At 31.5% G+C, this 54924-nt stretch overlaps 1 protein-coding gene across 4 annotated transcripts; it reads left to right on the top strand.

The window, feature by feature from the left end:
• Window positions 1-17563: 17563 nt before the first annotated feature.
• Window positions 17564-45730, top strand: LOC143082866 (tetraspanin-18-like). 4 transcript variants are annotated; one of them, XM_076258826.1, is made up of 10 exons: window positions 17564-17680; window positions 26051-26103; window positions 31486-31562; window positions 32292-32510; window positions 33692-33766; window positions 36914-37003; window positions 37615-37683; window positions 39662-39763; window positions 43482-43565; window positions 44218-45730. In XM_076258826.1, the coding sequence occupies exons 3-10, from the start codon at window positions 31497-31499 to the stop codon at window positions 44281-44283; spliced, it is 771 nt and encodes a 256-aa protein (XP_076114941.1). In that variant the 5' UTR covers window positions 17564-17680; window positions 26051-26103; window positions 31486-31496; the 3' UTR covers window positions 44284-45730. The 4 variants fall into 4 exon arrangements, with proteins under 4 accessions (XP_076114941.1, XP_076114942.1, XP_076114940.1 ...); XM_076258825.1 differs by lacking the exon at window positions 17564-17680 and adding an exon at window positions 19863-20015; XM_076258827.1 differs by lacking the exon at window positions 26051-26103 and having other exon boundaries at window positions 17581-17680.
• The last annotated feature ends 9194 nt before the right edge of the window (window positions 45731-54924 follow it).

The raw sequence follows: 54924 nt of genomic DNA, 5'->3' as shown, positions 1-54924 counted from the left end.
ACACCAAAACAATATATATTCATGTATGAGGCAAATTATAACTAATTAAATGAAATATATGTGGAGTCCCTGGGGTCACCCTACCCCTCCTGTTTAAGAACTTGGAAACCAATGAGATCCCCACCCCTAAACCATATATATTCATGTTTGGGACAATATAACAAATAAAATGAAATATAGGGGAAGTCCCTAGGGTCACCCTACCCCCAGTGGCGGATCCAGAATTTTTCATAAGTGGGGGCCGCTGACTGACCTAAGAGGGGGCCCGCTCCAGTCACGCTTCAGTGATTCCCTATATAAGCAACCAATTTTTTTCCCAAAAAGGGTGGGACTGGATAACTTATAAATTATTTGCCTTAATAAATAAATCATTAGATAAACATGAATGAATAATATATATGAATGTTTAATGTTGAGGCAACATTGCCACAGTTTTCATAATTACGGTTGCCTTGGTTTTTGGTTAACTGCCTTCAGCGCTTACAGCGCTTTGATTTAAATATCTTTCTTTTATAAGGTTACATTAATCTATGGCATTATAGGTAGAAAGTTCAACATTTCAACTTCAATAACTTTTTTTTGTTTAATTACTGCAGAGCTATAAAGGACGGTTACTTGTACTTGTTGTATAAAACCATAGAAGGATTAAAGGAATAGTTTACGCTCAGGTTAAATGTGCTTTGTCTGCTCTAGTAATGTTGTTATAAAGGTCACTAAAAGTTAATAACTGCTTGCCATTGGAAAACCACGGCTCATAATCTTTATAATTTTGTGCCATATGAATGTTTGAAGGAACATCATATTGGTGCATTTACTACATGTATTGCTAAATCAGCTCAATTTTTTTTTTTGGGTGATCTCAATTATCATATTTTCAAATTTCAATGTATTATCATACATATTTCACATTATGTTGCAAAAAAATATTTAAATAATTATTATGAGTGTTATCTATCTGTTTGATATTTAATATGTCAAGAATTAAGTTTTATCTATTTTCATTATAAGATAACACTTTGAATGTCTATGATTGTTTCACTTTTTGCCATAGAAAAAACTGTATTAAAAAAAACATCTGCCATTTATTTAACCAAACCAGTCTGCTTGTTTGTGTTAAAAAGAAGACAATTGTTATGCATCACAATGAGGATTTTTTACTAGTGCTTTTATCTGTTTCATTAATGAAATGTTTTCCCTTAAGGAGTAGCAATAAAACTATGTTATTTGTGAACTGACTTATTTTGTACGCCATCTGATATTAATTTGGAATCTATAATGGAATCCTTCTTGATCTAAGGTCTTCATATTTTATGATTACTGAGGATTCATTATTATTCGTTGGATACTAATTTGTGGGTTTCGTGGGTAGAAGTGAAGCCCAAAATCGAATGTTCAATGAATTACAAATTTTCTACGTCTTTGTGTGCACAGATTACCAAAGCCGCGTAATCAAATATCCAGGAGAATGCTATTTTTCCTCAATCCATGAAAATAAATTAATCCACAGTATTTGATGTACAATCTGATCAATTAATCTATTTTACTCACCAGTCAACTCATCCTTCTTTAGTTTGTCAGCATATTAGGCCATAACAAGTCCCCTCCAAATTTGCCGGTCTTTTGCCTTCTTAATCTCATTTTAGGTCTTTCAAAGGTTGTTCATCTCAGTTTCTACCATTCTACTATAGAATTCTTCTAGTTTTCCTCTTTTAAGTCCCCTAAGGATGAGGTCCAAGGGGACTTTAGGTTTGCACTTCGTCTGTCTGTCTGTTTGTCCATCCATCTGTCAATATGGCAAATCAGTTTTCCCCACTTTTTTTCGTCATACTTGAAGATATTAATTTGAATCATGGTATATTGTGTTATCATGACAAGTTACATGTAAAGTTTGAATTTTGTTCTGGTCTGATAATTTTGTGTAGAGTTATGGTCCTTGGACAGTTTTGGGCAATTTTATACGACTGCTAAAAAAATTTGGTGATCGTATAATGGTATGATGTCGTTGTCTGGGTCGTCCGACAGAATGCTTGTTCATCTACCATTAGATGTCCATCGGTAAGCAATCTTGATGATATCCTCATTTCCTTTTCTCAATACATGACCAATCCAACGCCATCTTTTCCTTTTAATTTTTCTACACTGATTGGCTTTCATGGTTATTTCATTTGACCAAAAGATATTACAGATTTTCCACAAGCAGGTGTTTGATTGATTGATTGTTTGTTTGATGTTTGATTGGATAATTCTCCAGCATTCTTCCCCATATAGAAGAACTGTCTTCAATTTGCTGGTGTGTATTCTGATCTTCGTTTTCAGGCTGATTGACCTTCTCTTTGATATGATCTATAATTGACAGAATGTATATCTGGCTTTACTAAATGTTGCTCTTATATCTTTTGATGTTCCATTTGTGTAACTTAGCATGATTCCAAGGTATGCCAATTCCGTAACCTCTTCGATGTTAATGAGTTTGGTCTTCTCATTTATTGTCAGACCTATACTTTGTACTTTTTCATTAAGTCTAATGTTTTGTTCTGTAAGAATTTGATACTGCCGGACAGAAGGCAGACATCATCAGCAAGTTTATTCCTCAAGAAGGAATTCAAGGTCCATCTGATGTTCGTATCTTCATTTACTAATGTTGCTCTCATACACCAATGTGAGAGGAGATTGGAGATGTTGTACATCAAAGTCGTGCTCCAGATGTTACTTTGAACCATTTCTTACTCTTTATAATACAAAACATTCATAGTTGTCATAGAAAGCTTGTATTGAGGTGATTATTTTTAATGGTACGAAATATGTTTTAAGGATGGCCCTCTAGCAACTTCTTTTAATGCTGTCAAAGGCTTCACGAAACTCGATGAGTTTTGCCACTCTATATTTTGCTCTATAATTATTCTGATGGTAAAACTATGGCCGATAAATCCTCTATCTGATCTAAACTCTGCCTGCTCTCCTCTTATATTTCCTCATCTATTGCGCTTAAAAACATGAAAATACTATCAGTATCTTGCTTGGTACTGAAGGCAATGTTATACTATTCCATTAGTTGCAGTCATTTTGAACCCCTTTCTTGTGTAGTTTTATGATGAGATCCTTCACCCGGTGCTAGGGGATAGAGGCATGTCTTTAATATGTCTTTAACAAAAATTCTGACATCATTCTACTGTTCTAACCGCAGTTTAATTTTAGCTCACCTGGCCTAATTGGCCGAGTGAGGTATTCTCATCATCTGGTGTTTGTTGTCATCCATACTCGTAGTCGTAAACTTTTACATTTTGAATTTCTCCTAGAAAATCACTGAAAGGAATGAAATCAAACAGTTTTCATTGCATGAATATCTCCTATGAGGTGCTAACCAAGTGTTGTTACTTTGTAGCTGATCCTTCATTAATGGTCGCTAGCGGGGGACTTCGTATAACATAAGACCTTAAGGACAATACATACAAATGTCTACTTTTAGAGAACCGATGGATGGAATGAAACCAAACATAGCATAAATTTTCCTGTTGATGTTTTTACCAAGTGTTGTTACTTTGAAGCCGATCCATCATCAAAGATGGCAACCGCATAGGGAACTAGTTTAACATAGGACCCTTTGTTAAATACATAAAGAAGTCTCATATTGAAGAACCACTGAATGTAATTAAATAAAACATTGCAAAAATTGTGAAAATATCTAAAGAATATAGAGTGCTATGATATTTAAACATTAAACTAACCTATGACAAACATAAAACTCGTTCTTAACTTCAAGACATTTGAAGGATATATTCCTCGAAAGAGGGTTATTCTTAACACAGGAAGCTTATATCAATTACTGTTTATTGGTAGGTTCCTTCTATCCAAAGAGCACTCCCGAATGATAAGTTTATAAATTGTTAGAACGTACATAGATGGGTATCTACAAGGACTAGGTTTTAACTCACTGTGAGTAGCACCATCACCCGTATAAAATCCATCACCAATTACCAATATATTCGTTGAATATTTCGAACTCTTAACTAAACAACAGTATATACATTTCAATTTTGTTATCCTAGTCACTTCTGTAAAATTCTCTCTTTATTTTTATAATGTCTCTTGTGACTAGTCTTTCCCAAACATCTATTACTTAAAATTGTCACTTTGATATTAATTATATTTTGATCTTATAAAATTGTCTATTTGAGCCTTAATCTGATTTAAAATGGTATGTTTGATATGAAGGCTGTAACACAATGTTCTTGTTATTGCTTCAATATCCTTATATTCAGATTTCTTTAGTTGAAAAAGCTCTTTAAATTTGGTTGCAGATGGATCAATGATGAATAGTACAAGTGATCATTGTTCCTCTATCTTGTCAAAGATTTATCAAAGGTGTGTTATTATTCATAATTTTTGTTGAACAGACATACGTCTATCTCTCTCTGACACAATATCAGAAAGTGATATGTATCTTCACGGTTTGTTTCACATAGCAAGCACTTGTCATCCATGTTCTCGACCTCTGTAATTTTGTTTCAGCTGATGGAATAGCTTGTTGTCGGTTTATGAAGACATCATAATTTTCTATACGAAGGAGATATGCATTAGCCCTCCGTTGCACTTCTTAAAAGTCTTTTAGGTTTTACCATTTTCTGCTTTTTTCTCACGTTTTGCCTACCTGATTTCCATTCGTAAAATAGTATTCAGGAATGTTTTGAAGACTGACTAATTTCGTCGTTCCAAATTCAATTTCCAACTATCACATTTTATCACACTTGATTCAAATACAGCTGATTTGAGATTGCGTTATGTACATTAAGTGTTCCTAAATCAATCCCCTTTTCATTCCTTTGTTGGTCAAGGCCCGGATATGCTTAAACAAATGCTTTTTGTTATCTTGACTTTTTTCCTATATTTGATTTATTATGTTTATGAAGATTTGTGGCTATTATATGATTTTTTCCTGCTGCTTCATTTGTTCTTTGCCAGACGCAAGTGATTGCCTGGTTTCATAATGAAGTTCACACTTTCGTACTGCCTGTTTTCTCTACATTATTTTTTTTTGGGGGGGGGGGGGACTTTGTTATAGTTCCTGTTGTGTGATTTCTTTAACCACTCAATTGTGTACAACACTTTCACTTTGTTGGAAGTTCGTATGTGGTTGTCGTGCTATGTTGTTAGTACTGTTTCTAGCTGTTTGATTAAGATGTCTATTATTATTATAATAGTTGGCATTTGTTTTCTAACGTGCATCTGATTGGTTTATTGAATGGTTGCTCCTTGCTTGTGATGTATGATTTCTTATCTGCTGACCATTAAAATAAACGTATTGTTAATTGTTAATCTTGCATATGACGGTTCATATTGTGTTGAGGTAACATATTGCCTAATGTCGTATTACTAGCGCTTCTGGTCTCATAGATACTGGATGTACATATGGTTGGGGACTAGGGATTTGGTTGAACATATGTTGTGTCAATATATTTGTATATTCTGGTGTCCAAATTTCTAATAGTAGCTTTGCATGTTTTGCCTTGAAAGTGCTGCATTAGTTTAATTCGGTTTTTATTGAGCTGGTGACAGATGTTATTGTTTGTTGTTCATGTCTTTGAGAAATAGTGCTATTTTTTGTCTTTAGTTCGTTAGTCTCTAGTTGGTGCTTCCTTTTGAGCTCATGTATAATCAACTAATGCTGCACCTCTATAATCACGACTTTAACTTATAAGACATTGTATTCTTGAGTTTTTGCATCTTTTTATCATTTTTTGCAATTGGTGCCAGCAAACACATCTTTCCCTCACATGTTCATATGCACCTTTTCTTATGAAGTAGATTTATTGATGGTATTTGAGAAGTCTTCTTTTTTTCTAAGAGAATAGTTCTCTCTATAAATGCTACAACATGTTCGTCTTGCTCATCAGTGTCCTTTTACTTGTTTTTTCTTACTTTCTGGTAGATTTGTGCATTTAGGGTTTGCTGTGTGTCAGCTTTAACGCTGGGCCCTTTCACTGTTGGCGAGAGCAGTACACGTATAGATTTTGTATTTGTTTCATCGCTGACTACGCTCTTCGTATTTACTTTTGGTGTTTCTACAATAGCTGATTTTACACATGTTTCATCATTCTAATGTGTGCTTATATCTATTTAACTTTTCTCTATCTCTGTTGGCGGATGCCCGAGAACTGCCTTAATGTTTGTTTTATTATTTATGTCCACATATTCTCCATCATGTTCTGGTGAAGCATTTCCATAGTTATTAAACAGGTCCGATTTTTTGGGCTTGTATTACTTAGTTTGTTTTATAGAGCATGCTATTTGAGTTGTAAGGCTTTGTTCCTATGATAGTGTCATCTTCACAATTGGCAATCAAGATATCTAGATGTGTGTTTGTACCTTCCCTGACAATACATATGTCAGGAATAAACATACTATTTTCATTTAGATCAAGATCTACATGTTTGCATAACGCACACTCGTATACCCATTTTTGCATAAACATAAACTATATTTCTCATCAGTGATGTTCGAAACCTTTTATTGGAAATTTGATAGCATAACTTGAAAAGCAATAGTAAATGAAAAAAGGAAACACCAATACAACTGATACCTGATTAGATACAGAGAAACGCCTATGTTTAAAAGAGGTTTATCATTTGGTTATCTTACAAACTGTAAATAAATTATCTTACAGAGGATCTTATCCAAGAAATGCCATAGGTAGATTTCTGGTATCGATTGCTACAGGTATATAAATATAAGACCATATCATTACTCCTAATACTATAGAATAAGCTGAACTGAAAAAAAAATGAGCAAACATTAGTTTCTTTTGTAAGGTGTGTTATATATCTGTATATGTTGAATCCGTATTTCCGGAACTGTGTCACTGTATTGTCTTAACCATGATTTTTGTGATTATTACATTTATCAGCCTCTTTTTGTGTTTGAATCCAAGTAAAAGGATGTAATTTGAAAGCTCTTTGTTTAGTTCATATTTTATACTTGTCTTTATTCCCCCAAACTCTAAATCTGGTATATTACATGAATAACCCTAAAATCGAAACAATTGGTACCTAATATACACAAAATGACCGGCATATGAAACATTAAAATGAAGCTTTAATTCAATTGTCAGCAGTAGAAAACACGTGGTTTGACCCACGTTACGTTAGGACAGAAATGGCCATCGAACTACATAGTACTGTATGAATATATGTATGTGACATTTATTTCGTTACATTATTAATTTCCAATGGCTGTACTTTTGAATTAAACTGTTTATGTATGTGAGATTTATCTCATTTCATTTTAATTTTCTATGACAAGAAGATCAAGCGTTACTCATGAACCAATATCAACGCATTGCTATCAAGAACTGAATACTATCGAGAACTGATTACTACACGATTTGATAGTGACGACAATCTAGCTCTTTTTCATGACACTTATATGCCACGAAAGCATGAATCTGAGCATGCCGAATTCAACGAATTACTTTCTTTAGTTCCTACAATAAACACTCCCAAAATTTGAGTGCCATTGGCAAATCAACCAGCTATTTTTGTTCCAGATTCAGATGCAATAGTTGGAAAATTGGCTGCTTGTCTCAAATTTGGGGAATACCACTCTGAGAATGAAATTGTGTTTATAAAAGAATTTGCTTCATTTTAAACTTTTCACAAAATTGACCATGTCGTTGATCAAGAATGATTGCCGCTTTTCACCTGAACTTAACAGGCCCTGCATTAGCATGGTTTAATTCAATAGATGCGGGAAGCAAACGCACATGGACGTAATTTCTTACAATTTCCTTAAAAGAAAGATCAGACGATGAATGTCAATGTAACACAAACCGATTCGATCGACAAACTATCATTGGACTTAATTCGATTTACAATATGCACAGAACTGATAGGAACCTGTGTCTTCACAGTCCTTTCCATCTACAACATCTTTAAGCAGAACTTCAAAGAAAACAAAAGTCCATATAGGCAAAGCAAATAAGCAAAACTGAAAGACAAGAATACAATACTAGTAATTTACCGTAGCACAATAACACTATGACGGGATATATAAGTACTGAGCAACGTCAAAAGGATACTACTAAAAAATAGACTCAACAACAGTAAAGGTAATTATTTACAAGGACAAATAAAAAACAGTACAACACGTTCTTTAGATGATAAAAACCGTCAGTGACAAAATGTGCAATAATATAAAAAAAAGCCGAAAAATCGGTCTAATTGGTGACAAAACAATAAACGAAAACAGATATAACAGAAAGCAACCACCGCCTGTTTAAAACAGTTATATAAGCCAGCAAAATATTTAACGTCGCCACATTCTGTATCTAGTTTTCCAAAATCAGGAGCCTGTAATTCATAGGTTGTCATTTGTTGCTGTGTATCATATTTGTTCTTCGTCAATGCTTGTTTTGTACACAAATAAGACGTCAATTTTTTGTTTGAATTGTTTTGCCTAAATTTTTGTCATTTTGAGACTTTTTATAGCTAAATATGCGGTATGGGTTTGGTTTTTTGTTGAAGGTCTAATAGTGATCTATAAATGTTAACTTCTATGTCATTTGAGTTATAGTGTAGAGTTGTCTCATCGGCAATCATAGTCTATGGAAGAAGCGAATCGATAAAAAAACGTTTCTTATATCACATAGCGATATTGTCTAATATCAATTGTAAATATGCAGACATTCCATGCAGAAAATGTTGTTTTCGGCAACGAAAAATAAAGAAAATACGAAATTTAAAACTTAATGTTTAAATAAAAACAACAATTAAGTTTAAATATACATCCAGAAGTTATTTAAAAGCAGAAGTTTATGTACGTGTAAAATTTAAAGTGCTGTGTTTTTCTTATGTACACAAATAAACAAATGCTATAAATTCTAATATCAATGCGATACTTTTAAACTATCATAACGGTGTTTTTGCTATGTCAATATTAGTATTAATATTAAACTGCTGTACCTATATTTTGACATTTTTACCTATAATGTCTGTTATGTTCACGCATAGTTGTAAATATAATTGAATTTGAAGTGACTGTCGTACAAGTGAGAGATTTAGCGCTATAAAACCAGGTTCAATCCACCATTTTCAAAATCAAAGGTACCAGGAATATAATTTAATACGCCAGACGCGCGTTTCGTCTACATAAGACTCACCGGTGACGCTCAGATCAAAATAATTATAAAGCCAAACAAGTACAAAGTTGAAGAGCATTGAGGACCCAAAACATCTTTCAAAATGGTAACATCTTTCAAATTTCTTAAATGGTTTTGGAAGCATTTAACAAATCAATGATGGGTTTTATAAACAATGTCGTAACCAAATAGCTAAGTATCAACATTATTGTTCACATATAGAACATCTATTAAATTTCTTAATGAACGCATCAAAACAATATATATACGATATTCTCTAAACACACGCATGTCAGACTTTCTTTATTGGTAACTTGTGCCAAAGATGAATCATACTGTCCTCGTTCAGATTGATTCGACAAAATCTGACCAGTACTTTTGAATCTCGTTTTTATACAAATAAGACCGTTGGTTTTCCTGTTTAAATGGTTTAACACTAGTAATGATTTAGGTCCTATATAGTGTGGTGTTCGGTGTGAGCCAAGGCTCCGTGTTTAAGGCAGTACATTGATCTAAAATGGTTTATATTAACAAATTGTTACTTTGATGGAAAGTTGTCTCATTCGAACTCATACACCATCTTCTTATATGTATAAATCTTTATAATTTCCCCTTAAATAACTGCTTTCCAGTTCTCCAAATCTATCTGACTACTTCATTGTTTCGCATTGTACATCCATTTTCAGTAGAGAACCAGGTAACACAGGATGACCGCAAGTTTTGCCGATGTTCACAAGCACTTGCCTCAGAAAAAAAAACATATCTCTATACCAGAAAATGCGGTTAATGTACCGAGATATATTTTTTTCTGAGACAAGTTCGAGCGTAAAAGGTGAATAAATGACAGGCAATTCAACCTCAACCTAATAACTATTATATTGTAATGATACAAATCAGTATGCTCTGGTTTATATATTAATTTATAGTAATATTTGTATATATCATTTACATGTAAAATTGAGAAAGGAAATGGGGAATGTGTCAAAGCGTCATCAACCCGACCATAGAGCAGACAACAGCCGAAGGCCACCAATGGGTCTTGAATGTAGCGAGAAACTCCCGTACCCGTAGGCGTCCTTTAGCTGGCCCATTAAAAAATATGTATACTAGTACAGTGATAATGGACGTCATACTATACTCCGAATTATACACAAGAAACTAAAATTAATAAAATCAATTTGCGGCGGGTTAAACAGGTTTATGAGATCTCAACCCTCCCCCTATAACTCTAGCCACTGTAGAAAAGTAAACGCTTGAAACTATACGCACATTAAATTTCAGTTCAAGAGAAGTCCGAGTCCGATGTCAGAAGATGTTACAGGCATTTTCTAAAATTAGACATTTTGTAAAATGACTGAATTTTCAGGCAATTTATAAAATGCCTGACCTTGTAAGGCATTATACAAAAAGACTAAAAATACCTAGTCATTTTGTAAAATGACTGAAATTTTGAAACAAAATTCCACAAATTGCCTGTTCAGTTTCAGAATTTGTAGAAGAATGATTTCATTGAGACGCATATTACAAAAGGGGACAAAAACACAATATCTTGCAAATAAAATAAGTAATGGATCGATAGAATTATTTTCCAATCAGGTGCTCCGCAGGGCGCAGCTTTATACGACCGCAGAAGTTGAATGCTGAACAGTTGGGGCAAGTATGGACACAACTTTCAAGCTTGATACAGCTCTGAATTTGGATAGTGATCAAATATGAGTTTCTGACACAACACAAATGTCAAGACCTTACAAATCTATTATGCAATATTGTGTAATTAAAGATTTCTTATTCAAACTTTTCAAAAATTTGGAATTTGAGAAACTTGCAAATTTTTTTTGGAAATCAACTACCACACCCCTTTTTTTGGCATTAAATCCAAAGCCGGACATTTCTATATACATTATTTACAAGTAGTGTAAGGGAAGTAAATCCGAACATACCAAACATTGTTTGTTAACTGTTTTTAAATTACATCCCTTATACTGCTTTACGATTGTTAAGTGTTTTGTCAGAAATGGCAATGAAAGTGCTTAATTAGTGATAATCCAGGTTTCTCTAAATTTGGTCGAAGTGCTTAAAAAGATTTTTGCGTTAATCAATGAATTTGACAATTATTGTGATAAGTTTTATCATCCAAATATTTCGAGAAATGATAAATAATTATCGATTCTGTGCTTGTGTGAATTTGGAATAAATCAGTAAAATGTATTCTTGATTTTTAGTCTTCTTTTTTAATTCAGTAATTATCATAAATAAAACTGCTCCAGTTTTCAATTTGTTTTTTTTAAACAATTCATTCTATAAATTTTTTTCAGGCATTTTGTAAAATGCCGCTTTCAATTTTTCCAGGCGTTTTGTAAAATGCCTAGAAAAATTAGTCATTATGTATAATGACTAAATCTAGCAGGCATTTTAGAAAATGCCTAAAGTTTTCAGGCATTTTACAAAATGCCTAAACTTAGAAAATGCCCGTAACATATATATAATTTTCATCCATTTGTATATCATTCTATTCTACTATTTTCATAATATAGCAGTGCAAGTGCATGGTGGACACTTTTCTGTAATATTTCGATTTATCTAAACAATTGGATTTTAGAAGGCATTCATATGTTCCCACAAAACTGTCTTCCGTGTGTGTGTTAACATATTTTTTCTGTATGTGTGCATAAATATTAATGATCTTTTTGATTATATATAGTATATATTTCTAACGTCAAAACATTTACATATTATTTATTTGTGTTCTAAAAAATGATTTTCATGAGTATTCATTGAAAAATGAATTTATAACATGCGATAAGGAATGTTATTTTGCACTTATAAATGTCCTCGTATTCATACGATCGGTTACCAGTCAAAAACGAAAGTCAAATCTCTGGCAACAATACATCTGAATGCCCTCACGGTCATGCGATGTAAAAGAGTGTCCAAGCGGCGAGCTGATAATGTTCACAGAGAAATCGACTTACCAACGGGAAAAGTCTATAACGATATCTAACTAGAACTGTTTCCTTCTCAATATTTGTGTCTATGTTAATAATAAATACATCATCTGTTTGACAAGATTTTTCATTCGTGGCATCTGAAGTTGTTAAATATAGTCTGAGGCTAATCAATTGGTATCTTCAACCTCGGGACATCATCATTTGTACATTTTTATTTGTTTGGAATATTCATTATCAAGTGTTATTGGGAACCGTATTGGATTGTTTGAATGAATGTTTTTTTCCCTTTTAAGTAATGATACGTTTTGTCTATTTCGATATTACCCATGTGAATACATGCTATAGCAGTGTGACCTATTTAAAGAAGATGCATTTAAATTCCGCCATTTCATCGTCACTTCAATTAAAATTGGTCGAAAAAACCATACGATCGAAAACAATGGACTACGCAGGTTGTTAACACTGTCAACTATCAATAGGGTCAAGCAACATTTTCGAAATGATTAGTTCAAGTAAGCGTAATTTTTTTTACAGGTACTAAATTTTAGTGATATTGGGCCTCAAACATTAAACCGGTCATGAACTATGTTTGTGCATTATGTTTGCGGTTTTATTGACATGCATTATAACGTGTTATCGTATTCATTTAATGTGAGATAACTATCGCAGTTATATTACAAAAATATCGCATTCATAAATGTTTGATAATAAAAACACATCGCTATGATATAAGACAAATATCGCGTTGATATAATAAAATATAGCAGTATCTTTGACTTAGGCAGCAACCATTTGATTTTCTGGGGGGGGGGGGCTATGGTTTTTTTTTCTGTGCAAACTTTTTTTTTCGCCTTCGGCGAAGAACAAACAATTTTTTTAGCGACAAACCGAAAACAATTTTTTTCTTTCAATTTTAGCATTACATATAGTGGGAGCTGAGGGTGAAACAAACAATTTTTTTTTCTCAGGGTCCAAAACAAATTATTTTTTTCACCAAAACCTGGAAACAAACTTTTTTTTCCAAAAAAAACCATAGCCCCCCCAGAAAATCAAATGGTTGCTGCCTTATAGGTGATTTTGGCTTATCAAACAATTAAATTCATCTCATTTGTATTCCACTGGATTTGCTACATGATATTAATTTGGTGAGTACATCTACAATGTACAAACGATAAATCGTGCATTTATGTACCATTTAATCAACAATTCAATTTTCTCGTATTAATACACTTTGCTTGTTATTGTACTACACAATTCATGGAAATTATACAGCAGACGTATGTCGTGTTAAATGTCGCCTGTTTTAAGAAAAGAGTCATAACTACTTAATACAGAGAGATAAATATTCCTTTCTTCATACAAATCTTAACATTCGTCTGATATTTCCCACAACGCAACTCTGTATCTCTCTCTCTCTCTCTCTCTATACATATATATATATATATATATATATATGTTCGAATCCTGGCGAGGGAAGAACAAAAAATTTGCGAAAGCAAATTTACAGATCTAACATTGTTGGGTTGATGTTAAGACGAGTTGTATATATATATAAAAGTCTATAAAAAGGACCAACCAGCAAATTTACTACGAACCGGATCGTCCAAAATAAGCAATACTATGCAGATAAGGAAAAAATTATATCAGTCTAAAAATTTGCACTACGGTACTAATACAAGATGTTATTATACGAAAATGTTGTTATTAAATCGTGTTGACAATAACAACATTTTCGTATAATAACATCTTATATCAGTACCGTTGTGCAAATTTTTAGACTGATTATATATATATATATATATATATATATATAAATAAAATTAAATTTCAAAATGTTCTTAAAGTCCTTTAAGAGCATTTTGACATTTAATTTTATTTATATTTCTACTAGTGTGGACACAGAATTCAATTTTTAGTATATATATATATTGACACCGTATGTTTGTGGCATAACATCGTGGCCACAAGTTAATTTTCTTCTGTTTAGTATTAAATTTATATTAAGATCCATTTTGTTACATCTTGTGATCAATTTTATTTGACAATCGCCAATGGCAGTCAGCAGTGTCAAAGAACATCAGTTGTTCGACCTGTTAGTCTAATGCGTTTTGTTTAAATAAACTTTTCACTTTTTTTGGTCTTTTGGAAAATGTTGTTTGTGCTGTTTTTAGACCCTTCTACAACGAAATTTGTTTTACATGCACACGTATAAAAATAGCGGTTTTTATCCAACGCAATCATAGGTTTGAACGTAGTTTTCAATTTAGACTTGTTTATATTTTTTCGTTTGGGTTTGTATCGTATTTTCGCCCCGGTTTATATGATCCGTTCATCCTATATTGACTCTTAAAATTCAAGAGTCTACCTAAAAATGAGGATACTTTTTTCTAAAAATGAGGGTACTTTTTATATGGCCTTCCAAATACCGCTTCGATCCCTAACATCACTGAAGAGACATTTATTGTCGAAATCCGGATCTGGTGTACTAAAAAAATATTGACACCGTATGTTTGTGGCATAACATCGTTGCCACAAGTTAATTTTCTTCTGTTTAGTATTAAATTTATATTAAGATCCATTTTGTTACATCTTGTGATCAATTTTATTTGGCAATCGCCAATGTCAGTCAGCAGTGTTAAAGAACATCAGTTGTTCGACCTGTTAGTCAAATGCGTTTTGTTTAAATATACTTTTTCACTTTTTTGGTCTTTTGGAAAATGTTGTTTGTGCTGTTTTTAGACCCTTCTACAACGAAATTTGTTTTACATGCACACGTATAAAAATTGCGGTTTTTATCCAACTCAATCATAGGTTTGAACGTAGTTTTCAATTTAGACTCGTTTATATTTTTTCGTTTGGGCTTGTATCATATTTTCCCTCCGGTTTATATGATCCGTTCATCCTATATTGACTCTTAAAATTCAAGAGTCTATCTAAAAATAAGGGTACTTTTTCTAAAAATGAGGGTACTTTTTATATGGCCTTCCAAATACCGTTTCGATCCCTAACATCACTGAAGAGACATTTATTGTCGAAATCCGGATCTGGTGTACTAAAAAAATATTGACACCGTATGTTTGTGGCATAACATCGTTGCCACAAGTTAATTTTCTTCTGTTTAGTATTAAATTTATATTAAGATCCATATAGAATGAAATTCAAAACAGTGTGGCTGTGGCCATTGATTGACACATTAAATTCATCCATTGACTGGGACAATTTAGGTGAACGTTTGTATGTAACGACCACTGCTCACTATGTACTTTTTAAAGACACTTAAACTATGGGGTCACCAAAGGTTCTCAACACCTTAATAAAGTAATTCGAAAAATTAATCAGAAATAACACGATGTTTTGATTTATATCAATTATATAAATCAAAACATAAAGGTTATTCCTGATTAATTTTTCGAATTATTTTATAATTAAAGGCGTTAAGAAACCTTTGGTGACCCCACAGTTTAAATGTCTATCGTAGGTATGTTGTGAACAGTGGTCGTTACAGACAAACGTTCACGTAAATTGTCCCAGTCAATGGATGAATTTAATGTGTCAATCAATGGCCACAGCCACACTGTTTTGAATTTCATTCTATATACGAGTCTAAATTGAAAACTACGTTCAAACCTATGATTGCGTTGGATAAAAACCGTAAGTTTTATACGTGTGAATGTAAAACAAATTTCGTTGTAGAAGGGTCTAAAAACAGCACAAACAACATTTTCCAAAAGACCAAAAAAGTGAAAAAGTATTTTTAAACAAAACGCATTAGACTAACAGGTCGAACAACTGATGTTCTTTAACACTGCTGACTGCCATTGGCGATTGCCAAATAAAATTGATCACAAGATGTAACAAAATGGATCTAATATATAAATTTAATACTAAACAGAAAAAAATTAACTTGTGGCCACGATGTTATGTCACAAACATACGGTGTCAATATTTTTTTAGTACACCAGATCCGGATTTCGACAATAAATGTCTCTTCAGTGATGTTAGGGATCGAAACGGTATTATATATATATATATATATATATATATGAGGGTACTTTTCTAAAAATGAGGGTACTTTTTATATGGCCTTCCAAATACCGTTTCGATCCTTAACATCACTGAAGAGACATTTATTGTTGAAATCCGGATCTGGTGTACTAAAGTGTTAAATATTTGTCTTTCGTTCATTTTTTTTTGTACATAAATAAGGTCATTAGCTTTCTCGTTTGAATTGTTTTACATTGTCATTTCGGGCCTTTTATACATGTAGCTGACTATGTGGTATGGACTTTGCTCATTGTTGAAGGCCGTACCACGACCTATAGTTGTTTATTTCTGTGTCATTGTGGTCTCTTGTGGAGAGTTGTCTTCTTGGCTATCATACCACACCGTCTTTTTTTTTTATAACATTGATAATTGGCGTTTTAGTCCAATATTCAGCACTATTGGATAATTTGTGGTTTACTTACTATTTTGTATCGGTTGAGAAAGCCGGAATGCCTAGGGAGAACCTTCAACCTTCGACAGGGAAACTGTCAATCCTAGTCAATTAAGCACCTGTCATGCACGGACTAATAGATAACATGAATCTTCTTTTTATTTGTGACCTTCATAATCAACATAAACATAGGAATTAATATTTCTGTTTCTAATAAGTCTTAAGAGTTTAGTCTAGACGCAATGTGAGGAGTCTAAATTCAATTTAAGTTTGATATTGTTTTACTTGTGTTTTTGTCGCCTAAAATTTACCTCGCCTGTGAATGTACATTGAGCGCCAGCTAACAACTTAAATTCTATTTTCAAATTTGAAATTTTGAATAAAGAAATATTAGGCTATGTCGGTAATTAGATATATTTGTCTTGCATTTCTAAGAAATATTAAAGAAATTGAATATTGCATTTTATGGAAAAAAAAGAGAGTAAAAACTTTAGAGGATTGTTTACCTCTGCTTACTTAAGCAGTTCTATGGTCAAATTTGAAGTTAATTTGTTTGTCCAATAAATGTATTTGATATTGGCCGTATTTCAGTAAAACATGCACATAATTTTAGGCTTTCGTTTTCGGATTTTCAGGGTTTTCCGCAAACAAAGCATAGATTGTTGTCATATTTACAAAAATTGGAATCGAAAACATAAATCATAGTTTATATTTTGAATTTGTGAGTTTGTTGATTTTGAGAAAAAATGAAAAAAAAAAAACCATTTGTATTTAATTGTTTCAGAAGTTATTAATACAATTTAAACGAGAAAATAAAATAATTATTGTAGAGAACAGCCAAATATGTATTTCTATTAAATTCATATTACTACTTTTTATTTTAATTCATGCTGAATTTCAAAAATTGCGCGATTGCTTTATATTATAGTTGTAATATGCATAACTGGTCGAATGTGTAATTCGTTAAGTTGTTTAATTTATTAAAATTGTCATGAGAGGTGACGGCCCTTAGGTGACATACTTATCTCATTACCTGGACATTTTTATCGTCGTACATCATCAGTGACTTACAACTAATTAAGATCTAGTAAGATATTTACAGGTCTAACAAAGGTTCTTAGAGTACAGAATGTAGGATATCAAGGTGTTAGCTTGTTTAGTATCAAGGTAAGCAAATAAATTAATAGAATAGACAAAAAAATATGGAGATTCAGAAATAAATTAATAGAATAGACAAAAAAATATGGAGATTCAGAAATAAATAAATATTAGAGAACCCGGAGGGAGCGTCATAACGATAAACAAACATTTTTTTATAAGACGATACCGCAAATACATCAAACGGAAGTGTATTTAAGAGTAGAACGAAGCACGACCACTTCGTATGAAAAAATAATGTTAAAGTTAGATGATTTTTGTGTTCCCATTGCTTGTGAAGGAGAATTTAAGTATATTGTGATTGAACACTTGAGTGAGTAGGAAATACTTCATGTATTTCATGCATCTATATATGGGAATATTTGAAAAAAAACATGGATTTATCTTTGAAAATTAATCAGCTTTATTAAAATCAGATGTGGACAGATATCAAAGGTAGAAGTCGAAAAGAGACCGTCAAAATTATGACAAAATATGAAAAACTACGAAAAGACAAACTTGGCAACAGTTTGCAAAACACTACATGTATACAAAACACTACATACAAAACCAAAGATTGCGCAAACCTAATCAGCTGATATTGATGCTGCTGGTATGCTACATCCATGGAAACTGTTTAACCTCCATTTGAATGAAATTCCTAATTCTAAAAAAATAATGTAGATGTAATTGTTGCAAAACTTGTGTTGCATTGTCATTGAAGGCACATTCGAACAAAAACTTGCGATCTTTGCCAGTATTTATTTTGTTTTGATACTTGCATTTAATCACTTTAACGTTTACGTTAATATCTGTATGTTATAAACTGTTTGGATTGAAAATATTCATTTTTCGAGAAAGACTTGAGATATAGAAGATATGTCCAACAACTTTATTTAAGTTGCCATTACCTTAGAAATAATAACGCACCGAACCAGTGTGTACTGATTAAAAATACGTGAAATGTCATATCAGAAAATAAATGCGAAATGGTTGTTTTTGTCTTTCTGTGGTTTTAACGTACGTCTAAGTTATTAAGGATTACCCTTGACATCGTTCTAAATTCTGACCGTGGATAGAGATGGTTCTAGTTTCTAAATCGTATATTACTTAAAGTTAAAAAAAACAACAAAAAAAACTTTAAAATGAAAAACACTGCTTCTTTCTATATTGGTTTCAACTTATACTGTAATATTTATTCCTGCGGAAATTATATTCCAGAATATTTTTTCCTTTTGGAACTTATATTATGAAGAAACTTTTATTCCGTGACAGAGTACGAACTGCATTAGATATATAATCATATAATTATCTATGATTATAAGTCATCCCTAGGATATCATATGTCTGGAATACGAGCATTATCTCCGAACTACAACATGTGCTTTACAGATTAGTAATAATCATATCTACATCGCTCTTTGATACATATTTGCTAAGAACCCCTTTATTCACGCGCGTAGGTATGATATGAAGTCTTCGTTTTTCTTAAATATATACCAAAATGCATGTATCCTTGAACATGCAGATTCAGAAATTGTTACATATTTGAATTATTTAGGTTGATGTTGAAAACTGTGTCTATTCATCTAAATATACTCTATTTTGTATACAACTGTATCATAACTGCCTCTTGTGATTGGATAGATTATCTTTGAAGTGTTATTGATAAGCAATCTCAAGAATCCGATAATAAGCGGGTAATCTATTGCATAACACAATTAACCATCTCTAATTCATTTCCTTTCCTCCAATAATTAACTTTCCAATACATTCCACGTTTTATTTGTAAACATTCTCACTTCTTTCGTCTAAGAGAACGGAGAAGAAAATCCTTAATGATCCTCATGACATTTATCGGAGGATAAAATATCACCAATGAGTAATATTAAGAATATTTTTCTAGAGGCAACTTGAGGGCATTGACATTACTTTATACATTTTGTAATTATAAACATCATTAAAGAAACATTAAATGATTAAATTTGCAGTAGTTTACTCCATTGCACGTGTTCGATATTTCGTCATTACTTCATTTTGGAAAATTTCGATTTTTTCGAATGCAACTGTATTGAAATTAACAATTTTTGAATTAATATTCCGTTATTTTCACAAATAAGCGGTATTATTATAAGAAGATACACATGTTACCAGCTTTCCTCCTAAATTTCTAAATGATCAGCCGATTCAGCTGATAACCCTCCTCAGCACGGCACCTCACCGAACTGATATGTATCATTTCTATCTATGTATTGTACATACAACAGTTGGCAGTGATCGTGCTAATTTCTACAGAGGCTAACTTCAAATTTATTCTGAACTGGAATATACTTCCTACATAATGTAGTCAAACCTAGGCTCTTAGGTAAGTTATAAAATTGCAATATATGACTTAATCTTTAATTTTGCCTCGAATTAATTGTGTAGATTAAACTTGACATAACTATTTAGTTATATAAAGCATGTGCAGTATCAACAGCTATTTAACAGTACAGAAAGTATCTTTGTGGGAAAAAAAACCCAAACTGTCTGTTTTCTGGATTGATCTACAAAAAGTATGTCTTAACAAAGTGTAAAAAGTTACGTAACTTTGGATATGAAAGTAAACACTTGTATATATTTTTGACATAAAACAGATGACAAAATTCCAGATAACACAAAAACGATGTGTTTGAACTGAAGGCTGTTTTATGTGTTATATCTCATATACTATCTCTTATATTTTTTCTTGGACATGGTATTTTTGTCAGCTCCTGGACACATTATTTAATTTAAAGATAAAGAAGAAAATACGAAAGATGAAATTTATTATATAACTTTCAACAACATGCAACTATTAATGAAGGCTGTTTTATGTTTTATGTCTCATACTCAGGTTTCATATGCTATCTCTAATATCTATTCTTGGACATGGTATTATGGTCAGCTCCTGGACACAGTGTAATTTGATTAAAATATAGACAAAGAAGAAAATATCACGACATATTTATGTTAGTCTGTTAGACAGTTGCAACAAGGTGCAACTTTTTAATGAAAATATTTGATAAACGTTGATTGCTTTAAAATGTTTAACTGTTTGCAATTAAGCAATACATGCATACGGTTGAGAATGTTTGTTCAGACTATTAGTTTTTATTGTTGTAAGTGCCCTTGTAATTTTCCGCCTTTGATAATACACCTCTCATTGTCAGAGTAAATGCATTTTACAGTCAGAAAGTTTTTGTTTGGTAAATATCAAACGGAAAGCAATCTATTTTAGAAATACTGGCATCTTACTAAAATTCTCAGCAAATCTATTTTGGAACATTTCCATTCCCCCAATAACAGCAGCTAAAATGATATAATCTTTGGATAGAAATTTTGAATGAACGAAAAAAGGCATATAATTGACTGTTTGGTATACGCATTCCTCATCCTGCATGCTATGTTTAGCATAGAATTAAGAGCAACGTTTAATACGATATGACACAAGACAGATGTTTACATATTGTTTGGTTGACAGAAATGATTTTATCTAACAAATATATACTGTACTTGTGAAAAAGATCTCTTAGAGATAAAGGTTTTATACAGACTGACCTTGGACATTTAAACAAATTCTAATTGCTATGATAAGTCTTAGACTCCTGTTTTATTCTTTCAAACCAATTCAATATCAGTTATACCAGAGATTTCATGCAATGGTGACTTAAGCTGTTCAGTTTGTAAGGACCGTAACATAATTAATTCCATAAGTATATCGACAAAAATGTCAAGGTCCATGATACTATATTAAGTATAAATGTATAATTAATACAATGTGTATTGTTTATTACATTGTCATATACCATATAGATACATAGAAATATTCGAGACATGTCATTTGATGATATATGCTTGTCTTAACCAAGCACCTCCTACCAACAAACAAGGTTATCCCAGTTCATAACAACTTACACCCCATGTTTATTGTTTATGGTACACTGAAGATTTAAGCATATAAACATGTTTGAGAACGAAAAGTCCACTAGAAAAAATGTCTTGATAGAGAAAAATATATTTTGACTAACTTGTACGTCATTTGGTCTCTAAAGACATTTGTGTTTTATTTGCAATCGTATCACATTTTTGTATTACCCCCCCCCCCCCCCCCTTTTCCCCCACAAACTCCCCACCAACCACTCCGTTTAACTAAATTGAATAGCACTTTACGGCCAAAATCAAGCACCACACGAAGTATGGACTGCACATAATTCAATCGACTCTGTGTATTCGATCATTTTACATAGCCAAGAAAAAGTATATTGGAAACATCTTTTATTTTAGTGCCCATTCAGATATCTCGAAAAGAATTACCTTAAATAATATTTTATTTCAAGTAGTACAGTGCATGATAAAGTTTTAACGTTTATGATAACATATACCTTACATGCAATATTCTCATTCTTCATCGTTATCAGCCACTTTTTCTGTTTATATTCAGAGATAGTACTTATCCCGTTTATATTCAGTGATAGTACTTACCCCGTTTATATTCAGAGATAGTACTTACCCAGTTTATATTCAGTGATAGTACTTACCCCATTTATATTCAGAGATAGTACTTACCCAGTTTATATTCAGAGATAGTACTTACCCAGTTTATATTCAGAGATAGTACTTACCCAGTTTATATTCAGAGATAGTACTTACCCCGTTTATATGCGAATCGTTATAAATACAACTAAGATTAAATACCATTTAGAAATACTGTATACCATGTTTATATGTGAATGTGTCTGTAACATAGATTCTTTGCTCTGTATTAACTATACTGATTTCTAAACAAATTTTGGTAGCTTATAGTTTAATATAAAGTGTGATCCACAACAAGGTTTGAATGCTTAATAAAATAATTTTATAAAGCGTGATCCCTAAACAAGGTTCGAATGCTGAGTAAAATATAAAGTAAGATCCCTAAACAAGGTTTGAATGCTTAGTAAAATATGAAGTCTGATCTCTGAACAAGGTTTGAATGCTTAGTAAAATATAAAGTGTGATCCCTAAAACAAGGTTTGAATGCTTAGTCAAATACAAAGTGTGATCTCTAAACAAGGTTTGAATGCTTAGTGAAATATAAAGTGTGATCCCTAAACAAGATTTGAATGCTAAGTAAAATATAAAGTGTGATCTCTGAACAAGGTTTGAATGCTCAGTGAAATATAAAGTGTGATCCCTAAACAAGGTTTGAATGTTTAGTGAAATATAAAGAGTGATCCCTATACAGGGATTGAATGCTTAATAATATATAAAGTGTGATCCCGGCCCATACAGGGTTTGAATGCTTAGAAAAATATAAAGTGTTATCCATAAGCAAGGTTTAGATGCTTAGTAAGATATAAAGTGTGGTCCCTCAACAAGGTTTGAATGCATAGTTTAACATAAAGTGCGATCCCTAAAAAATGTTTAAATGCTTAGTTAAAAATAAAGTGGGGTCCCTTAACAAGGTTTAAATGCTGAGTTAAAAATAAAGTGGGGTCCCTAAACAAGGTTTGAATGTATAGGTAAACATAAAGTGTGGTCCCTAAAAAAGGTTCAAATGCTTAGTTAAAAATAAAGTGGGGTCCATAAACAAGATTTGAATGTATAGTTGGACATACAGTATGATCCTAAGCAAGGTTTAAATGCATATGTTAAACATAAAGTGGGGTCCCTAAGCAAGGTTAAATGCATAGTTAAACATAAAGTGTGGTCCCTAAAAAAGGTTTAAATGCTTAGTTAAAAATAAAGTGGGGTCCCTAAACAAGGTTTGAAGGTATAGTTGGACATAAAGTGTGATCCATAAGCAAGGTTTAAATGCATTGTTAAACATAAAGTGTGATCCCTAAGGAAGGTTAAAATGCATATGTTAAACATAAAGTGTGATCCCTAAGGAAGGTTTACATGCATATGTTAAACATAAAGTGTGATCCCTACGGAAGGTTTTAATGCTTAGATAAAAATAAAGTGGGGTCCCTAAACAAGGTTTGAACGCATCGTTAGACATAAATGTGATCCCTAAGCAAAGTTTAAATGCATAGTTAAACATAAAGTGTGGTCCCTAAAAAAGGTTTTAATGCTTAGATAAAAATAAAGTGGGATCCCTAAACAAGGTTTGAATGCATAGTTAGACATAAATGTGATCCCTAAGCAAGGTTAAAATGCATATGTTAAACATAAATGTGATCCCTAAGCAAAGTTTGAATGCATAGTTAAACATAAAGTGTGGTCCCTTAAAAAGGTTTTAATGCATAGATAAAAATAAAGTGGGGTCCCTAAAAAAAGTTTAAATGCATATTTTAAACATAAAGTGTGATCCCTAAGGAAGGTTTAAATGCATATGTTAAACATAAAGTGTGATCCCTAAGCAAGGTTTAAATGCATATGTTAAACATAAAGTGTGATCCCTAAGCAAGGTTTAAATGCATATGTTAAACATAAAGGGTGATCCATAAGCAAGGTTTAAATGCATAGTAAAACATAAAGTGTGATCCATAAGCAAGGCTTAAATGCATTGTCAAACATAAAGTGTGAATCCTAAGCAAGGTTTAAATGCATATGTTAAACATAAAGTGTGATCTCTAAGCAAGGTTTAAATGCATACGTTAAACATAAAGTGTGATCCATAAGCAAGGTTTAAATGCATAGTAAGACATAAAGTTTGATCCCTAAGCAAGGTTTAAATGCATAGTTAGATATAAATTGTGATCCCTATACAATGTTTAAGTGCTTAGTAAAATATAAAGTATGACCCCTTAACAATGTTATCATAGACGCTTATTAAATATAATGTGTCATCATTATACATGATTTTGATACTTAGTAAAGTATAAAATGTGTTCCCTCAACAAGGTTTTAGATGCTTAATAAAATATGAAGTGTGGTACATAAACAAGGTTTGAATGTTTAGTTTATTTCAAAGATAAAGATTTCAATTTTGCTTCAATTTTTTTATCATTCATGTTCAAATTTGGGAATTACTTGTTGAGAACCATCTGTTATTAGTGATTGAATTGAGAGTTAAAACTTTGGTAAAACATTGAACTCAGTTTCCCGTAATTATGTACTGCCTCCAGGAAAACGTATCTCTCGGTTTTGGTTGTCCAGTTTTTAGACTCTCTAATTTATTAATCATGTATGGCTATCCAAAATTTAGATTATTAACAATTTAAACCACATTTCGTGATTCATCATAGACTTTCCATCAGTAAGAAATGAACGAAAACGATAAATACATATTTCCGAATGGTGGATCGTTATTTGTTTCAATCTGAATCGATTTGTATCAACCATTAGGGAACAACCAGTTAACTTTAAAAAAAAAGGGGGGGGGGTATGTTTTTCCGTCAAAGAACATTCTGTTTCCCAATTAGATGAAAAAAAGAAATTGTGGTCAAGCAGATGGCAAAAAACAAAAAAACAAAAAAAAAAACCAAAAAATCTGAATCCAGATTTCCCCCGCACAGTGTTAAATTAAAAAATAAATAAAATTTGATCGATATATCGCCGATACACTGAAAAAAAGATTCTGACTCAGACACAAAAACCATACCCCCCTGAAGTCAAATGGTTGCTCTCGTAAGGACAAGGCGGTTGTTAAAAATGAGAACAAACACCTTAGCAATGTACAAGTAGTCTAAAGCCATCTATTCAGTCTTGTTCTAATCAAGATGATTGATAATATAATTATATTGTAGGTGTGCATTGTTTTCATTATATTAATTAGATACACAATAATAAATCAATGTATACACACTTAGACATTGATAGATAAACATCTTGTACTTATGCCCTAAGGCTTTATCTTTCTTCTTAAAAGATATACATAAAACTACGATACGCAAAGTTCTGTAAAAACTCAAATCTGGCAAAATTACTTTCAATTAAGGAAAAACAAAAATAAAACCTTTTAAACTAACTCCATTTTACCGGCTATCGGTAAGGCAGATGCAATAGCTATGCAAATTTGAGATTTTCGATGGCAAAGTCCATGGTAATATTCAATGGCAACCAGCAAAGCAATACAATATATGCTGTATAGAAAAATCAGTTATGTCTTTATTGTATTTCCAATGACAAAAGGGATCACGTGTTGTAGTGATAGCCGGTAATATGGTTGCGCTCGACATTTGTAGATATCCATGAGAAATATTCTTATGGACACTATCACAGTAGATTTGTTTACATGACGTTGATAGGTGTGAATATTCACAGTTTTTCAAGAGATAATGACATTTTCTAATACACAAAACGGGAGGGAAGTTTTATGTAGTAATCCATGCTGCTAATGTGTAAACAAGGAAACATAATTATGACCGTTGCTTTGTCAGCCATACACAATTAAGAACTGAGTGTAGTACAATATAAAACAATCATATTTGTATTATTTTGTTTTTTCCTTAGGTATATATGTGCATTTATGGAATCTTTAAATCTACAATAGGAATAAAGTGCATGTAAGTATATATTTACTATCATATTTTGTGTACGGCTATTGCCGTCATGCCCAAACATTGATGACATTTAAAAACACAAGGAAATAATCAAGGAATAATTGAAAAAGAGGGGGGAGGGGTAAAAAAAGGGGGTAATTCGGCCGAGCGGTAATCATTATGAACATTTTTATATGCAATTTATGTGAATGACATATACATTGAGTTAATTAAACAAGGAATAGAACCATATGAAGTAAAAATTGTTAAATCTTTATCTTTTTATGTATGCTCTTCAGTGAAAGTATTTCTGAACTGAGACTACTATAAAACATGTTATAGTAGTCTCAGTTCTGAATTACAAAAAAAATGATAGCTACTGTATATGATAGTTCATACAAGAATGGTCTTGACATTAATTTAAGAAAAACGAAAATAGTTGTTTTTCGTAACAAAGGTGTACTGAAAGAGAACGAAAAACGGTATTTGAATGGTAAAATGATAAGATGTGTGATCAGTTTGTATATCTTGGTTTGTTATTAAACTACATGTATAACGGTACTTTTACTGTAACACAGAAAACACTATCTGAACAGGGTAGAAAGGCTACATTTTGTTTATTGATATATAAGATTTATGATGATTGTTATAACACTGAGACTTTGATATCCTTATTTGATACATACATGTATGTAACAAGTATTGTAAATTATGCTTGTTAAATATTGGGTTTCCATAAGGGAGTTGATATAGGAACGCTTCATTTGTATTATTTAAAAACAATTTTGAAAGTGAGAAAAACAACTGTAAACCATATGGTGTATTTTGAACTTGGGCGTTTACCATTGTATGTGAATAAATATGTAAGAATGGTACGTTACTGGTGGAAGTTATTAGAATCTAATAATTGTATATTGAATAGTATTTATGAAGATATGTACGAATTTAGTTTTGTTAAACCGAATGATAAACTCAACTGGAGTTGTAAGATAAGAGACATACTATGGTTAGCACAAAGTGTTGGAAATAGTCAATTATTTTTGCATGAATTTAAAAAAAGAAATGTTGATAATTATATAGCTGAAGGCTTGTCATTTTTTGAAAATACTTCAAAATGTAATTTGTATCAATATAAATATGATGGACATACTTTGCAATTTTATTTGAATCGACCATTGAACAGTTTATACCAGTTATATGTAACTAAATATAGAATTTATTCAATTCACATTCACTTAATGTAGAAACAGGAAGATACTTTAATATTTCCAGAAATGAGCGTGTTTGTAATATGTGTAATAAGAAAGTAATAGAAGACGAATATCATTTTATATAAGAGTGTGATAAATATGTAAATGTCAGAAGTAAATATATAAAAATATATTATTATAGAAACCCATCTACCTCTTTAAATTAATCTGTAAGAAATATAAAAGAATTGAATAATCTGGGTAAATACCTGTATGAGGCAGAGAAAATTCGTAACACTTGATTTTTTGTTATGTACCTTTATTACCAATGTAAATTGTATGCCAAACTCCGCTATATATTAATGCTGTATATGTAGATGTAAACTGTATAAATTGTGTACCTGTTTAATCCTATGAGCTGTATATATGCTTACGGAATAAAGAATTATCATTATCGTTGTCAAAACGGATAATATTTATTGATTTATTGAAAAAGAACACAATTTTTTTCTTCTGGTTTGAATGACTTTAGTAAACGAACAATTACCTGGTTATTTGCCGATGGTTTTTTTCAAGCAATAAAAAAGGATATTAGTAATGGTATAATGATAATACCGTTCTATTGCTGACGTCATGATAATTTTATATATGGGATCTTGTTAATCGGGTTTGCTATTCAACTTGAAGCTATCGGTTGAACGAATAATTTAGCTAAACATTAATTTCTTACACTCGAGAATCGAAGAAGCAGAAGTAAATATTATTATATAGCACAGGAAATAGTAAGTTTATATGTAGCAAAATACATGAAATTAAGGTATGCAATTAAGCATTTTGTCTGTCATTTAGCATTATTAATTTGCTGGTTGGAGTGTAATTATTTCTTTCGATCATCGTGTTACATATGCACCAAAATAGACACGCAAATCACCACTGCGTGCGATTGCTTTCATCAGCATTGCGCCATGTATACACCTTACATATATGATACAAGTGGTAGATCAGACGTATACTATGTAGACAAACATACTTAAACGTCAAGTACCCTAACAATAATTTAAAACTTTTGGCTGTATGTTTAGAATCGGTTCACAGACAGAACTGTGTTCCGAACAACACAATTTAAATGGGAATATTACCAATATTTGTATAAAAAATTAACAGTAATATTTACTTTCGTATATCATTTTTAAGTTAACATGTATTAACAGATGTCTACAAGTTGGATTATGCATCAATTGTACCATTGCATATATCTTGAAACATATTATATTTGTGTATGAAATCTGCGATCACTACATGACTTAAAGCCATAACAAATCTGATATATCTGTAATAATATTTTGCGAATTAAGAAAACGATCATGATTTATTTCCAGTTTGAACCTGAATACTTAAACAAATCATGATAGAACTTCCAGTGTCTTTAGTTCTATATAGGTCATGTGGTCTTGTTACATAGTTTTGGGGTTTTCATAATAAGTGGTCTTTAAAATAACTGATTCAAGATGATCTGAATCAGTAGTGAACTTCTGATTACAAAATTCTTCTAATCAATCAAGAACAACAATTATGGTCTATATCATGTATTTTGGTCGTTTTGATTTCTATGACCTTTTTACTGAAATGAAACCCTCTTACTATGTGCATTCACGAATCATACCAACTTTACCTATCAAATATTGTCTGTTCAATCAGACCACCGTTGTTCATTTTGAATTTTGGATAAGAATGACAGCAATAAATTCTGAAGAAGAATTTCACCGAAAACAATTGTTGTAATGAAGAAAATGTCAAACATATAAATAGAGGTGTACAAGAATACTTAACTCCGAACTATATCGAAAAGCTGAAAAGTTGAAAAAAAACCAACCTGACATAGACAAACGTTTGGGTATATCAACCAACGTCACGACTTGAAAACAACTGTCATATTCCTGACTTCGTGTACTTAGGCATTTCCCGGAAAATACCAAGTGATAAAATTTTTTTTTAATTTTCGAAGTAATAGACAACCTCGACCTAAAATAGAACCTTAGCCCAACTTGACTGAAAATCTAAAATTATATCAGAACTCGTGCGAACATCTACTGATGAAAACGCACCTCTGTTTCTAAACTCGGACAAGTTTTTTGGAAAGATTGTAGTTGGTAAATTTCTATGAATCAAATATCAGCACAAGATCTGCAACAATATATATATACTTGGCTTTCTTATCAATGTGATCTTTTTCAACATCTGCAGTTATGAAACAGTGAAATGTTTACAAATAACTGTCAGTATACTGATCCCTAATAGGTGATGATTTCCGTTCCTCGGCAGTTATGAAAACAATGACAATCACATGCAATCATGGCAATGGCATGTTTGAAACCGGAATTCAATGACAAAATAGTGTTTGAGGTCTACTAAAGGAGCATGTTTTGAAATTTTAAAAGTTTAATGACCGCGATCACAATTTCGTCTAAAGTCTGAGACTAAACTTACAGGTTACCAAACTCTATTCAAGAAATTAGCTTCAAGGTGAAAAATTTCATCAGCTGGTCAATTCATTATTGCCCTTCATGCAAAAAACAGATAATCTCATTACTCATAGTTGCACAGATATGTCACTACTAGGAGGAACAAAATGCATGTGTTTCCACTAATAGTAGAAGAATTAAAGTTCGTAAGATATGAAAAGTAGCAACTGTTAAATTTCGTGTTATTTCAATACAGCCAACCGAATATTTGATGACGGTTATGAACGTGCCTTACGTGCACTCCTTTATATATAATAGATAGAAGATGTGTCTGGTTTTCTCATTTCATATATTCTTCGTAGCCATCTTGCTACAAATACGTTACTGAGAAGATAAATAACCATCTTTTAATGAGTATTACATTAGCTACCTGCAGACAAATGCATATAGTTATTTTTTATTATAATTTCCATAATATTACCACCTACAGCTCCTGGTAAATATAGACACTTCAATATTGCACGACAAATACCAAGTGAATCACATGTTTTTGTATACAGATAGTTTACGTTCATTCAGTTTAAAATGTATTTTATCTTAAATTTAATAGGTGGAAGTTTTCTCCTGATTAAAAACTAATATTTTATTTTTCCAGGTTCGTTTATTACTGTTAAGGTTTTACTTTAAAAAAATCTTTGCAATAGAATCTATAATACTAAAATTACGAGGTCCAAATTGTCAGCCGTCATCACGTAAAAACGACGAATCAAAGAATTCAACTTTATATACAACTAATATAGTACAAAGGTGTAGATTAAAAATTACACCACTCCAGGCCCTTTTGTTTTCCACGTAATTAATATTGCCAATAATTAGGAAGTTCTGGGTCGAGTCCGATACCGATACCAATAGTATTATCACCTGTTACCTATTACCTTATCTGTACGTTCCGCATCTGACAGGCGCACCACCAAACGGTGTATTCAGGATTAATATGCTATATACACGGGTCATTATCACAGGGTTGAACTACCAAGGACGTATATATGTTAGTTATACGTCCTTGACACTACTAAATTGTCAAATTGTTATCTATTGTAGTATTTTAATCCGTAAGACTTTCTAAGATAACAATACGAATACTAAAAATCTGGACTAAAAATAAGTTTCAATTTGTAATCAAAGAATTCAATTTTATTTATAACTAATATAGGACAATGCTGTTGATTAAAAAATACTCCATTCATGGACCTTTTGTTTTCCAAATAATTAATATTACCAATAATTGATAAGTTCCAGTTCGACGGGTTCAAACAGAAAGATTTGAAAGCAGAGAAAATTGTGTATCTTATAATCGGCATGACTTTATCAGATGACAGTACTAATACTAAAATAAGGCTTGCGCATAGTTATATACTTTAATTCAGTCACGGACCCGCGATATCACGGGTGTGTTCTAGTATTAATAAATCATATATAATCTTTAGCATTATATCCCAAATATACGCAGAAAAAAGTCCCATAAAATCTAAATTGAGGAAAACTAAAACTATATGCATGTTCTTAGTGAGTTGAAGACCCATTGTGGCCTTGTGCTGTTTTCTAGTCTTTGGTCGAAGTTGTGGTCTCTTTGCCACATTCCAAATTTTCACTCTTTGTTTTATAAAGCAGATTATTACTAAAAACGAATTTTAAGTCAACATGGTCACAGAAACGCAATATTTTGTTTCAATTAGTCTTTCTTCAATTTTCAGATACACCCATCATGGCAGAGGGAAATTGTGCGAAATGCTCCAGATATCTCCTAATTGTTTTTAATTTCTTATTTTGGGTAAGTGAAATCTGAATGCATCTATTACAACAACAAACAGAAAATTAACTTTCAAGATAAAAGATATCAAAAGTTATGAAGATTAGGTACCTCAAAGGACATTATGGATACTTTGTATATTTATTTCCCACAACATGAGAGTGTGTGTCGCGAATGAGATTTATCTGACTGTCTACAAGGATTAGGACTGGAATAGCATTTTGTAAGCTTTACTCGCAGAACCCCTATATTTTTGACTTGTTTCTCTGTGTTTACTGACAAATGCTTTGAACCTTTCAATAAAGGTATGATAATCAGAACTATTCTTTACTATATATATCAATATATATGCGTTTAAAGTAGATGAATACCGTCGCAAAAATGGTGGCAAGAAATGTTGTTATTGAATATTTAATTTCATCAATCAGAAGAAGATGTTTACATGAAGGGACCCCCCATTGGAAACAAGCTTCAGAGCTTCATGGGTTATCCCTAAAAAAATTAGCTATTTTTTTCCGTACACAAAAGTCAAAAGATACACCACTCACTAAATGCTCAATTTTAGGGATTAGGGACTTTCCGTTTGAATTTTCCTCGGAGTTCAGTATTTTTGTGATTTTACTTTACTACAGATGTGTTAGTATATTGTGTATTGAAAAACGTATATGCTTAAATATATTTATTTAATTGATTGAATATTGTTATTTTAGTTTTTTTTAAATAATTTCATAAAACCTATTATTTTTAAAGGTATGTGGTGGAGGACTGCTAGGAATAGGATTATGGTTACGTTTTGACAATGACATATATAAGAAGCTAGAAGATACAGTACAGTTAGAGTTAGATCTACCATCTGACGTTATTTTTCCTGCTGCTTATGCTTTAATAGCAGCTGGTGGATTTATATTTCTAACGGGTTTCTGTGGTTGCTGTGGTGCCATTAGAGAGAGCTTTTGTATGCTTGGAGTGGTAAGTAGAATTTAGAGGTGAACGTTTTTTTCTGCCCCTCCTCTCCCCCTACTGTTAATAATCGTCGTGTTTAAAATTTAATGACGTCTATGTTCTCAAACCATTACGCATAGCATTGGTCTAAAAGATTTTTGAGCAATAATCAATATTTTTTGTCTGTCGTCATCGTGTGTAGTATTTTTTAAGAAATCAAATGAAACTAAACATGTTTGAAGAAAAAATCCTTTCTAGTTATCAAATTTCGGACAACTAATCATCATTGAAACCCTTTTAAAACTGTTTTTAAGTCTTTGGTTTCAAGTGTACAAAATGTTCCTGATGACAGTCCTACAGAATTATTTTTTTGACAACGATTTATTGATGAACCAGAAACCACAGAAAACCAAACACGACAAAGTTTAACCTTTATCGCTTTTTCAATAGACAACTATTATAACAGTGAGATATAGAGGCTTCTACAGACTCTACGAGTTACATAAGCCTCCTCTCGAAACCAGTGTAAATAAATGAAAGGTATATGAAAATCTATTAGGGTGCATTCATCTTCATATCTCTAAGTTGTTTCTTAAAATTCATTCTGAAAACTTGTAGATAAATACAAATTTCAACCGAAAAGTACATCTTAATTACCTGTTAATACTTAATCGGTATTGATCTAATTCTACCACTAAAGTTTATTTCATATCCACTGTCTAGCTTATTAGATAAAAAGGTGTCTGATCGTAAAACTGATTCAGTAAGTAACCACTAATGACGTCATAAGCTGAAAAGTGTCAGCTGTTAACATATTTTTATATAAGTTTGACGCGTTTATGAGAAAGAATTTGTTTAAATTAGTTTTTTCTTTTTTTATGTGTGAAAAATATCATTTATCTTTCACTTATACATTAATTAAAAAAGATGAAATAAAAGTTTTCAGGACATACCGACACACGCACTAAAACACACTCAAGCGAGACTCTCGCATGCACACACATGAGTTAAATCCTCCCAACAAATAGAGAATTAAAATAACACACGTTTCTCTGTATATACGATTTTTGTCAGTTTTTGTAGTTGGTATTTTGTTAATGTCAGTAACATTATTTGATTTGAATTATATTCAGCCCTTCCGTCGATTACCAATTCTGATTCAAATTTTAAGTTTGCATAAAACAAATACTTTTTTTTCTCTTTTTCAGTATATTACATGTTTAATTATTGTGATATTAGCAGAATTAGCAGCAGGGATTTATTTAGCTATTCAGAGAGCAGATGTAAGTAACAATATGTTGTTTTTTCCAATATACATTTTGTTTATAGATGTTTTAAATAGAACAACGATCAAGTAAAATGCACATTCAAGTAATACCAAAATAATGACATTCATAGAAGAGTATCAATTTAGTTACGATTAAAACATGTAGTTCATTTATGAAAACCTCTCTTTTTTAATTTCAAAACCGTTACGGTCTGAACAGTAATTTATCCCACTAGCCATTTTTGTCATGTTATGGAAACGTGAAAGTACATTATTGAAAAGGAATCCTACTTTCCGGAACGAAGGACACGGATAACCTGATTGTGATTGATTCTTCAATATGCGTTAAAGTAATAAAGAACATGATGTTTACCTTGATAAGACAGCATGCAACCCAAACAACACAATTCACAAAACACATAGATATATTTAATACTCAGCATTAGACATCTACAGTTTTTACGTCATTTTGTCTCTGGTTAAGTGTTGTCTCATTGCCAATCATACTTCATCTTCTTATTTTCTAACCAATGATGTCAAGATGTATATTGTTCCTAAACATCACATCAGTATTGACAGACATTTGACGAGGTTAAACTTAGTTATTGAGCACCACCTTCTTTCTAAACATCCCATGAGTATTGACCGACATTTGATGAGGTTAAACTTAATTATTGAGCACCACCTTCTTTTATCTCAATCAGCAGAACAATAAAATTCACATATATAATTAAACACTAGAAATATAATAGGCAATATCATGAACTCTATTTTATTTGTGTCACGACATTTAAGTTTATGGGTATATATTTTTTTTGTTAGAACTCATGTTCTTAGAGTTATAAGTAAGGCTTTAGAGGGCGTCTTTTCATTTTCTTTTTTCACTTCTTTTATCATTCAGCTTAATATTATAGTAAAGAGTTTTTAGTAAATCGTTTTTAATGTGTATTGAGGCCCCTCATGGGGGGGGGGGGGGGGGGGTGGTCCTAGTAATCACATAATCATCATTTTTTTGCCAATATAATCACATAATCATTAAATATTTGCTTATCTTTAGTAATCAAATAATCATAAACTAAAGATACAGTCCTAGGTAATCAAATAATCATGAAATATTTGGCTTAATAATCAAATAATCATTAAAAAAAAACGGCCAAGTAATCACATAATCAAAAACCCCATGAGGGCCCTCTGTATTGCCTGCAATCATAAGGTTAGACATTGCAATAAAGTTTAAGTAATTACTAGATTAGATCTCAAGGAAATATCATTTCCCACTCTTTGACAAGTAATTTGAACCATAGTGACGTGTTATCTCTAGTTACTGACGTAATAAGTATTTATCTTAAAATAAATGCAAATAGTATCTTTGGTTTATTAGCCGTAACGGTCGTATTTGATTGGTTATCAGAACATACTAATATTTTTCAGATTGAAAATGTAGTTAAACACGTGTTAATCAATAAAGAAATATTGGAAAAGGCAATCTAACTGAAATTCTGCATAATACACACAAGATATTAAAATACACTTTGTCTTTTTCATGATACTTATTTTTGACTGTCATTAAGTTTGATAGTAGGTGCACTTTTGAGACAAAGGCTTGTTACCTTAACTAGCTTCCAATTTTGTCGTTTGTTATTTCCTTGTTCAAGTATGTTGGTAGCCACACTGCTGATGTATTTTATTGTGTGTTTCGATTGTACACAGTAAAGTCTAGAAAGAGGATGAGTATGCACACTAAGACTGGGAACGTATGTACATTTCATGTATGTACCATGTCAGGTTATCTTAGTTGTAAGTTTATTGCTTTGTTTTTCTGGTTTTTTTTTGGCGGAGAATTCGAAGTTGGTTGTATGTGTGGTCTGTTGTATTGAACAGATTTTAAAATTCCTTTATGCACTTCTTAAATGTAGATTATCAGAACTTAACCATATTAAAACAAAAGTAATTTGTTTGGCTTAATATTTTACAGTCACAAAAATACAGGACTCCGTTGCATGTTAGAGGAAACGTTAAGTTAATGTCCTTGTCTAATGATTCTCAGCTTCAATATACATGTCTTATGGCGATGGATAATTTAAGTAATTAGTTCCTATCATTTAAGCGATTATGATGGATTTTGGCAATAGATAGGGTACCTGTACGAATGATAGAACTTAAACTATTTCAAGTATTAAAAGTAAACAGCCGGTAAAAGGACAAAGTAGCATTAGAACATATAAACCAATGAAAGCCCATTGAATAGAATGATTACTGGTTTCATATCTGCACTTCCCCATACATTCCCTAGTATGTCACAATGCTTATATTGTGATCTCACAGAAATAATAAGTTGTTAAATGACGTCATTTACACCGATTGACCTTGGGTCAACCGGTATAGTTAATTCATGAAATAACAACTCGAGATTGGTCAGCTGGACAACCCTAAAAATAAGTATTATCTAAAGGAACACACGATTCTGGAAAATGACGTTCTGAATTGCATGTTAACCTCTTATCATAAGAAAAAGCAACACACAAAAAAATAATGTGGAACGATAAACTGCCTAGAGAACTTTGATGAAAAATAGTTGATGATAACAATTAATTATACCTTACATTTCTGTGATATGTTTTGTTTATTGGTTGTAACTATTATGGCTTAGATCAAATAAAACTAAACTGTATATTAATTATATATCATGATATGTCTTATTTATTGCTTTATATAATTACATGGAAATAACAAAATGATAAAACAGGTATAGTTGTATAAGTTTAGATTATAACATGCCCTTTCCATATTGGCCCTTGTATCATCCCGAGACTCCCATATCTGCCCGAGGCTTCAGCCGAGGGACGATATGGGTCGAGGGATGATACCAGGGTCAATATGGAAAAGACATATTATAATCTATTTATCACATATTTAAGTTCTACAGATAAGAGAAAAAAATAAATTATTACAATTTAATGAAACATAACAGATAAAATATTAAATATTTGATCACAAAAGTGTTATCAATTGTCGTTAATGATGCAATGACGTCACGTCATTAAGAATCAGGGCACAATAACCAATATACTCTTTTTGCCCCGGGCATTTTTGAGGTTATTGCATATGCAAAAACTTAACGTATTTGTAACAAATATGTGATAAAGATTTTTTATTATTTCAGCTTGAAGATATGTTCCATACTCACTTACTGTCAGAAGTGAGAAATTACACGATAGACAATAATTCTTCTATGGATTACATACAGAAACAGGTACTTTTTAATTAAAATCATCGACATTATATACCAGTAAAGTATTTATTGTTAAATTTGTTGCATCCTAAGCGCTGTCCAGTGTTAACTCTCACTAGGAACATCAAAATAAAAACGTGAAGAAAATTGTTGTACAAGTAAGAACAACGTATTCCAAAGGGACCCCCCAAAAAAGAAAAGCAAATCCCAACTAAGTTAAACTTTGACATACGTTGAACATTTTTTTAAATTTAAATTTAAACCCTAAGATAAATCATTATTTCAGATTTTCAGGTAAACTTGATTGGTGCATGCTTCAGCGGCATTTGTCTTTTAAAAATATCTATAGCGTCTTTTCCTATCTGTTATATATTATTCATACATGTGTTCAAATGGTGGTAAACCCAATTGATGAACACGACTGCAACTAATATATTTCTTCCATTAATCATTAAACAACCGTCATTTGATCTAGCACATATACATAAACTAATCCAGTTACTTCAAAATGTGTTATATTTTTTAGTGTATACATCAACATTATGACGTTATTTCCTTTTCTGTATTCTTTGCAAATACATTCAACAATCTGTGCCACGCCAAAATATAAAACAAAACATTATGTATTGCAGTTCCAGTGTTGTGGATCAAGGAATTATTCAGAATACGAAGAAAGTATTCAGTTCAGGACAGGACAAGAGGTAACGTTATTTACATTATAAAACCACCATCGTTGTAGAATAAAATGGTTATTTGAAAGCAGTCCAGTGCAGGTTAACGACTTTAATACGATAGTATCAATGACAAAGTCCAAACAAGTAGTTTAAAAGTATTGAAAGCTATGAAGAAGGCATAAAATTACAAATCTGCTTTAATTACATAACTGTTCATGGCATAGCGAAACACACAACATATTTTACCTCTTCAAATTGTTTAAGTAACTGCTTACAAGAAGACAACACGAACGCTAACGTTCCTGGAAGAAATACCCAAGAACCTTTTTAAGTTGCGAAAGAAAAATATGCAGTTATAAAGAAACCTAAAAAGGTAGATTATTATGTCTTTTCTTTATATATTTGATACTTAGGGTTCTCCGTTAGTTTCTATAGTGTGTTTGCTTATCATTTAAAATGTCCTTTTGAAAAACTTAAGGAATAAGTTTTTGTATTTATCATTCTGCTGCATAATTTCTTTTCGGGATATACAAGTAACCAAAAGTTATCGTACTTTTTTAAAAACAGAATTTTAAAGAGTCACGACATAAAATATTGCTCTTTTGAAATAATCAGAAAAAAACAAACTGAAAATCATTGAAGATATGTTATACTTGAATTAAAGGCAATAACAGTTTACTAATGTTCCAATATATCAGCGATGGATTTATATTTTGAAAAACATGAAAAAGCAATTGTTTAGAAATAATTTCATTTTATTTAACACGGGACGCTAAGATCGCTTTCAAAATAAAAAAAAAAAATTAGAAAGAAACTGATAGTTTCAAAATCTATAACAATGTACTAAATATCTACAAATGCAAAGTATCAAAACAATAGGCTAAACAGTTCGTATAAAGTAGCTCCTTAAGATGTTCATAATTGTTATGTACTAGAAATCTATTAGCTGTATGACTCATTGTTGTAGAATGATCCTCGCCGATTGTATTGCTTTAAAAGAGATTATAACATAACGCACATAGAAAACTTGAACTATATTAAGAAAGCAAATACGGTTTTGTTAATGAATACTTAATTACTCCGAAAATGTGTATCTCTTCAATAATGCACTAGTTATAATCATTTACTACAGACAACGCAACTGGTAAAAATAAATAAATAAACAAAAGTCAACAAAGCACTATATACCCCTTTAAACAATCGAGAGTGATCTAGGATCCTCTATAATAGAGTAAGCAATTTATGAGCCATGTATGGCATCCGTCGTGTTGCTGTAATGTTTGTGTTTACGTATTTCCACATCTACATTGATTCTTTATACAAAAAAGGTAGGTTGCCCTATACAAAGGAGTAGGTCCTGTAAGGGCATATTTTGGCCTCAAATTTCAAGTATATTTGACGAAAGATTGATGACACTTTTTAAACACTTAAGTGTCTATTTCAGTATATTCTATAAGTGTATGTGAAAGATTTTAACTGATTTACTCATTAAAAACGCTCCGATTCTAGCTTAAATATGAAAAATCTTATCAAATGTGCCAAAAAATGTCACTTTTCAGATGGTTTTTGTCAAAAATGAAAGTGGCCGCATCCGTGTTCATCCTCAACCTTAATATATGTCATGTATTATCATAAAATACAACTTATATTTCAATATTAAGAATGAACACGAATGCGGCCACTTTCCTTTAAGACGGAATCCGTCTAAAATTTAACTAAAATGCTGAAATTGTGAAGATTTCAGTAATTTATCTTTATTTAATGATGCTAGTTCCCGATATATGTGTATTGCATTTTCAAAAACAGCCCATATTTATGTAGCAGAACAATTTTACTTTCCAATAAATAACTAAAGGTATACATTTTAACAATTTTGTAAAACTGCTATATTTTGGGACCAAAAAAGGGCCTTACTGAACCTACTCCTTTAAAAAAAACCGCACTTAAATGGTTTTCTATTTATGTCTTTGGAATCATCATAGGCACATTTCTATTTCTTTTTTAGAGTTTATGGGTAGTTCCAGAGAGTTGTTGTAAATCCAATATCAGAAAATGTCAGGAGGAAGCTAAACTGCGGGTTGAATTTCCATCTCAACTATATAGTGAGGTATACAAAAGTTGTAAATGGACTCTTTAGCTAATACTTTTTTTCTTAATTTAATATATATGGATTTTACGATAACATTATTTTGTCTTCGGTCAAGATGAGTCAAAGTGTAAAGTATCAGAGGCTTGGTCTGGTGTCTGATATCAATACATGCGTTCTTATAGACCACGTGGAAAATAAAACAAAATATTACATGAATGTTCAATTCATAACATAACGTTGGGTAACTTTTGATTGGTTATCGAAAATGGAAGGAATAATTAGTATATTTTACAGAATGTGGACGTGTCTAATTTTAAGCATGATATTCCTTGCTAATTATAGGAATTTTATACGAATCAGAATCTATATATGTAAGCATCTAAATGTCATCGTACGGTTTTCAACAATGATCAACACTGTAGTGAAAGTCACTTTTTTAGTGTAGTTTGTAGCTAAAAGTCAAAATGAACATAGACAATCTTTTTAGACTTTTAAAAGTATTTCCACACATTGTCAATATAATGAATTGTATGCAACTGTCATATAAGTGAGAGGTTTAGCTAGCTTTAAAAGCAGTTTTAATCCACCATTTTCTTAATAATATGCTTGTACCAAGTCAGGAATTTAACAGTTGTTTTTTATTCGTTTGATGTGTTTGAGCTTTCGATTTTGCCATTTGAGTAGGGACTTTTCGTTTTGAATTTTCTATGGAGTTCGGTATTTATATGATTTAACTGTTTAACAGTTCGTCAATGACAATAAGCGATTAATTCGTTTTTGGATATTAATTAATATCAATAATAAATCATCATAACCGTTTTCTCGAATACGAATATACCAATTGGACAATAGAAAAATTATAAGTGAATGAAAAAAGACAACATTCCTGTCCAAGAGACATTTCATTTTGTCTTATATCACAATGATTTTGTAATATCAGTTATGTCTTCTCATAAAATAGGGGCAAAAAATACCAAAGGGATAGTCAAATTACCTTTCTTATGCTAGATAAGGGAGATGAAAAATCGTTAAATAAAATGACACGTAATCCTCCATCAAGATAATGAATTATTGGTTAAAAACGATAATATAAATGATATCGAAAGTCCATTATTCAAAACTTACACAAGTAAAACACTGATTACAATTACAAAACAAAAACCCTTGAAATATTGACACAACTTAATTTGATTGTGTCTAAATCTATAAAATCTTCCTTTGACAAACTATTTCTTATTTCATATATTTAAATGTATTCGAGTTATTTATCTTTGTATAGTAGATATAATGCATTACTGTTGAAGATAGTTCAAACGATGATATAATTATTTCATCATTCGTCAACTGTGCCTTTTCCATCTTACACAACGAATTAAACGGATGCATTTGTTTGCTGAATCAATAGTGTAGCATTATGACAATGCTGATATCGTCTTTGAAAATACCATAGATGCCATATATAGATATAAAAAGATGTGGTATGAGTACCAATGAGAAAACTCTCATTCCAAGTCATTTTTATAAAAGTAAGCCATTATAGGTCAAAATATGATCTCCAACACAGAGCCTTGGCTCACACCAGACAGAAAGCTTAAAAGCCCCCCCCCTAAAATGACTAGTGTAAAACCATTCAAACGGGAAAACCAAAAGTCTATATATATATATATATATATAACTCGTCTAAACATCAACCCAACAATGTTAGATCTGTAAATTTGCTTTCGCAAATTTATGGTTCTTCCCTCGCCGGGATTCGAACCCATGCTACTGTGATATCATGACACCAAATCGCCTGCACTGCAGCCGTCCCGCTAGACCACACGACCACCTGGGCTCTCAAAAAAAGAGCTTTCGCTGGCCGTGTGTTACCTTTCTTCGTCAGTTTTAATCTAGCGGCGTACTACAGTACATGATATATAAGGCATGAAGATGTTATTGTTACAGATCAGCTAAATTATCTATAGTAAAGGATCCTACAAATTAATGTAATATACAGTCACAGAAAATAATTATATCTATAAGTACGTCTGAGTCAGTGACAACTCTACAACAGATGTATCCATCGGATCGCCATCAATGATGGTGATACATGGCTGTGTACATAATGTATATACAACTCGTCTAAACATCAACCCAACAATGTTAGATCTGTAAATTTGCTTTCGCAAATTTATGGTTCTTCCCTCGCCGGGATTCGAACCCATGCTACTGTGATATCGTGACACCAAATCGCCTGCACTGCAGCCGTCCCGCTAGACCACACGACCACTTGGGCTCTCAAAAAAAGAGCTTTCGCTGGCCGTGTGTTACCTTTCTTCGTCAGTTTTAATCTAGCGGCGTACTACAGTACATGATATATAAGGCATGAAGATGTTATTGTTACAGATCAGCTAAATTATCTATAGTAAAGGATCCTACAAATTAATGTAATATACAGTCACAGAAAATAATTATATTTATAAGTACGTCTAAGTCAGTGTAAAAACATATATATATATATGTATAAAAACAACAAGAAACATCTATGAACCAAATCAACAAACGACAACCACTGAACACCAGATTCCAGGTCCAGGACAGGTGCAAACAAACACAGCGGGTCTAACTGCTCCAATAAATATCAACCCTCACCCTTACCTGAAACAATAGTATAACATCATAACATAGAAATACACACTGTAAAATATTATTTGAAATGGCTTAAGTCAACCAAAAGACATATGAAAGCAAACAATGAACACATAAATCCGATTTATAACACAATGAAAACACAAAATCAACAAAACAACTTACATGTGTTTGTTAGTCGGACATAGAATGCATACAGTTTTTAGAAATTCTATTAGCCGTTTAAGATATTTCGTATTAACCATTATGTGATGTGATTTGATTTATGATTAATGCTTTTTAGATTTAATAAATTTTGCCTTTACCTTGCCTTATTTTTTTTCGTCACGAGAATCAAAATAAGCCTGAAAAATGAAACGGTTACACAACATAAGTGCTTAATTATCCAGTATTAAAGAAAGTGTAGTCTTTTGGACGGATTGATACCTATAACCCTATACAAATAAAATTGAGAAAGGAAATGGTGAATGTGTCAAAGCGACAACAACCCGACCATAGAGCAGACAACAGCCGAAGGCCACCAAAGGGTCTTCAATGTAGCGAGAAACTTCCGCACCCGGAGGCGTCCTTCAGCTGGCCCCTTAAAAATATGTATACTAGTACAGTGATAATGGACGTCGAATTATACACAAGAAACTAAAATTAAAAATCATACAAGACTAACAAAGGCCAGAGGCTCCTGACTTGAGACAGGCGCAAAATTGTGGCGAGGTTAAGTTTGTTTATGAGATCTCAACCCTCCCCTATACCTCTAGCCAATGTAGAAAAGTAAACGCATAACAACACGCACATTAAAATTCAGTTCAAGAGAAGTCCGAGTCCGATGTCAGAAGATGTAACAAAAGAAAATAAATAAAATGACAATAATACATAAATAACATAGACTACTAGCATTTCACTGAAATGCCAGCTCAAGTCCTCAATTAAACTGATTGAAAGATTATGTCTTCATCATATAAATATCAGGCACAGTCCCTCCCGTTGGGGTTTAGTATCATACCATCATAAAATATATGAGAAGAACATAACCCGTGTCATGCCAACAACTGTTATTTAAAAATAAATGTGTTTAGAATATACTTTAACAACTGTTGTATTACTTTTATAGGGTTGTCATACAGTGATACTTGATTGGTTTATTACAAATAGTGCGGTGTTGGTAGGAGTAGCTGGCGGTATAGCTTGCTTTGGGGTAGGTTTGACATATATTTTCTTTTATGTAAAGCAAAGTAGAAGTTTCATCTCTTTAAAGTTAAAACTAATAAATATAAGGTTTTACCATTGGAACAAGCAAATGTATGTGATTGTTGATAAATCAAAAGAGCTTCCTAAAAAAACCCGTAACAAATTGTACAATATTATCATGGTTATAATTTGAATCTAAACATATTACAAAATTATTCCTTCTATGAATATGTGTTACAAAATAGATTTAAACTGATGACCAATAATCTGTGGTTTTTTTTATCTAGAGGTACAAATTTAATATTTTACACACTTCTTTTATCATGACTGGGACTATAAAATATCCCTGTAAAATCTGTTACAAAAAAGTCATGAACAACTTTTGTACCGATACATATTGACACCGTATATTAAGTTAAATATATACAAGTCAAAATCATATTACCTGGAATTCCATGGGATTGGATAGAATATGCTATGCACTTACATTTTAGCCTTTATCTTTATCTTTATTTGTCATGTTATTTTTAACATGAAAAACATGTCACTATAATGTATGCATGTAGTTTAAACTCTTTTTTAAAATTATTTATTTAAAAATATTCCAGCCTCAGTATATAGACATATCAGTGTTTTAAAAAAAATCTTACATTTTTCAGATTCTTGGAATAATATTTGCGTCTATTTTGTGCCGGAACCGGACAGAATATTATGATTGGGAATGATAAATGTTAGCAGTGTATTCACTGTTAAGTTTATTCTATTGTGAGGAATTTTCTTTGACGTTTGCTGCTGGAATTAACATTGGGCCGAAATTTTGTACGACGATATCATCTGCAGCAAACAATTGATGCTATGCAAATGGTATTCTTATGAAAATATGTGAAGAACAACATGTTGTGCAAGACATTCTAATTCAATCGTTTGGTTATATATGTTATACAAAATGTCAACATATACTTATCGAATATTAATACTCAACAAGCATTATTCATTGAGCATCATGTAGTACATTATATACTTTTAGTATCGAAACTTAATGTAATATGTGTTATTGTGTAATGCCAATAGAAGGAAGGTGTCTTGTGTTTAATTCTGAATCGTCGGTTAATAACAGATTGTCTATTTAAAACATATTGTTTTGGTTATTGCTTTGCAATGTTTTTGGTTGGATTGGCCTTTATATGTAATCTATCTAGTAGGCTCAACTGATTTTTTTCCAAAATTCTTTTTATTTGAAAATCAAAATATTTATGTTTTTTTAGAACTACAAATGTTATGCATTTTATCAATAATTTATTTCATAAATATCATAATAGGTCCGAGTATTAAAAACATAGATAATAATATTTTCTTAAAAGGTTATGAATAAAACAATATCTCAATACTGTTGGTCAACTTGTCTACTTACGAACAAAATTATACACACAATACCCATAATGATATCCTTACATAAATTATATGTTGTATCAACATTATTAGTTGAGTTGAATAAAGTTCGTTAATGATTAAAAATGATACAGATTATACGCAGATGAGACAAGATATCAATTTGCCACAAAAGCAAAAGGTATGAAGTTATCAACCTATGGTATTCAGTAATAGACAATTGCGTATACAATATAATAAGTTCAACTTGAAAAGTTGTATATATATCTAATCGTGAAAATATCATGACGTCAACTAGTAGAGCGAATTAAGAAATGTGTTTTTTTTTTTAAATTGGTTGTTAAAAATATAATTCTTTGCCTATTTTGTTTGACTGTCAACGCCCATAATAGTTGGACACAAATTGTATGATTCATATTGTATCAATTTTCAAAATAAATGCATCGACTTTGTTCGGAATCAGTTCGTAAAACGATTGAATTTTCATTTGACACTATTACTAGTATTTATAATGGCTTTGATTCCTTCATACATTTTTATAGAGGTTTCTTAATTCAGAAACAGTCTGTAGAAGGATTTTGGTTTTACTGCTTTGTATTGTAGCAATTTTATAGATTTTTTAAGTACATGCAGCACCCTTGTTGGCTTTGAATAATATTGTTTTGCAGCATTTTTCATATACATGTACATATATCATTTTCATCAAACCAGATTCATATAGTTTTCAGGTTTGCTATGCAAGTGAAGGCTCTGATTTATTTTCAATAAATGTTTGAAATACGGTGTTAAATAAATCTTAATTGATGCAAACTTGACGTTGTAATTTGAAAACAACTGCACCTGTTGGTGACCTTCTGCTGTTGTCCGTTCTATGGTCGGGTTGTTGTCGCTTTGACATGTTCCCATTTCCATTCTCAATTTTAAATATTGCGATCTCATGTCAGACATACATGTATAATATACCATGGTAACAAGTTATTCTTTCTTATTTGTTGAAAGCTCTGAGACTCTATATATTGAAACGTCTTGCTTATATGGAGATACTTACAAGAGCATGACGGTACAAATAAGTGGTTAATAATTGACTCATAATGGTCTGAACATAATATTTTGACACTATTTTGCAATTTTTATTCACAAAAAGGTGCAAATTAAAAATTTTAAAACTAATTAAGGCTTTCCTCGTACTTATAAGAGAGGGGCAAAATATATCAGAGGGACACTCGAACTCATAAATCGAAAAAAAACTGACAACGCCATGGCTAAAAAAGAAAACGACAAACAGACAAATATTAGTGCACAAGACACAACATAGATAACTAAAGATGAAACAACTTGAAGCCCATGGCCACCTAAAACTTAATTTTTTAAGACGTTAAATACACAACAATCAATTTATCAATAAGTTCCTGTGTTAAGGTTTTAACACTGTTTTTTGTAGGTTTTTAAAAGAAAGTTCTCATTTCATCTGCGAGATTTGTCTGCTGCTTTAGTGTATAAATACTTATTTCAAAACATTGAAAATTACGTTTTATTTCATTCTAAATGACAAAAATCCGATACAGCTTCACAAAAATCACTATCGTTAAGTTTTCTCCAAAATGTTGCATATGATGCCCAGTGTACAATCAAACAATAATGTAGAACACAGACAGACAACATTATGGCCAAAGTTATAAAAATAAACAACATTTCACAAAATGTTACAATGAAAATAAAGTTTGAACAATACAAAACCGAGGTTGAGCTCGTTTGCTGCGGAATACTCAGTTAAAGTGATATCACGGCACATTGTTAATTTTCTCTATCTAGCAATAAGACAGTTGTTCCAAATTTGCAATCAATAGTTGCAGTTGAGTTATCTATCCCGAAAACCGGGTTTCGAAATAAGAAAAAAAGGTTTCCAGAACAAGGGACATAGGAGACTATGACCGATAGTTACAACATAGATCTTTCCACAAAACTACCAGAAGCTACACGACTCCTTAAAAAACACAAATAAACTCAGGTAATCCACAAAAAAAAGGATGCATTACAGCTCCTTTTTCTTTCAGCGACGTCTTAAACGGTGTAGTTACTATGGACAGATTGGTCACTGGATAAAACACATCATGGATACTAGGATATTACTGATGCAATGCATTTAGTATTCCGACGAGTAAGTATAGGTTTTAATAATAATGTTATAGAGATACGCCTATCACAATTTAAAAAAAACCCTTTCACCATTGTTTTTAAATATCTAGTTTCCAAGTAATCTTAAAATATCTATGAAAAGGTTATCATTCAAGAATAACTTCGAAACAAGTAAAATTACAAAAAAATAAACTCACAGGAAAATTCAAGCGGAAAAGTTCTAAATCAAAAGGCAAAATAACAAGCTCAAACACATCAAACGAATGGATAACAACCTTAATATACCTTACTTGGTACAGGCTGGTATGCCAGTCGCCTTAAATTTAATTATATTGACAATGTATGAACATACTTTTTAAGTAAAAAAACCCGGAAAAAAGTGCAAACAAAAGCATGGTAAAGTTGCTTGATAATTATCTGCATTGTCAGCCATTTGTCATTTAAAATTATATGTAGAACAATAAGCAAACGATATAGATTCACGAATGTTTGATTTGTCGTTATTTTTATCTCAGAAATAAAGGATGGAAATTCCGTTTCGAAAAAAGTTCAATATATATATATATATATATATACCAGTTTCATTTTTTCATCATGACGTTCAAATTGCTAATGTTTATTTTGATTTTTAGCTATGCTTCAGTAAAAAAAGAGACTTTCACTATAGTGTTGATCATAATTGAAGACCGTACGACGCAGCCTACATAGAAATGATACAGATTCTTTATGTTATATCGACAAAGATTTACACGTGTAGAAAAAGTTTCTTCATGTTTATTTGCTTTTATTACACAGGCAATGATACAAATTTTAAAGTAATATTTTGAACAAGTTGATTAAATTTCATCTTTATATTTGATTCGTGCGAGGTATTTATTAATTAATAAATGATTGAAGACAAAGAAACTAATATTCTTGAAATTTAAACACTGGTAGATTATAACGTCTTATTCTGTGATTTAATACTATCAGAAATCTCAATATTAGTACCATATTACAAAATATCTTTATGTATTCATATCAACAACCCAAACAAAAACATCATTTAGCTTTTCTGTTTGATATTATTATCATTTGAAGCATGATTTGTTTACTAAAAAGTTGTCATATGTCTACATCATATGTTTGATCTTTGTTTAAAATAGATATTAGATGCGTTTGATGTGTGATTTGGAAAAAAGGCAAAAAATCGGAAATTTCCCCATTAATATTAAATTGGCATAAATAGATTTCTGTTGAAGTAATTTGCGACCTTAAATCAAACGAAAATACACAGCAATTGGTTTGTTGTCCGTTCGTCATTTTCATTCGTGGACACGCTATTTTTTTTGGGGGGGGGGGGGGAGGAGGGCGTATGATTTTCACTTGACCACTCTCATTTGTTAATCGTTATTGGTCGATAAGTTAGCAAATTTAGGCAGTATTCCATAGATTTTAATTTCACATAAATCGATAAAGAAGACATATCAAGGAAACACATAAAAACTAATTTAAAAAAAAACCCAAAAAAAACCCCCCCAAAAACTGCTTAAAATTAAATGATTTTTCTAGAGGGAAAACTAGAAAAACGTAGATCATATGAATACTAGTAGTTATGAAAACGGGGGCTTGACATTGAAAGTTGTATTGAAAGACAAAAACCTTCATGGATATGTCATATATAAATATTTATGAGAAGAAACTTAGGAAAAAGTAGATGATGATAAGTAGTTATGAGTATGCTTGATAGTGAAAGTCGCGTTGAATCACTAAATCCGTCATTTACCTATATATTTAGGAAACAGTAATTCACCACTGTTCAAAGCTCATAATTCGATTTAAAAGTAACAAATCAAAGTATCAAATACAATATTATGGGAATCGTATGAACTGTAAAAGGAGCGGGATTTTGTTTGTCGAGATTCTAACTGTTTCGAATTCTACACGCATCACATGACAAGTCAAATTCTTACACCTCTGTCACCAGCTATAAAATTACTAAACAGACAACTATTCTGGTACTGAAGGACCTATAACTATGAAAACATGTTGCTTTCGATTCGAGATATCTTTTAACCAATTCGTAATGGTGAACGTACAATTTATGATGTGGTTTTAGTCCTTGTAATTTCAGAGTAGCATTTTTATTGTAAGGACCTCACACCTCAGTTGATGTAGTTCGTAAACCGTGAACACACATAGAGCACAACATAAACATTGAGATAAAAATCAGAGGAAACTCAAAACGGTCATTCATGTGAGCCAAGGCTCCGTGTTGAAGGCCGTACATTGACCTATAATGGTTTACTTTTATAAATTGTTATTTGGATGGAGAGTTGTCTCATTGGCACTCACACCACATCTTCCTATATCTATAAACTTAATGCAAACATCGTCAATATTCCAAAATTCTTCTTTCACATAAAAAGTTTCCTTTATAGTTAGGCCATAAATCAACCCATGCATAGCGGTCCTGTGTTCTCATAGCAATATTTTCTCTAGCTCCAACTTTATAATTAGTCATATCAGGCTGAGTTGGAGCCCAATTAAAATAAGACATAATTGATCCATCGTTGTAGTACCAAAGCTCATCTGTTGCAATATGAGATCCTTGGAAAAAGAACCATGTAGAAATTTCGAACTGATCTAAAAAACAAGAAAACAATAATTTATGAATCTTTTTGTTTTCAATTTTGTTTGTTCTTAATGTGTTGTTCCTATTGTATTGAATGGTGCATGCGTATCAGAAGACAAATACTCTGTTAATGCATCCTATCTCGCTCCATTTTGTAATTAATTCATCTGTACCTTTAAGGCAGATTTATTGTAAATGTATTTAAGAGCAACGATAAACCGAGGTCGCCTCTTATTTTTCACTCTTTACTGAGGTCTTACGCACATTAGACTATTCCAATCTAACAGAATATTGACATTATATTTGTCTTTCGAAAGTCAAAACTGTTTAAGTATTAAAGTCGTTTTGGCGATCAAAATAGTATATTACACAAAAAAAATCGGCATGAAATCTGCTGAAACAGTATCGGTATACGCACTTTACCAGTAATTAATTTTGTATCTTGTGCTCTGAAATTGATACCGTTAATGTTATTTCTCTTTGATTATTGTTTTTTTATAGTCTGTTTTAATCAAGTTTTGATTATTAATCGTTGTAACAACCATTGACTCTTTTATAAGTCAACAACATTTAAACAACAATAATTTTCTAAATATTGGAACAGGAAATGTAGTAATGGTTCAAAGTCAAACTATATACCTGGAAACGATTATTGAGGCAAGTCGGGCCAATTACTACATACGCTCGATGATAAAGTTATGGTTTGAAAACAAACTGAATTTGAAAAAAAGTTTTCCGTTATAAAAAATACAAACCAAGAAAATCTGCAACATGTTGTTGTTTTTTGTCTGAATCAATTTTCATCAGTTCACCTCCTTCACTTTCACAGATAGGATTATAATCAATATATAATAAGGAATTGTTCTGCATGTGGAGTTTGTAGCAACTGTGAAATATTTTGCTGTACACATAGCCAGATTTTCTGGGACATCGTTCTAACAATAGAAAAATCACTATATGTGTTATACATTTACATGTTTATACTGCCGCCTCAATTTAAAGTCTAGTTTTATAAAACCAATATAAAATAGCTCAGATATAATAATTATTTTATGAAGGAAAAATAAATACTAAAATTACGAATGGGAACCTGATATTGTCTCGTTTTTTGCATCAATATAAACTTTGCAAGGATTTTTTATTTAACAGTATTTAAAATTTTATCAGGAAAATACTGCAATGAGACGAAAAAATATGTTTTGCATAAAAAAGACAAGCGTACTAGCAAAATTAATACAATTAATGTGAAAATATTTCCTCCTAAAAAAAATTAGTGTAGACTAGTTCATCGCTGATTAGTCAAAGTTAGTACACCAATAAATAAACTCATCATAGATACCAGGATTTAATTTTATATTTACGTCAGACGCGCGTTTCTTCTTCAAAAGACTCATCAGTGACGCTCGAATCCAAAAATAATAAAAAGGCCAAATAAAGTACTAAGTTAAAGAGTATTGAAGATAAAAATTTCTAAAAGTTTTGCCAAATACAGCTAAGGTAATCTATTCCTGATGCAGAAAAGCCGTAGTATTTCAAAAATTCAAAAGTTTTATAAACAATTAATATTTAGATATGACCATATCGATGATAATTCATGTAAGCACAGACCAGTTCATCCTTCCGGAGTACTTAAGGTCAACCAAAATGTCAGGTTGAGTCCATGTTTGTAGCGTTGTCGTGGTCTGTGTATCTTGATGGATTACTGTCTCTCCATACAAATGTAAGCAAATAAAGGATATTGAGTTGGGATCAGTATTACTTTCTCGTTAAAACTGAAAGTATGTCTCTTGTCATGACTTGCAACAGTTGTAGTTGTTAGGGGAGACAGGAGCGGTTATTTGTATTTCTCCTTTAAGACATATTTTACATGGTAGGGTTAAATAGAGTTGTATTGGATATATAAATTATATATCAATGTTGTAATCATATTTAATTTAAAGCATATTGATTTATTTAATTTTGCTAAAGTAGTATCTTTTTATTTTCAAGAATTCAATAATTGATGCTGAGAAAAATATGATTATAAGTTCGGTGAGCAATATTAGGTGTGCATATGTTACAGTATATTGGTATAATCAGGGATATAAGTGATTATATATATAATCCCCACAAAAAAATGACCAGTGATTTTACAAACTCACTGAACATTTTACTAATTATTTTACAAATTTTTTTTTTGATTCCAGGGATTTTCAGTGACATTTTATTCAACTTTTGAACCCCATTATGTCACAAACAAATAAGTATGGCACAGGCACATATGTTGCTTGGATTGCACCAAATGTATGCTCAAAGTTACTGTAAATTGCAAAGTCGAGGAAGTGTTGAATGTGCAAATGCTGATATTAAAGATATGACAATTACATGGTTGCGGGATAATGGTTGTCAAGATCGACATGCAGGAATTAAAATCGTCAAATTAAAAACAAAATCGAAGCTACCATGCACCCATTCACCATATAAGTCAATGTAACAACATCCTCCTTGCCATATGAAATAATTTCACTTTTAAACAAGGAGGATGACCTTAAAGCTATAACAAACACAGGGTTTCGAGATAATGAAGAAGACATCGAAATTAATAATATCAACATTCCCATTGATAGCGATAAATGTACATGTATTGTTTGTCAAAAGCAAGTGCCAAATGCACATTCATGTTCTAATTGTAAATCCACAGTGCATGTTATGTGTGGTAAAACAAGAACTAACGCAACTAAATGTATAGAAAAACAAGCAGAACGAATGATTGACAGATCGATCGAAATTTTACAGGAGGCCGCAATGGGTGTAATGTTTTCATACCAATTCCACATGTTGATTGAAGAAAGATGACCCTAAAAACACAATGGAAATTATTCAATAAAAGAATGAAAAAGAATATTGCCTGACAACACAACTTGGTATCCTGTTTGTATCCTATTACTTGTATACAAGAAATCAGTTCCCGGTTGCTGATTCCTTTTTTTGATACTGTCAAATATTTGAACTTTAAATTTTATTTCTCTTGAACGTGCCGAAAAATTCAATTTGATATATGAAGGACAAGGTTTTTTTTAAATTGTTGGGGTAAAAACATATGTGAATCAAATAGATGTGTCTGTAGAAAAGTAGGGCAAATGTGCTATAAACGATGCCATCCAAATTTAATTTGTATAAATAAATGATTGTTTTGGGAAATTTGTGCTTAACATTTAAAAATATTATGTAACATTTTAATGTACTGTGCCTAATATTTTAAACTATTGTGCTTATATTTTTATTATATTGTGCTTATCATTTTAATATATTGTGCTTATCATTTTAATATATTGTGCTTATCATTTTAATATATTGTGCTTATCATTTTAATATATTTTGCTTATCATTTTAATATATTAAGATTATCACGTTAATATTTTGTGTTTAACATTTAACAGTTTATATTTGTTAGGATGTTTTAATATAATTTTATAAAATAAATTATTTAAATTTTATTCATTTTCGTTATTTATAAAACTAATTCTTCATTTCAGTTATTATGTATAATCCCTGACGTTTTTTCTACTGATTATACGTACATAATCTCTGAACATTTTAGTGATTGTATATTATCCCTAAACTTACTAGTATTCTACATAATCCCTGAAAATATAAGGGATTCTACATATTCACTGATTGTAAAAATTCACTGTAAGATATTTAAGGTAAATATTTGGAATTCAAAATGACTAATTCAATTAAAAAACATACAAGACTAAAAAAGGCCACAGGCTCTTTACTTGGGACAGATGCAACAATACAGTGGGGTTAAACATGTTTTGTGAGATCTCAACACTTCCCTATACCTCTAGCCTATGTCAAATAAGGAAACACATAGCAATCCGCACAGTAAAATTAAGTTTAAGAGAAGGTCGAGTCCGATGTCAGAATAGGTAACAAAAACACCTAAACAAAATGACAATGATACATAAATCAACAAAGGACTACTAGCAGTTACTAACATACCATTTCCAGACCTCAATTAAACTGATTGAAAGATTATGTCTTCATAATATGAAAAGCAAGTACAATCCTCCCCCCGTTAGGCGTTAGTATCGTACCATCAGAAAATATATAAATGAACATTAAGATCATCGTACAACTTTAAACAATGAGCAAAGCTTACAACATAAAGTCAGTCATACAATTTGTCTGAAAACTTTTGTATTAAGTCTTTAATGTACCTCATTTGAAAAAGCATAACACAAAGGGGTTTATCTGAACAATAATTTCCATTCCTGCTCTGCCTTCCTTCCTATCGTCTCATTTGACAAGTTTTCTTAGGTCAATTCAATTGTAATAGTTATATTTGCTGTCTTACTAACGTTATTGTATACAGTACAGCCGAGTACTAGTATGTCGACAAGTAACACTAACATTTATCCAGATACTCATAAACAAAATTGAACAAATGTTTCTTACCGTCTAAAATTAGATAGTAGTTCCACCCAGCACCACTTTGTCCTTTTGCTGAAGGTCTCTTTATGTATCCAGTGTTAATGCAAATGCACTTTTTAGCAGCTCCATTGTAGAACATAGACATAGACTCGTCCATAATAACACAATGCGATGTGCATGCAGCAAGGCTTCCATGAGCTATTGGAAAAATAGGTTCATCGATGAACCAGTCTTTTAAATGTACTTGATTTTCTCCTTTGAGGACAGCTGTACCCTCCAACCAAGAAAAAAAAATCAAACTGAAGCATGATAGAAGCATTAATGTTACTTTTTCTAACATCCCCTTTTTAAATCAAACAGCTAAATCAATGTAAATGTTATATTTTGTATCAATCGGTTTCCGAATAAACTTTCAGATCACATTAAATTGATATATAAGAAAGTGGTCGTATTTTATTTGAAAATATGTAATGTACAATCTTATTGACAATTTGACAATCCACGCGAAATCGCTTTCGCTGATTGGATGTTGATGTCTTTGAAATTGTCATTGAGATACTCTTCGTTTATTTATATTAAATGTTATGTAAGGTATCTTTAACCTATAAATAGACTAATTGAAATGTGAAGAGGACTTTCAATGGCTTATCCTGTTACCAAATTATTCTAATTTTAATTTTATTGTTTTAAATAATTATTGTAAAAACTAAACGAAATTTTATATAAATGTGCTCCTTACTATTCAATTTCTCGTGCTTTAAAACATAGAAATACTTTTAATTTAAGTAATTACTAGAGTGTATCATAT

This window comes from Mytilus galloprovincialis, chromosome 7, assembly GCF_965363235.1.
Source record: "Mytilus galloprovincialis chromosome 7, xbMytGall1.hap1.1, whole genome shotgun sequence".
Classification (NCBI taxonomy): Eukaryota; Metazoa; Mollusca; class Bivalvia; order Mytilida; family Mytilidae; genus Mytilus; species Mytilus galloprovincialis.
This window is presented reverse-complemented; position numbering and strand designations above follow the sequence as displayed.

Excerpts from the sequence above, each read along its gene's own strand:
- LOC143082866 (XM_076258826.1), top strand. The coding sequence starts at position 31,497 with ATGGCAGAGGGAAATTGTGCGAAATGCTCCAGATATCTCCTAATTGTT. Across the intron at positions 33,767-36,913 it reads TAGCTATTCAGAGAGCAGAT|CTTGAAGATATGTTCCATAC; the intron begins GTAAGTAACAAT and ends TTATTATTTCAG. Across the intron at positions 37,684-39,661 it reads AGTTCAGGACAGGACAAGAG|AGTTTATGGGTAGTTCCAGA; the intron begins GTAACGTTATTT and ends TTTCTTTTTTAG.